Below are 58,559 nucleotides of genomic sequence, written 5' to 3'. Positions count from 1 at the left end.
ATTGGGAAGATCCCAGTGGGATGAGGAGAAGGGAAAAGCTGAAGAGAACGGGAAGATCCAGGTAGGATGAGGAGGATGGAAAAGCTGAAGAGAGTGGAAAGTTCCCAGTGGGATCAGGAGAATGGAAGGATCCTGGTGGGATGAGGAGGGTGGAAAAGCCCTGGTGGGATGGGGAAACCAGAAAGATCCAGGTGGGATGAGAAGATCGGGAAGATCCAGGTTGGATGGGGAGGACGGAAAAATCCAGGTGGGATGGGGAAACTGGAAAAATCCCAGTGGGATGAGGAGGATGGAAAGATCCTGGTGGGATCAGGAGGATGGAAAATCTGAAGAGGATGGAAAGATCCCAGTGGGATGAGAATTGGAAAGATCCCAGTGGGATGAGGAGATTGGAAAGATCCCAATGGGATGAGATCGGAAAAGTCGGGAGCATGGGAAGATCCTGGTGGGATGAGGTTGGAAAGATCCTGGTGGGATGAGGAGGGTGGAAAGATCCAGGTGAGATCAGGAGGATGGAGAAGCTGAAGAGGATGGAAAGATCCCAATGGAATGAGGAGATTGGAAAGATCCCAATGGGATGAGATCGGAAAAGTCGGGAGCATGGGAAGATCCTGGTGGGATGAGGTTGGAAAGATCCTGGTGGGATGAGGAGGGTAGAAAGGTGGGTAGGATGGGGAAACCGGAAAGATCCAGGTGGGATGAAAAGGATGGAAAGATCCTGGTGGGATGAGGAGATTGGGAAGATCCAGGTGGGATGGGGAGAGTGGGAAGATCCAGGTGGGATCAGGAGGATGGAAAAACTGGAGATTGGAAAGATCCCAATGGGATGAGATCGGAAAAGTCGGGAGCATGGGAAGATCCCAGTGGGATGAGGTTGGAAAGATCCTGGTGGGATGAGAAGGGTGGAAAGATGTGGATGGGATGGGGAAACCAGAAAGATCCAGGTGGGATGAGGAGATTGGGAAGATCCTGATTGGATGGGGAGGATGGAAAGATCCAGGTAGGATCAGGAGATTGGAAAGATCCCAATGGGATGAGATCGGAAAAGTCGGGAGCATGGGAAGATCCCAGTGGGATGAGGTTGGAAAGATCCTGGTGGGATGAGAAGGGTGGAAAGATGTGGATGGGATGGGGAAACCAGAAAGATCCAGGTGGGATGAGGAGATTGGGAAGATCCTGATTGGATGGGGAGGATGGAAAGATCCAGGTAGGATCAGGAGATTGGAAAGATCCCAATGGGATGAGGAAAATGGAAAATCTGGGAACGTGGGAAGATCCTGGTGGGATGAGGAGGGTGGAGAAACCCCGGTGGAATTGGGAGATTGGGAAGATCCAGGTGGGGTGGGGAGGATGGAAAGATCCCAATGGATTGAGATTGGAAAAATCCAGATGGGATCAGGAGGATCCATGGAAAGCTGAGGTGGCTCGAAAAGCTCCGGTGGGATGAGGAGATTGAAAAGATCCAGATGGCATCTGGAGGATCCATGGAGAGCCAAGGAGGGTGGATTCCCATTCCCCATTCCCATTCCCCATTCCCATTCCCCATTCCCATTCCCCATTCCCATTGTCCCATTACCCCATTTTCCCCCCTCCCTATTTTTCCCAATCCCACCCCCATTATCCCATTCCCCATTGTCCCATCCCCATGTTCCCCCTCCCCGTTTCCCCCAATCCCCATTCCCGCGGCATTCCGGCAGGAGCTGGCCTGGCGGCAGCAGGAGCCGTCGGAGCGGCGCCTGAGCTTCGTGCCGCGGCGCTTCCCGAGCCTGCGCGCCGTGCCCGCCTACCCGCGCTTCATCCACGAGCGCTTCGAGCGCTGCCTCGACCTCTACCTCTGCCCCCGCCAGCGCAGGATGCGGGTGGGCACCGTCCCAGAAACCCCCAAAACCCGGGAACGCGGCGCCGGGAGCGCCGGCACGGCCTCCCCGCCCCTCCCGGGAATTCCTGTCCGGAGCCGGGGACGGATCCCCGGGAGCGGCTGGGATCGCTGTGGTGTCCGTCCCGCAGGTCAACGTGGATCCTGAGGATCTCATTCCCAAACTGCCCAGGCCGAGGGATCTGCAGCCCTTCCCCACCACCCAGGCCCTGGTGAGGGATTTTTTGGGGAATGTTCCCCTGGAATTTGGTGGAAATCTGGGATTTGGGGCCTCGGGAAGCAGGGCCAAGGATTCCTGGGAGAGGCTGGGAAAAGGGGCCGATCCCAGCGGGAATTCCTGCAGCTCTGGGAAATGTTCCCGTGAATCCCTGGAAAATGGGGCTGGGGAGGGTCTCCCTTTCCCGGGATTTTTGGGAATGGCTCCGGAAAACTTCCCAGGAGTGGCTGAGGGAGCTTGGCAGGGCTTATTCCGGAGAAAAATGGGATTGAAGGGATCCAGGGGGATCCAGGGTGGGATCTGCTCCCAGGGAATAGGGACAGGACCTGGAAGACAGCCTCAGGTTGGGATTTTCAGGAATATTCCCCTGGAATTTGGTGCAAACTGGGATTTGGGGCCTCGGGAAGCAGGGCAGGGACTGAGGCCGAGGATTCCCAGTAGAAGCTGGGAAAAGGGGCTGATCCCAGCGGGAATTCCTGCGGCTCTGGGAAATGTTCCCGTGAATCCCCGGAAAATGGGACTGGAGAGGGTCTCCCTTTCCCGGGATTTTTGGGAATGGCTCCAGAAAACTTCCTAAGAGAAGCTGAGGGAGCTGTTGGGGCTCATCCCAGAGAAAAGCGGGATTGAAGGGATCCAGGGTGGGATCTGCTCCCAGGGAACAGGGACATATGGCTGGGATCGGCTTTCCCGGGATCCCGCTGGGAGCGCCATTCCCGGGATATGGCTGGGATCGGCATTCCCGGGATCTGGTTGGGATCAGCATTCCCGGGATCTGGGTGGGATCAGCATTCCCATTCCCATCCGTGGACCCACCAACCACTCTCTCTCCGTCTCCCCTTCCCCGATCCCACTGTTCCCACCATGGGAGCTCCAGGATGATCCAGAAAGTCAGGATCTTACCTGGATCCCATTCCTGTTTGCATTCCCAGTCTCATTCCCATTCCCACCGTGGGAGCTCCAGGATGATCCAGAAAGTCAGGATCTTACCTGGATCCCATTCCTGTTTGCATTCCCAGTCTCATTCCCATTCCCACCGTGGGAGCTCCAGGATGATCCAGAAAGTCAGGATCTTACCTGGATCCCATTCCTGTTTGCATTCCCAGTCTCATTCCCATTCCCACCGTGGGAGCTCCAGGATGATCCAGAAAGTCAGGATCTTACCTGGATCCCATTCCTGTTTGCATTCCCAGTCTCATTCCCATTCCCACCGTGGGAGCTCCAGGATGATCCAGAAAGTCAGGATCTTACCTGGATCCCATTCCTGTTTGCATTCCCAGTCTCATTCCCATTCCCACCGTGGGAGCTCCAGGATGATCCAGAAGATCAGGATCTCACCCAGATCCCATTCCTGTTCTCATCCCCCTCCCATTCCCATCCCAATCCCATTCCTGATCCCATTCTTGATCCCATTCCCACTCCAGCCGGTGACGCCGGTGACGTGGCACGGCCAGGGCGATTCCTGGGCTCAGTGCTGATCCAGAGATTGAGACTTTGGGATCTCACCCAAATCCTATTCCCATTCCTATCTCAGAGACTTCCAGGATGATCCAGAAGATCTGGATCTTGGGATCTCACCCAGATCCCATTCCTTATCCCATTCCCAGCCAGTGACACAGCATGGCCAGGATTATTCCTGGTCCTTGGTGGTGATCCAGAGGATCAGGATTTTGGGATCTCACCCGGATCCCTTTCTCAATCCCTTTCTCATTCCCATTCCCAGCTGGTGATGCAGGTGACGTGGCACGGCCAGGGCGATTCCTGTGCCCCGGTGGTGATCCAGAGGGTCGGGATTTCGGGATTTCACCCGGATCCCAATCCCATTCCCAATCCCAATCCCATTCCGTTCCAGCCGGTGACGCAGGTGATGTGGCACGGCCAGGGCGATTCCTGTGCCCCGGTGGTGATCCAGAGGGTCGGGATTTCGGGATCTCACCTGGATCCCAATCCCATTCCCATTTCCATTCCCGTTCCAGCCGGTGATGCAGGTGACATGGCACAGGCAAGGCAATTCCTGTGCCCCGGTGCTGATCCAGAGGGTCGGGATTTCGGGATCTCACCCAGATCCCAATCCCAATCCCGTTCCAGCCGGTGACGCAGGTGACGTGGCACAGCCAGGGCGATTCCTGTGCCCCAGCAATGATCCAGAGAGTCAGGATTTCGGGATCTCACCCAGATCCCATTCCCAATCCCATTTCCATTCCGTTCCAGCCGGTGATGCAGGTGACGTGGCACGGCAAGGGCGATTACTGGGCCTCGGTGGTGCGGAACCCCGGCAGCCGGCAGGTGCTGATCCACCAGAGCAGCCGGCGCTGGAGCCAGGATCCCTTCCGGAAGAGCCCGGGGATGATCCAGTGCGTGCAGTTCCACCCGCTCCGGCCCTACTTCCTGGTGGCTTCCCAGCGCTCCGTGCGCATCTACAACCTGCTGCGCCAGGAGCTCACCAAGAAACTCCAGAGCAACTGCCAGTGGATCTCCAGCATGGCCGTGCACCCCGGAGGTGCGGGATCTGCCCGGGAACGCCGGGATCTGCCAGATCCGAGCTCCTGCAAAGGGATGGGATGTGCTGTACCCCAAAATGGGATGTGCTGTACCCCAAAATGGGATGTGCTGTGCCCCAAACAGGGATGTGCTGTACCCCAAAATGGGATGTCCTGAACCCCCAAACAGGGATGTGCTGTACCCCAAAACGGGATGTCCTGAACCCCCAAACAGGGATGTCCTGTACCCCCAAACAGGAGGTTATCCCGTGTCATTATCCCAGTTTTCCCCTGGTTGTTTTCCCAGGTTGTTATCCCACATTTTCCTTTGTTATCCTGGTTTTTCCCGGGCTTTTATCCCAGATTATCCCAGGTTATCCCTCGTTACCCACTGTCCTTATCCCACTTTATCCTGGGCTGTTCGCCTCTGTTTTCCTGGGTCATTATCCTGGTTTTTCCTGGCGATTATCCCGGTTTTTCCCGGTGATTATCCCAATTTTCCCAGGATGTTATCCCAGTTTTTTCCTGGGTGGCTATCCCGATTTACCCAGGATGTTATCCTGATTTTTCCCAGCAGTTATCCTGGTTTTTCCTGGTGCTGATTCCTGTTTTTCTGGGTGCTGATTCCCACTTTTCCTGGTGTTTTTCCCGTTTTTCCGGGCTCTTGATTCCCATTTTCCTGGGCTCTAATTCCTGTTCTTTCCCAGTGCTAATTCCCATTTTTCCCGCTGTTAATTCCCATTTTTCCTGGCTCTGATTCCCGTTTTTCTTGGTGTTAATTCCCATTTCCCGGGCTCTGATTCCCATTTTTCCTGGCTCTGATTCCCATTTTCCCGGGCTCTGATTCCCGTTTTTCCCGGTCTCTCTCCTGGTGTTTTTCCCGGTGTTTTTCCTGGCTGTGATTCTCATTTTTCCCAGTGTTTTTCCCGGTGTCTCTCCTCTTTTTTCCCAGGCTGTGATTCCCATTTTTCTGTGTTTTTCCCCATGTTTTTCCCGTTTTCCTGGGCTGTGATTCCCATTTTTCCCAGTGTTTTTCCCAGTGTTTTCCCGCCGTGACTCACATTTTTCCCGGTGTTTTTCCTGGAGCATTTCCTGGCTGTGATTCCTGTTTTTCCCGGCGGTGATTCCTGTTTTTCCCAGTGTTTTTCCCAGTGTTTTTCCCAGTGTCTTTCCTGGCTGTGACTCCCGGTGTTTTCCTGGACGTGATTCCCGTTTTTCCCGGTGTTTTCCCAGCTGTGATTCCCATTTTTTCCTGTGACTCTCCCGGTGTTTCTTTTCCTGGTGTCTCTCCCGGTGTTTTTCCTGGCTGTGATTCCTGTTTTTCCCAGCTGTGATTCCCGTTTTTCCCTGTGACTTTCCCTGTTCTGTCCCAGTGTTTTTCCCGGTGTCTGTCCCAGTGTCTCTTTTCCTGGTGTTTCCCCGGCTGTGATTCCCAGTGTTTTTCCCGGTGTCTCTTTTCCCGGTGTTGTCCTGCCATGATTCCCTTCTTTCCCAGCCGTGATTCCCATTTTCCCCAGTGTCTCTTTTCCCCAGTGTCTCTTTTCCCGGTGTCTCTTTTCCCGGTGTTTGTCCCGCTGTCTCTCCCAGTGTCTCTTTTCCCGGTATCTCTCCCGGTGTTTCCCCGGCTGTGATTCCCACTGTCTCTTTTCCCAGTGTTCTCCACGGTGATTCCCGGTGTTTTCGCGGTGTCCCTGTGGTGATCCCCACTGTCTCTTTTCCCACTGTCTCTTTTCCCAGTGTTTTTCCTGGTGTTTTTCCTGGTCTCTCCTTTCCTGGTGTTTCCCGGCTGTGATCCCCGCTGTCTCTCTTCCTGGTGTTCCCACGGTGATTCCCGGCTGTCTCTTTTCCCGCTGTCTCTTTTCCCGGTGTCTGTCCCGGTGTCTGTCCCGGTGTTTGTCCCGCTGTCTCTTTTCCCACTGTCTCCTTTCCCGCTGTCTCTTTTCCCGGTGTCTGCCCCGGTGTCTGTCCTGCTGTCTGTCCCGGTGTTTGTCCCTCTGTCTCTTTTCCCGCTGTCTCCTTTCCTGGTGTCTGTCCCGCTGTCTGTCCCGCTGTCTCCTTCGCGGTGTTCCCCGCGGTGGTGGCGGCTGTCTCTTTTCCCGCTGTCTGTCCCGCTGTCTGTCCTGCTGTCTCCCTTCGCGGTGTTGTCCCCGCGGTGATTGCCAGTGTCTCCCTCGCGGTGTTCCCCGCGGTGATGCCGGCTGTCTCTTTTCCCGCTGTCTCTTTTCCCGGTGTCTGTCCCGGTGTCTGTCCCGGTGTTTGTCCCGCTGTCTCTTTTCCCACTGTCTCCTTTCCCGCTGTCTCTTTTCCCGGTGTCTGTCCCGGTGTCTGTCCCGGTGTTTGTCCCGCTGTCTCTTTTCCCAGTGTCTGTCCCGGTGTCTGTCCCGGTGTTTGTCCCGCTGTCTCTTTTCCCACTGTCTCCTTTCCCGCTGTCTCTTTTCCCGGTGTCTGTCCCGGTGTCTGTCCCGGTGTCTGTCCCGCTGTTTGCAGTGTCTCTTTTCCCGGTATCTCTCCCGGTGTTTCCCCGGCTGTGATTCCCACTGTCTCTTTTCCCAGTGTTCTCCACGGTGATTCCCGGTGTTTTCGCGGTGTCCCTGTGGTGATCCCCACTGTCTCTTTTCCCACTGTCTCTTTTCCCAGTGTTTTTCCTGGTGTTTTTCCTGGTCTCTCCTTTCCTGGTGTTTCCCGGCTGTGATCCCCGCTGTCTCTCTTCCTGGTGTTCCCACGGTGATTCCCGGCTGTCTCTTTTCCCGCTGTCTCTTTTCCCGGTGTCTGTCCCGGTGTCTGTCCCGGTGTTTGTCCCGCTGTCTCTTTTCCCACTGTCTCCTTTCCCGCTGTCTCTTTTCCCGGTGTCTGCCCCGGTGTCTGTCCTGCTGTCTGTCCCGGTGTTTGTCCCTCTGTCTCTTTTCCCGCTGTCTCCTTTCCTGGTGTCTGTCCCGCTGTCTGTCCCGCTGTCTCCTTCGCGGTGTTCCCCGCGGTGGTGGCGGCTGTCTCTTTTCCCGCTGTCTGTCCCGCTGTCTGTCCTGCTGTCTCCCTTCGCGGTGTTGTCCCCGCGGTGATTGCCAGTGTCTCCCTCGCGGTGTTCCCCGCGGTGATGCCGGCTGTCTCTTTTCCCGCTGTCTCTTTTCCCGCTGTCTCTTTTCCCGCTGTCTCCTTTCCCGCTGTCTCTTTTCCCGCTGTCTGTCCCGGTGTCTGTCCCGCTGTCCCCCTCGCGGTGTTGTCCCCGCGGTGATTCCCGCTGTCCCCCTCGCGGTGTTCCCCGCGGTGACGGCGGCTGTGTGTCCCGCAGGCACCACGGCCGCGCCGTGCGCTCGGTGGCGTTCCACCGGCGCTACCCGCTCTTCGCCTCCGGCTCCGACGACGGCTCCGTCATCGTCTGCCACGGCATGGTCTACAAGTACGGAACTCCCACCGGGATTGATCCATGGGATTCGGGGGTTCAGTCGTGGGATTTATTGATGGGATTTATTTGTGGGATTTATGGGATTTATTCGTGGGATTTATGGGATTTATTCATGGGATTTATCTGTGGGATTTGTGGGTTCATTCGTGGGATTTATGGGATTTATTCGTGGGATTTATGGGATGGATTCGTGGGATTTATCTGTGGGATTTATGGGATTTATTCATGGGATTTATGGGATTTATTCGTGGGATTTATGGGATTTATTAATGGGATTTATGGGATTTATTGATGGGATTTATTGATGGGATTTATGGGATGGATTCGTGGGATTTATCTGTGGGATTTATGGGATTTATTTATAGGATTTATGGGATTTATTCATGGGATTTATTCATGGGATTTATGGGATGGATTTGTGGGATTTATGGGATTTATTGATGGGATTTATTGATGGGATTTATGGATTTATTAATGGGATTAATGGATTTGTTTGATGGGATTTATTAATGGGATTTATGGATTTATTTATGGGATTCATGGGATTTATTTATGGGATTTATTTATGGGATTCATGGATTTATTTATGGGATTCATGGGATTTATTTATGAGATTTATGGGATTTATTTGAGGGATGTATGGTATTTATTAATGGGATTTATGGGATGGATTCATGGGATTCATGGGATTTATTGATAGGATTTATCTGTGGGATTCATGGGATTTATTTATGGGATTTATGGGATTTATGTATGGGATTTAATTATGGGATTTATGGATTTATTTGTGGGGTTTATTTCTTGGATTGATGGGATTTATGAATTTATTTGCGGGATTCCCAGGATTTATGGGATTTATGGGATCAGATCCCTCCTTTTGGGGTCCTTGGGGTGGCTGCAGCATTTTTGGGGCAGCATTTTGTTGGGAATCCTGGAGATACCTGGGATTGGATCCCAAAGACATCCAGGACTAGACTCCCGCTCCCAGAATTCCCATTCCCATTGACAGAATTCCCATTCCCAATGTGAGAATTCCCATTCCCATTGTCAGAATTCCCATTCCCAGTGTCAGAATTCCCATTCCCAGTGTCAGAATTCCCATTCCCAATGTCAGAATTCCCATCCCCACTCCCAGAATTCCCATTCCCAATGTCAGAATTCCCATTCCCAATGTCAGAATTCCCATCCCCACTCCCAGAATTCCCATTCCCAATGTCAGAATTCCCATTCCCAATGTCAGAATTCCCATTCCCCTTCCCAGATATTCCCACTCCCCCCAGAATTCCCATTCCCAGTGTCAGAATTCCCATTCCCCCTCCCGGAGTTTCTGTTCCCGGTGTCAGAATTCCCATTCCCACTCCCAGATATTCCCACTTCCCCTCCAAGAATTCCCATTCCTGCTCCCAGAATTCCCATTTCCGGTGTCAGAATTCCCATTCCCAGTGTGACAATTCCCATTCCCCCTCCCAGAATTCCCCTTCCCCCTGCCAGGATCCTCGTTCCCGGTGTTCCCGTTCCTGTTCCCGATGTTCCTGTTCCGGTGTCCCCATTCCCATTCCCGGTGTTCCCATTCCCGGTGTTCCCGTTCCCGTTCCTGGTGTCAGAATTCCCATTTCCTGTCTGGCCATTCCTGGCGTGGCCATTCCCACTGTCACAATTCCCGTTTTTCCCATTTTTCTCCCCGTTTTTCCCCCGTGTTTGGCAGTGACCTGCTGCAGAACGCATTTTCCCGGTGTCACAATTCCCGTTTTTCCCATTTTTCCCCGTTTTTCCCCCCGCTGTTTGGCAGTGACCTGCTGCAGAACCTGTTTTCCCGCTGTTCCCATAACCATTCCCACTGTCACAATTCCTGTTTTTCCCATTTTTCCCCCATTTGGCAGTGACCTGCTGCAGAACGCGTTTTCCCAGTGTGACAATTCCCGTTTTTCCCGTTTTTCTCCCCGTTTTTCCCCCCCGTGTTTGGCAGTGACCTGCTGCAGAACCTGTTTTCCCGCTGTTCCCATTCCCATTCCCAGGGTTCCCATTCCTGGTGTTCCCGTTCCCGTTCCCGATGTTCCTGTTCCGGTGTCCCCATTCCCATTCCCAGTGTTCCCATTCCTGGTGTTCCCGTTCCCGTTCCTGGTGTCAGAATTCCCATTTCCTGTCTGGCCATTCCTGGCGTGGCCATTCCCACTGTCACAATTCCCGTTTTTCCCATTTTTCTCCCCGTTTTTCCCCCCGCTGTTTGGCAGTGACCTGCTGCAGAACCTGTTTTCCCGCTGTTCCCATAACCATTCCCACTGTCACAATTCCCATTTTTCCCATTTTTCCCCCATTTGGCAGTGACCTGCTGCAGAACGCATTTTCCCAATGTCACAATTCCCGTTTTTCCCGTTTTTCTCCCTGTTTTTCCCGTTTGGCAGTGACCTGCTGCAGAACGCGTTTTCCCGGTGTGACAATTCCCATTTTTCCCATTTTTCCCATTTTTCCCCCGTTTTCCCCCCGTGTTTGGCAGTGACCTGCTGCAGAACCTGTTTTCCCGCTGTTCCCATTCCCATTCCCACTGTCACAATTCCCATTTTTCCCATTTTTCCCCCATTTGGCAGTGACCTGCTGCAGAACGCGTTTTCCCGGTGTGACGATTCCCGTTTTTCCCATTTTTCCCCCATTTGGCCGTGACCTGCTGCAGAACGCGTTTTCCCGGTGTGACGATTCCCGTTTTTCCCATTTTTCCCCCATTTGGCCGTGACCTGCTGCAGAACGCGTTTTCCCGGTGTGACGATTCCCGTTTTTCCCATTTTTCCCCCATTTGGCCGTGACCTGCTGCAGAACGCGTTTTCCCGGTGTGACGATTCCCGTTTTTCCCATTTTTCCCCCATTTGGCCGTGACCTGCTGCAGAACGCGTTTTCCCGGTGTGACGATTCCCGTTTTTCCCATTTTTCCCCCATTTGGCCGTGACCTGCTGCAGAACGCGTTTTCCCGGTGTGACGATTCCCGTTTTTCCCATTTTTCCCGTTTTTCCCCCGTTTTTCCCCTGTGTTTGGCAGTGACCTGCTGCAGAACGCGCTGCTGGTGCCGCTCAAGGTGCTCAAGGGCCACGCGCCCGCCCTGGACCTCGGCGTGCTCGACGTCGCCTTCCACCCCCAGCAGCCCTGGCTCTTCTCCTCCGGCGCCGACGGCACCGTGCGCCTCTTCACCTGACCCGGGATCCACTGGGATCCACTGGGATCCATCGGGATCCATCCCGGGATCCATGCCAGGATCCACGCTGATATCCACACAGGAATCCACCCCCAGCAGCCCTGGCTCTTCTCCTCCGGCGCCGACGGCACCGTGCGCCTCTTCACCTGACCCGGATCCACCTGGGATCCACACCGGGATCCATCCTGGGATCCACACCCAGATCCGCAGGGATCCACCCCCAGCAGCCCTGGCTCTTCTCCTCCGGCGCCGACGGCACCGTGCGCCTCTTCACCTGACCCGGGATCCACCTGGGATCCATCCCGGGATCCACACCCGGGATCCACACCGGGATCTGCAGGGATCCACACCCAGAACCTGACCCGGGATCCACCCTGGGATCCACCCTGGGATCCCTGGCTCTTCTCCGAGGGCACTGTGTGACTCTACACCTGAAATTCCCAGCGGGATCCAACCGGATCCGCTGCCTTCGGAATTCCCAGCGCTCAATAAAGGCTTTTTTTGGATACGATCCTGATCTCCGTGTGCTGAATTCCCAGCGTTCCCATTCCCACGTCTCTGTGCCCCACATTCCCTGCACTGGACCTTCCCACAGGGATCCAACGGGATCCACAGGGATCCGCTGCCTTCGGAATTCCCAGCGCTCAATAAAGGCTTTTTTTGGATACGATCCCGGGATCTTTGTGTCCAGAATTCCCAACATTCCCATTCCCACATCCCCCAGTGTCCCCAGTCCCCACTCCCACACCTGACGTTCCCATGGGAATCTGCCAGGATACAACCGGATCTGCTGGGATCTGCCAGGATTGGAATTCCCATTCCCAGGGCTCAGTAAAGGATTTTTTTGGGTACGATCCCGGGATCTTCGAGTCCTGAATTCCCCAGTATTCCCACCCCACATCCCTCAGTGTCCCCAATCCCATTCCCACATTCCCACACCTGACATTTCCCCATGGGAATCCACTGGGCTCCGCTGCCACCCGCTGCCATTGGAATTCCCACATCCCAGGACTCAAAAAAGGCTTTTTTTGGATACAATTCCAGGCTCTTTGTACCCAGAATTCCCCAATGTTCCCACGTCCCAGTCCCATCCCCGCATTCCCACATCTCCTCCATGTCCCCACCCCCATTCCTGCGTTCCCGAATATCCCCATCCCAATCCCATCCCCGCATTCCCTACACACAGAATTCCCAGCACCCACTGGGATCATGAGAGGCTTTTTGTGCATGGAACGGGATCTGGGATAGGATCTGGGATAGGGCCTGGAATGGGATCTGGAACAGAATCCCAATGGAAAAGCTGGAAGTGATCAGAACAGAGGATGAGATTCCCTGGATCTGATTTATCTCAGGAAGAGTCCAGGGAATGGAAAAGGATCTGGAATGGGATCTGGGGTAGGACCTGGAATGGGATCTGGAATGGGATCTGGAATGGGATCTGGGGTAGGATCTGGAATGGGATCTGGACCAGGATCTGGAATGGGATCTGGGGTTGGACCTGGGATGGGATCTGGGGTAGGACCTGGAATGGGATCTGGACCAGGATCCCAAAGGGAAATCCGAAGGTGGGACAGAAACGGGGCAGGACCAGCCCGGAAATCCCAAGTTTTTCCCTCTGGATGAACCCCTGGATCCTCCCCACGGAGACACAGCTGGGATCCCCCTTCCCACCCCCCAGATCCTGAGGAATCCCAGAATTCCAGAGCGGGATCAGGAGCCAAAGCTTTATTTAAAAAGAGGTCTCTGTACAGGGGGAATTCCGGGGGGGAATTTAGGGAATGGATCCCGTCACCCACCGGGAAGCAGCAGTGGGGGGGTGGGAACGGATCCCGGATCACCGGGGGGGGATGGGGCTCCCTCCGGATCCCATCCCGAATTCCGGCCGCTTTCCCACTTTTTTTGTCCCCGTGTCTGGGAAGGCGCCGGCGTTCCCGAGGATGGAGGTGATGGAAGACTTTTCCCATGGATTGGGATCCCCCGGGGTATTGCTGAGCAGAGCTGGGAATTCCCGGGAATTTTGGGATTCAGAGGAGGCAGATGAGGCGTCCCAGAGCTGGGAATTCCCAGGAATTTTGGGAATTTTGGGATTCAGAGGTGGACGAGGCATCCCAGGGTCTTGGAGCTGGGAAATGCCAGGAATTTTGGGAATTTTGGGATTCACAGCTGGATGAGGCGTCCCGGGGTCTCGGAGCTGGGAACTCCCAGGAATTTTGGGAATTTTTGGGATTCAGAGGAGGCGGACGAGGTGTTCCAGGGTCCCGGAGCTGGGAATTCCTGGGAATTTCGGGAATTTTGGGATTCAGAGGAGGCGGATGAGGCATCCTGGGGTCTTTGCGCCAGGAATTTACAGGAATTTCAGGAATTCCTGGATTCAGAGGCAGATGAGGGGTCCCAGGGTCTCGGAGCTGGGAATTCCCAGGAATTTCGGGAATTGTGGGATTCAGAGGAGGCGGACGAGGCGTCCCAGGGTCCTGGAGCTGGGAATTCCCGGGAATTTTGGGAATTCTGGGATTCAGAGGAGGCGGACGAGGCGTCCCAGGGTCTCGGCCACCTTGACCCGCACGGCCGGAACGGGATCCTTCAGCAGCGGCTTCAGGGCTGGAACGGCACAGCAGGGATGGGGTCAGGAGCGGGATCGGGATCGGGATCGGGATCGGGATCGGAGTCAGGATCAGGATCGAGATCGGGATCAGGACTGGAGTCAGGATCGGAGCCAGGATTGGGACTGGAATCAGAGTCAGAATCAGGATCGGGATCAGGGTCAAGGTTAGAATGAGGATCAGGATTGGGATTGGGATTGGGATTGGGATTGGGATCAGGATTGGGATCGGGATTGGGATCAGGATCGGGATTGGGATCAGGATTGGGATCAGGATTGGGATCAGGATTGGGATCAGGATCGGGATTGGGATCAGGATCAGGATTGGGATCAGAATCAGGACTGGAGTCAGGATCAGAATCAGGATTAGGGTCAAGGTCAGAATGAGGATCGGGATTGGGATTGGGATGGGGATCAGGATCAGGATCGGAGCCAGGACAGGGATTGGAATCGGGATCGGAGTCAGAATCAGGATCAGGGTCAAGGTCAGGATCAGGGTTGGAATCAGGATCACGATCGGGATTGGGATTTGGATCAGGATCAGGATTGGAGTCAGGATCAGGACTGGGATCAGGATTAGGACCAGGATGAGGATCAGGATCAGGGTCAAGGTCAGAATGAGGATCGGGATCGGGATCAGGGTCAGGATTGGGATCAGGATCAGGATTGGGACCGGGATCGGGATCAGGATCGGGACTGGGATCAGGGTCAGGATCGGGATCAGGGTCAGGATTGGGATTAGGATTGGGATTGGAATCGAGATCAGGATCAGGATTGGGATCAGGGTCAGGATTGGGATTAGGATTGGGATTGGAATCAAGATCAGGATCAGGATTGGGACCAGGATCAGGATCAGGATCGGGACTGGGATCAGGGTCAGGATCGGGATGGCCCAGCCTGGGATATGGCCATGGAAACTCCAGGAATTCCCACGGCATTCCCATGATTCCCAAGGCGTTCCCACTGGATTCCTGCTTTATTCCCATCCCATTCCCACTGGATTCCCGCTGGATTCCCACTGGAATTTCCCTGAATTCCCCCAAATCAATTCCCGGCTCCCAGGAGCCACTCCAGGATTTGGGAACGGGGAGATTTTTGGGAAAGGTTTGCCCAGGAAAATCCCACGGGATCCACTCCCAGCCCAGCCCCAAATTCCCGGCACTCCCAGGAGATTCCAATCCCCCATCCCAGAATTCCCAGTCCCAACAGATTTGCCGGATCTGGGGAATTTTTGTGGGTTTTTTTCCCAAAAAAATGAGGATTTCATTCCCATCATTATCCAGGATTTGAGGACTGACAGGGAAAGGCCCCAGTGGGAGAAAAGTGGGAGAAAAAGGGAGGAAAATTTGGGATTTTCCCAGCTTCTTTCTCCATGTTTGTCCCAAGGTTTTGGGGTTTTTTTGGTAAGAACAGCAAAAATTGGAATGAAATGAAATTTAAATGAACTCTCGGGATGATCCCAAAAAATTTAAAGGCTTGGGATGATCCCCAAAAGGGATCAGGGTCAGGATTGGGATTAGGATTGGGATTGGAATCAAGATCAGGATCAGGATTGGGACCAGGATCAGGATCGGGATCAGGGTCAGGATTGGGACGGCCCAGGCTGGGATATGGCCATGGAAACTCCAGGAATTCCCACGGCATTCCCATGATTCCCAAGGCGTTCCCACTGGATTCCTGCTTTATTCCCATCCCATTCCCACTGGATTCCCGCTGGATTCCCACTGGAATTCCCCTGAATTCCCCCAAATCAATTCCCGGCTCCCAGGAGCCACTCCAGGATTTGGGAACGGGGAGATTTTTGGGGAAGGTTTGCCCAGGAAAATCCCACGGGATCCACTCCCAGCCCAGCCCCAAATTCCCGGCACTCCCAGGAGATTCCAATCCCCCATCCCAGAATTCCCAGTCCCAACAGATTTGCCGGATCTGGGGAATTTCTGTGGGGTTTTTTCCCAAAAAAATGAGGATTTCATTCCCATCATTATCCAGGATTTGTGGACTGACAGGGAAAGGCCCCAGTGGGAGAAAAGTGGGAGAAAAAGGGAGGAAAATTTGGGATTTTCCCAGCTTCTTTCTCCATGTTTGTCCCAAGGTTTTGGGGTTTTTTTGGTAAGAACAGCAAAAATTGGAATGAAATGAAATTTAAATGAACTCTCGGGATGATCCCAAAAAATTAAAAAGAAAGGCTTGGGATGATCCCCAAAAAAATTGAAATTATGGAATATTCATGATGATCCCAAATAAATCAAAAGTAAAGGATCAGAATGGTCCCAAAACCCCTAAAATTAAAAGTACAGGATGATCCCAAAAAATTAAAATTAAATGTTAGAGATCTCCAAAAACCCCCTAAAATTTCAAGGAAAGGCTTGGGATGGTGCCCAAAAAAATTTAAAAGTTTGGGATGATCCCAAAAAATTAAAATTAAATGTTTGTGATGATCCCAAAAAACCCTAAAATGAAAAGGAAAGGCTCTGGGTGATCCCAAAAAAATTAAAGGAGAAGCCTGGGATGATCCCATAAACTCCAAAATTAAAGGTAGAGGATGATCCCAAAAAAATCACAACTAAATGATTTGGATGATCCCAAGAAAATCCCTAAAATTTAAATGAAAGGTTTGGGATGGTCCCAAAAAATATTAAAAGTTTGGGATGATCCCAGAAAATTACAATTAAATGTTTGTGATGGTCCCAAAAAACCCGAAAATGAAAAGGAAAGGCTCTGGGTATCCCAAAAAAATTTAAAGGAGAAGCCTGGAATGATCCCAAAAAACCTAAAATTAGAGGATGATCCCAAAAAATCACAACTAAATGATTTGGATGATCCCAAGAAAACCCCTAAAATTTAAATGAAAGGCTTGGGATGGTCCCAAAAAAATTAAAGGAGAAGCCTGGGATGATCCCAAAAACTCTAAAATTAAAGGCAGAAGATGATCCCCAAAAAAATAAAATTAAATGTTTGTCATGACCCCAAAAAACCCTAAAATGAAAAGGAAAGGCTCTGGGTGATCCCAAAAAAATTTGAAGGAGAAGCCTGGGATGATCCCAAAAACTCTAAAATTAAAGGCAGAAGATGATCCCCAAAAAAATAAAATTAAATGTTTGTCATGACCCCAAAAAACCCTAAAATGAAAAGGAAAGGCTCTGGGTGATCCCAAAAAAATTTGAAGGAGAAGCCTGGGATGATCCCAAAAACTCTAAAATTAAAGGCAGAAGATGATCCCCAAAAAAATAAAATTAAATGTTTGTCATGACCCCAAAAAACCCTAAAATGAAAAGGAAAGGCTCTGGGTGATCCCAAAAAAATTAAAGGAGAAGCCTGGGATGATCCCATAAACTCCAAAATTAAAGGTAGAGGATGATCCCAAAAAAATCACAACTAAATGATTTGGATGATCCCAAGAAAACCCCTAAAATTTAAATGAAAGGCTTGGGATGGTCCCAAAAAATATTAAAAGTTTGGGATGATCCCAAAAAACTAAAATTAAATGTTTGTGATGACTCCAAAAAACCCTAAAATTTAAATGAAAGCCTCAGGATGGTCCCAAAAAATATTAAAAGCTTGGGATGATCCCAGAAAATTACAATTAAATGTTTGTGATGGTCCCAAAAAACCCGAAAATGAAAAGGAAAGGCTCTGGGTATCCCAAAAAAATTTAAAGGAGAAGCCTGGAATGATCCCAAAAAACCTAAAATTAGAGGATGATCCCAAAAAATCACAACTAAATGATTTGGATGATCCCAAGAAAACCCCTAAAATTTAAATGAAAGGCTTGGGATGGTCCCAAAAAAATTAAAGGAGAAGCCTGGGATGATCCCAAAAACTCTAAAATTAAAGGCAGAAGATGATCCCCAAAAAAATAAAATTAAATGTTTGTCATGACCCCAAAAAACCCTAAAATGAAAAGGAAAGGCTCTGGGTGATCCCAAAAAAATTTGAAGGAGAAGCCTGGGATGATCCCAAAACTCCTAAAATTAAAATGAAAAATTCAGGATGATCCCAAAAAATCACAACTGAATGTTTTGGATGATCCCAAAAACTCCTAAAATTAAAATGAAAAATTCAGGATGATCCCAGAAAATGCAAAGTTTGGGACGATCCCACAAAATGACAATTGGAAGTAAATCCTCAGCCCGCTTTGATCCGGGAATTCGGGGCTGGATTGGGAAGGAATCCCTCGGGATTTTCCCAGCCAAAAATTCCTCCCCAGCCCCCAAATCCTGGAGCAGCCCCGGGAGCCGGGATCCCATCCAAGATTTTCTTTTTTCCCATTTTTTCCCTTTTTTTCCCACATTCTTTGGGATTTTCCCTCATTCCGGCCGGGATCGGAGCCCCCCCAGGACCCCCAAAAATTCCCCGAATTCCGGGCGAGTTCCTCCCCCCTCTCCTCCTGGAAGGGCCGAAGGAAAAGCGACTTTTTCTCCTTTTTTAGAGTTTTTTGCGGCTGCCTTGGAGAGCTCGGGAATTTTCCGGGCTCAGATCCACGGGGTGAGGTCAGCGGGGAGAGGGAAAAAATCCCAGAACTCCAGGAAAGTGAGCTCAGCCCGGGGCCGGCCAGGAGGGCCCTGCCCGGGAGGCTCCGGCCCCAAGAACACCCCGAATCACAACAGCCCCAAAAACGGGGAATTTTGGCCTGAAAATGGGTTTTTTTTCGGCCCCAAGAACACCCCGAATCACAACAGCCCCAAAAACGGGGAAATCTGGCCTGAAATGGGGTTTTTTCACAAAAAATGGGGGTTTTTTCACAAAAAAATGGGGTTTTTTCACAAAAAAAAATGGGTTTTTTTCACAAAAAATGGGGGTTTTTAACCTAAAAATGAGGAATTTTTGACTGAAAAATGGGGAGTTTTTTTCCTTAAAAATGAGGAATTTTTGAGTGAAAAATAGATTTTTTTTCCCTAAAAATGGAAATTTTTTTTCCCTAAAAATGGGGTATTTTTCCCCCAAAAAATGAGGAATTTTGGCCTGAAAATGGGGTTTTTTTCCCAAAAAAATGGGGTTTTTCCCTAAAAATGAGGAATTTTGGGGGGAAAATAGGGATTTTTTCCCCTAAAAATGAGGAATTTTCATATGAAAAATGGGATTTTTTCCCCCCTAAAAATGGAATTTTTCTCCCTAAAAATGGGATTTTTTTCCCTAAAAATGGAAATTATGTCCCTAAAAATGAGGAATTTTTGAGTGAAAAAATAGGATTTTTTTTTTCCCTAAAAATGAGGAATTTTGGCCTGAAAATGGGGTTTTTTCCCAAAAAAATGGGTTTTTTTCCCTAAAAATGAGGAATTTTGGGGGGAAAATAGGGATTTTTTCCCCTAAAAATGAGGAATTTTCATATGAAAAATGGGATTTTTTCCCCCCTAAAAATGGAATTAAAATGAGGAATTTTTGAGTGAAAAAATAGGATTTTTTTCCCTAAAAATGGGATTTTTTTTTCCCTAAAAATGGGAATTTTTTTTCCCTAAAAATGAGGAATTTTCATATGAAAAATGGGATTTTTTTCCCCCTAAAAATGGAACTTTTCTCCCTAAAAATGGAATTCTTCACCCTAAAAATGGAATTTTTTTTCCTCAATAAATGAGGAATTTTTGTGAGAAAAATGAGATTTTTTTTCCCCTAAAAATGAGGATCTTTTTCCCCTAAAAATTGGAAATTTTTTCCCTAAAAATGAGGAATTTTTGCGTGAAAATGGGAATTTTTGTGAGAAAAATGAGATTTTTTTTCCCCTAAAAATGAGGATCTTTTTCCCCTAAAAATTGGAAATTTTTTCCCTAAAACTGAGGAATTTTTGTGTGAAAATGGGATTTTTTTCCCTAAAAATGAGGAATTTTTCTGTGAAAAATAGGCTTTTTTTTTCCTTAAAAATGGAAATTTTTTTCTCTAAAAATGAGGAATTTTTGTGCGAAAAAATAGGGATTTTTTTTTCCTAAAAATGAGGAATTTTTGCCTGATAAATGGGATTTTTTTTCCCTAAAAATGGGAATTTTTTCCCTAAAAAGGAGGGACTTTGAGGAACTTTGCACTAAAAACGTGGGGTTTTCCCCAAAATTGAAGTTTAAATCCTACAGAATGTAGATTTTTTGTTCCTACAAGCGGAGAATTTGGGATTTGGGCTCACCGGAGATGAGCTGGTCCAGGTCCACCTGCTGGCCCTGCTCCTCGTCCATGTGCAGCACCAGGAACCCTGCGAGAATTTGGGATCAGGGATTGGGATGGGAATATTCCCTAAAAACCCCAAAATTAGCCCCAAAAAACCCCCCAAATTATCCCCAAAAAACACCAAAATGATCCCTAAAAAACCCCCAAAACTATCCCCAAACATTCCCATATTATCCCCCAAAACCCCCAAATTATCCCCCAAGAACCCAAAAATTATCCCCCAAAAATTATCCCTAACCCCCCCAAAATTATCCCTAAAAAACTCCAAAATTATCCCTAAAAATGCCAAAATTATCCCCAAAATTATCCCTAAAAACCCCAAAATTATCCCCAAAAAACCCCAAAATTATTCCCTAAAATTATCCCTAAAAAACCTCCCAAATTATCCCCAAAAAACCCTAAAATTATCCCTAAAAAACCCCAGAATTATTATCCCCCAAAACCCCCAAATTATCCCCCAAGAACCCAAAAATTATCCCCCAAAAATTATCCCTAACCCCCCCAAAATTATCCCTAAAAAACTCCAAAATTGTCCCTAAAAAACCCCAAAATTATCCCCAAAACTATCCCTAAAAAAACCCTCAAAATTATCCCTAAAAACGCCAAAATTATCCCCAAAATTATCCCCAAAAAACCCCAAACTTATCCCTAAAAAACCCCAAAATTATCCCCCAAAACTATCCCTAAAAACCCCAAAATTATGCCCAAAAACCCCCAAAAATATCCCTAAAAACCGCAAAATTATCCCCAAAACCGTACCTAAAAAAAACCCCAAAATTATCCCTAAAAAACCCTAAATTTATCCCCTAAAAAACCCTAAAGTTATCCCCTAAAACCCCACAATTATCACAAAAAAAATCCCTAAAAACCCAAAAATTATCCTCTAAAAAACCCAAAATTATCCCTAAAAACCCCAAAATTATCCCTAAAAACCCTAAAATTATCCCCAAAAAACCCAAAATTACCCCAAATACCCCAAAATTATCCCCAAAAAACCCTAAAGTTATCCCCTAAAACCCCACAATTATCACAAAAAAAATCCCTAAAACCCCAAAAATTATGCCCAAAAACCCCAAAAATTATCCCCTAAAAACCCCCGAAATTATCCCTAAAAAAATCCAAAATCATGCCTAAAAAACCAGAAAATTATCCCTAAAAACCCCAAAATTATCCCCAAAAACCCCAAAATTATCCCCAAAAAACCCCAGAATTATCCCAAAAAACCCCATAAATTATCCTTAAAACCCCCAAAATTATCCTTAAAAACCCCCAAATTATCCCTAAAAACCTGAAAATTGTCCATAAAAAAACCCCAAAATTATCCCCTAAAAAACCCCCAAAATTATCCCTAAAAACACCCCAAAATTATTCTTAAAACCCCTAAAATTATCCCTAAAAACCCCAAAATTATCGCTAAAAACCCCAAAATTATCCCCAAAATTATCCCTAAAAAATCCCAAAATTATCCCCTAAAAACCCCTAAAATTATCCCTAAAAACCCCAAAATTATCGCTAAAAAAAACCCCAAAATTATCCCCTAAAAACCCCAAAATTATCCCCAAAAAAATCTCTAAAAACCCCAAAATTATCCCTAAAACCCTCAAAATTGTCCCTAAAAAACCCCAAAGTTATCCCAAACAACCCCCAAATTATCCCTAAAAATCCCAAAATTTTCCCTAAAAACCCCGAAATTATTCCCAAAAAACCCCACCATTATATCCCAAAATGACCAAAACCATCCCAATCCCCCCGAGCGATGTCACCCCCTGGTGACAAAGGCCACCGCTGGGACCCCAGGAGGTGACAGGAGCAGAGGCCAGCAGGGGACAAGTCTGGGGTCACCAGAGACCCCAAAATTCCCCCAAAACCACCCCAAAGTGTCCTAAAACCACCCAAAAGCAGCCCAAAAAACCCTTGGGGACCTCCAGGAGCGATGTCACCTCCTGGTGACAAAGGCCACCACTGTGGTGACACCAAGAGGTGACAGGACCTGAGGGGACAAGATTGGGGTCACCAGAGACCCCAAAACCTTCACAATTACCCCAAAACCACCCAAAACCAGGCAGGACCAGCCCAAAGCCCCAGGGGGACCTGCGAGACTGATGTCACCCCCTGGTGACAAAGGCCACCATTGTCACCCCAAGAGGTGACAGGGCCTGAGTCCACCAGGGGATGAGATTGGGATCACCAAGGACCCCAAAACCTTCAGAATTACCCCAAAACCACCCCAAACCAGGCAGGACCACCCCAAATCCCCGGGGGGACCTGCAGGACTGATGTCACCCCTTGGTGACAAAGGCCACCATTGTCACCCCAAGAGGTGACAGGGCCTGAGTCCACCAGGGGATGAGATTGGGATCACCAAGGACCCCAAAACCTTCACAATTACCCCAAAACCACCCCAAACCAGGCAGGACCAGGAGGTGACAGGAGCAGAGGCCAGCAGGGGACAAGTCTGGGGTCACCAGAGACCCCAAAATTCCCCCAAAACCACCCCAAAGTGTCCTAAAACCACCCAAAAGCAGCCCAAAAAACCCTTGGGGACCTCCATGATTGATGTCACCCCCTGGTGACAAAGGCCACCACTGTGGTGACACCAAGAGGTGACAGGACCTGAGGGGACAAGATTGGGGTCACCAGAGACCCCAAAACCTTCAGAATTACCCCAAAACCACCCCAAACCAGGCAGGACCAGCCCAAAGCCCCTTGGGGACCTCCATGATTGATGTCACCCTTGGGGACAAAAGCCACCACTGAGGGGACACCAATGGGGGCAGGGACTTGAGTCCACCTGGGGACAAGACTGGGGTCACCAGAGACCCCAAAACCTTCACAATTACCCCAAAACCACCCAAAACCAGGCAGGACCACCCCAAAGCCCTGGGGGACCTGTGGGACCGATGTCACCCCCTGGTGACAAAGGCCACCACTGTGGTGACCCCAATGGGGGCAGGGACCTGAGTCTACCTGGGGACAAGACTGGGCTCACCAGAGGCCCCAAAACCTTCAGAATTACCCCAAAAATCACCCAAAACCAGTCCAAAGCCCCTTGGGGACCTGCGGGACTGATGTCACCCCCTGGTGACAAAAGCCACCATTGTCACCCCAAGAGGTGACAGGACATGAGTCCATCAGGGGACAAGATTGGGGTCACCAGAGACCCCAGAACCTTCACAATTACCCCAAAAATCACCCCAAACCAGGCAGGACCACCCCAAAGCCCCTTGGGGACCTGCGGCACCGATGTCACCGCCTGGTGACAGAGGCCACCATTGTCACCCCAAGAGCTGACAGGACCTGAGTCCACCTGGGGACAAGATTGGGGTCACCAAGGACCCCAAAACCTTCAGAATTACCCCAAAAATCATCCAAAATCACCCAAATCAACAAAACCCCATCCAAAAACTCCTCGGGGACCTCCAGGGCTGATGTCACCCCTTGGTGACAAAAGCCACCACTGTGGTGACCCCAAGAGGTGACCCTGGTGACAAAAGCCACCATTGTCACCCCAAGAGGTGACAGGACATGAGTCCATCAGGGGACAAGATTGGGGTCACCAGAGACCCCAGAACCTTCACAATTACCCCAAAAATCACCCCAAACCAGGCAGGACCACCCCAAAGCCCCTTGGGGACCTGCGGCACCGATGTCACCCCCTGGTGACAGAGGCCACCATTGTCACCCCAAGAGGTGACAGGACATGAGTCCATCAGGGGACAAGATTGGGGTCACCAGAGACCCCAGAACCTTCACAATTACCCCAAAAATCACCCCAAACCAGGCAGGAGCACCCCAAAGACCCTTGGGGACCTGGGGCACCGATGTCACCCCCTGGTGACAGAGGCCACCATTGTCACCCCAAGAGGTGACAGGACATGAGTCCATCAGGGGACAAGATTGGGGTCACCAGAGACCCCAGAACCTTCACAATTACCCCAAAAATCACCCCAAACCAGGCAGGACCACCCCAAAGCCCCAAGGGGGACCTGCGGGGCAGATGTCACCCCCTGGTGACAAAGGCCACCGCTGGGGTGACACCAAGAGGTGACAGGACATGAGTCCATCAGGGGACAAGATTGGGATCAGCAGAGACCCCAAAACCTTCAGAATTACCCCCAAAACCACCCCAAACCAGGCAGGACCACCCCAAATCCCCGGGGGGACCTGCAGGACTGATGTCACCCCTTGGTGACAAAGGCCACCATTGTCACCCCAAGAGGTGACAGGGCCTGAGTCCACCAGGGGATGAGATTGGGATCACCAAGGACCCCAAAACCTTCACAATTGCCCCCAAAACCACCCCAAAGCCAGGCAGGACCACCCCAAATCCCCAAGGGGACATGTGGCACCGATGTCACCCCCTGGTGACAAAGGCCACCGCGGTCCCTGTCCCTCACCGATGAACATGGCCGCCGCCGCCCGCAGCTCCCGCCAGGGGCTCTTGAAGTAGAAGAGGTTGGTGGAGATGAGGCGGCTCAGCAGCGCCGGGTGGCTGCGCATCTGCGGGGACAGCGGGGACATTGAGGGGACATTGAGGGACACCGGGGACAGCGGGGAGATTGGGGATGTTGGGGACATTGGGGACAGCAGGGACATCAGGGATGTTGGGGACAGCAGGGACACTGGGGACGTAGTGGGGATTGGGGACACTGGGGACAGCAGGGATGTGAGGGGACATTGGGGACATCAGGGATGTTGGGGACATTGGGGACAACGGGGATGTTTGGGACATTGAGGGACAGAGGGGACATTGGGGACAGCGGGGCTATTGGGGATATTGGGGACAGCGGGGACATTGGGGACAGCAGGGACACTGGGGACATGGGGGGGTTGGGGACATTGGGGACAGCGGGGACATTGGGACATTGGGACATCTGGGACGTTGATGACATTGGGGGCAGCAGGGACACTGGGGACATTGGGGGATTGGGGACATTGGGGGCAGCAGGGACACTGGGGACATTGAGGGGAATTGGGGATATTGGGGATATTGGGGGATTTTTTTGAATATTGGGAACGTTGGGGATATTGAGGACATTGCGATATTGGGGGTTGGGAACGCTGGGGACACTCCCACATCCCCTCAATGTCCCCACATCCCCATGTCCCAATCCCAATGTCCCAAAATCCCAGTGCCCCAATATCCCAATACCCCAATGTCCCAGTATGCTCATGTCCCGATATCACAATATCCCAATGTCCCAACATCCCAATGTCCCAATGTCCCAATATCCCAATGTCCCATTGTCCCAATACCCTATGTCCCAATACCCCAATGTCCCAATGTCCCAATATCCCAATGCCCCAATGTCCCCTTGATGGCCCTGCGATGTCCCCGTGATGTCCCCGTGATGTCCCCACATCCCCATGTCCCAATCCCCATGTCCCAATCTCCCAATCCCAAACCCAATGTCCCAATATCCCAGTGCCCCAATATCCCAATATCCCAATGTCCCAGTATGCTCATGTCCCGATATCACAATATCCCAATGTCCCAATGTCCCAATGTCCCAACGTCCCAATATCTCAATGTCTCAATATCCCAATATCCCAATGTCCCAATGTCCCAATGTCCCAATGTCCCATTGTCCCAATGTCCCAATGTCCCAATGCCCAATATCCCACTGTCCCAATGTCCCAATGTCCCAATGTCCCAATGTCCCATTGTCCCAATATCCCAATGTCCCAATGCCCAATATCCCACTGTCCCAATGTCCCAAATCCCAATATCCCAATGTCCCAATATCCCAATGTCCCAATGTCCCATTGTCCCAATGTCCCAATATCCCAACATTCCAACATCCCAATATCCCAACATTCCAACATCCCAATGTCCCAATGCCCACTATCCCAATGTCCCAATATCCCGATGTCCCAATGTCCCAATGCCCAATATCCCAATGTCCCAATGTCCCATTGTCCCAATATCCCAATGTCCCAATATCCCAATGTCCCAATGTCCCATTGTCCCAATGTCCCAATATCCCAACATTCCAACATCCCAATGTCCCAATGCCCACTATCCCAATGTCCCAATATCCCGATGTCCCAATGTCCCAATGCCCAATATCCCAATGTCCCAATGTCCCATTGTCCCAATATCCCAATGTCCCAATATCCCAATGTCCCAATATCCCATTGTCCCAATGTCCCAAAGCCCAATATCCCAATGTCCCAACGTCCCAATGCCTAATATCCCAATGTCCCAATGTCCCAATATCCCAATGTCCCAATGTCCCAATGTCCCAATGTCCCAATGCCCGATGTCCCAATGTCCCAATATCCCAATGTCCCAATGTCCCAATGTCATGATGTCCCCGTGATGTCCCCGTGATGTCCCCGTGATGTCCCCGTGTGTCCCCGTGATGTCCCCATGTCCCCGTGATGTCCCCGTGTGTCCCACCAGGAACTTGCAGACGTTGTTGATGAACTCCCCGTAGTGCAGCCCCTGCACATCCCAACATCCCAATATCCCAACAATCCTCATCCTGGGATCCCAAAATCCCATCCTCTGATCCCAAAACCCCCACCCTGCTGTTCCCACCATTCCCATAGATCCTGAGATTCCGTCGTCTGGTCCCAAAATTCTCACCTTGTGATCCCAAAATCCCTGTCCTGTGATCCCAAAATTCCTATCCTGTGATCCTGAGATCCCATCTTGGGATCCCAAAGTCCCCGTCCTGGGATCCCACCATTCCCATCCTGGTAATCCTACCATTCCCATCCTCTGTTCCCCAAATCCCCATCCTCTGATCCTGAGATCTCATCCTGGGATCCCAAAATCCTCATCCTGGGATCCCAAAATCCCATCCTCTGATTCCAAAATCCCATCCTGGTAATCCTACCGTTCCCATCCTGGGATCCTAAAATCCTGTCCTCTGTTCCCAGAATTCTCATCCTGTGATCCTGAGATCCCTTCCTGGGATCCCCAAATCCCATCCTGGGATCCCACCATTCTCATCTTGGTAATCCTACTATTCCCATCCTGGGATCCCAAAATCCCAGTCCTGCCACCATTCCCGTCAATCCTGAGATTCTGTCGTCTGGTCCCAAAATTCTCATCCTGTGATCTCAAAATCCCTGTCCCATGATCCCAAAATCCCTGTCCTGTGATCCCAAAATTCCCATCCTCTGATCTTGAGATCCCATCCTGGGATCGCAAAATCCTCATCCTGGGATCCCACCATTCCCATCCCATGATCCTGAGATCCCATCCTGGGATCGCAAAATCCTCATCCTGGGATCCCACCATTCCCATCCTGGTAATCCTGCCATTCCCATCCTGGGATCCCCAAATCCTGTCCTCTGTTCCCAAAATCCCCACCCTGCTGTTCCCACCATTCCCATCCCATGATCCTGAGATCCCATCCTGGGATTCCCAAATCCCCATCCTGTGACCCCAAAGTCCCCTTTCTAGGATCCCAAAATTCCCATCCTGTGATCCCAAAAGCCCTGTCCGTAATCCCAAAATCCCCATTTTGTGACCCCGATTTCCTCATCCTGCAATCCCACCATTCCCGTTGTCCCGAGCACCAGGGGACAATCCCAGTGGGACAATTCCCAATGGGACAATCCCAGTGGGGATTTAAAATCCAGTGGGACAATTCCAATGGGAAAATTCCAAAGGGACAATCCCAGTGGGACAACTCCAATGGGACAATCCCAATGGGACACTGCCAATGGGAAAATCCCAGTGGGAAAATCGCAATGGGAAAATCCAGTGGGACAATTCCAATGGGAAAATTGAATGGGAAAATTCCAACGGGACAATCCCAGTGGGACAATCCCAATGGGAAAATCCAATGAGAAAATTCCAGTGGACCAATCCCAATGGGAAAATCCAGTGGGACAATTCCAGTGGGACAATTCCAGTGGGACAATTCCAATGAGACAATTATAGTGGGATAATTCCAATAGGAAAATCCAGTGGGACAAGTCCAATGGGACAATCCCAATGGACCAATCCCAGTGGGACAATTCCAATGGGACAACCCCACTGGGACAATCCCTATGGACCAATCCCAGTGGGACCCTCAGCCCAGCACGGATGAGGATCCAGCAGAAATCCCAGCCCAAGGGAGAAATCCGGGATCGGGAATCCCCACGGGACGGACCCCTGGAGACGCCCCCACCCGGCCCCAACCCCATTCCCAAGCCCGGGAATTGCGGGCTGGCTCCTCACGCTGTCGAAGAAGGGCCGGATGCGGATGGCGACGTGGAGCAGCATGGACTGCACGTCCCGCTCCTCCAGGTGATCCAGGATCTTGGAGAGGCTGGACATGGCCTCCAGCGCCAGCAGATTGTTGGGATCGTCCTTGTCGTCCATGCCGTTCACCATGGAGGCCAGCAGCTGCGAGCCGTGCCTCCGGATCTGCCGGGAAAACCGGGAATGCCGCCGGGAAAATGGGATACAGAGCCCCAGGAGGGAGCTTGTGGGGGGGGGGATTGTCCCACAGAAAATTGGGATTGAAGGGATCCAGGGGGATCCCTGCTCCCAGGGAAGAGGGACAGGACACAGGGAATGGCCTCAGGTTGGGATTTTTGGGAATATTCCCCTGGAATTTGGGGCAGACAGGGATTTGGTGGGTTCGTGGTTGGGATTGGGAATTCCCAGGAATGGCTGAGGGAGCTGTTTGGGCTCATCCCAGAGAAAAGCGGGATTGAAGGGATCCAGGGCGGGATCTGCTCCCAGGGAATGGGCCAGGACCCAGGAATGGCCTCGGGTTGGGATTTTTGGGAATATTCCCCTGGAAAGGGCTGGAATTCTGGGATTTGGGGCTTTGGGAAGCTGGGCAGGGACTGAGGCCGAGGATTCCTGGGACAGTCTGGGAAAAGGGGCCAATCCCAGACAGAATTCCTGTGGTTCTGGGAAATGTTCCTGGAGAAATGGGGAAATGGGGCTGGAGAAAAGCTCCGGCACTTCCCGGGACCAGTGGGACAATTCCAATGGGAAAATCCAATGGGAAAATTCCAATGGGACAATCCCAGTGGGACAATCCCAGTGGGAAAATCCAATGAGAAAATTCCAGTGGAACAATCCCAATGGGAAAATCCAGTGGGACAATTCCAGAGGGACAATCCCAGTGGGACAATTCCAATGGGACAACCCCACTGGGACAATCCCTATGGACCAATCCCAGTGGGACCCTCAGCCCAGCACGGATGAGGATCCAGCAGAAATCCCAGCCCAAGGGAGAAATCCGGGATCGGGAATCCCCACGGGACGGACCCCTGGAGACGCCCCCACCCGGCCCCAACCCCATTCCCAAGCCCGGGAATTGCGGGCTGGCTCCTCACGCTGTCGAAGAAGGGCCGGATGCGGATGGCGACGTGGAGCAGCATGGATTGCACGTCCCGCTCCTCCAGGTGATCCAGGATCTTGGAGAGGCTGGACATGGCCTCCAGCGCCAGCAGATTGTTGGGATCGTCCTTGTCGTCCATGCCGTTCACCATGGAGGCCAGCAGCTGCGAGCCGTGCCTCCGGATCTGCCGGGAAAACCGGGAATGCCGCCGGGAAAATGGGATACGGAGCCCCGGGAGGGAGCTTGTGGGGGGGGGATTGTCCAGAAGAAAATCGGGATTGAAGGGATCCAGGGGGAGTTTGGGATCCTCTCTGAGGGAAAAAGGGGTGGGGAAAGAGGGAATGGGCTCAGGTTGGGATTTTTGGGAATATTCCCCTGGAATTTGGGGCAGACAGGGATTTGGTGGGTTCGTGGTTGGGATTGGGAATGGGGGAATTCCCAGGAGGGGCTGAGGGAGCTCTTGGGGCTCATTCCGGAGAAAACTGGGATTGAAGGGATCCAGGGGGATCCAGGGGGGGATCTGCTCCCAGGGAATGGGACAGGACCCCAGGAATGGCCTCGGGTTGGGATTTTTGGGAATATTCCCCTGGAAAGGGCTGGAATTCTGAGATCTGGGGCTTTGGGAAGCAGGGCAGGGACTGAGGCCGAGGATTCCTGGGACAGTCTGGGAAAAGGGGCCAATCCCAGACGGAATTCCTGTGGCTCTGGGAAATGTTCCTGGGGATCCCTGGAAAACCATGCTGGGGAAAAGCTCCGGCACTTCCCGGGATTCCCGGGAATGACTCCAGAAAAATCGGTATTTTTAGGATTCGGAGCCTCCCGGTGCATCCCAATCCCTGGAGCTTCCTCCCCATCCCACAAAACCCCATCCCGATGTTTCAGAGGGAATCCATTCCCCGTGTCCCCCCAAATCCCAAACCCACCTTTTCCGGGGACCCGGCGGCGGCGTTGCCGAGCCCGCGGAGCGCCAGGACGCGCACCAGGAGGCAGGAATCCTTCTCCAGAGCCGTCAGCGCGTCCAGCAGCGGCTCCAGCAGCACCAGGTCGTTCACCACGTTGTGGTTCAGGAGCTGGAGGAGGGAAAAAACCCAAAAAATTCCCTCGGGATGCAGCAGGAAAAACCCCGGATGGATGAGGGGGGAGCGGAATTCCCGGGAAGAGCTGTGGTTGGAGCCGCTCTGGGAAAATCCAAGGAAAACTCAGCCCGGGGTGGGATTTGGGGGTGTGGAATGGTTCAGAAAATTCGGGAATTTTTGGGAAGATCGGGCTCCAAAGAGCCACTCAGGGCCTGGAGATTCCTCCCATCCTGCGGATCTGCCGGAATTCTCTTCTCCTTCCCTGCAGCTCCGGAGGGAATTGGAACACTCCAAGATCCAGACACGCTCCGGGTTCTGGGATGGGCTACAGGAGGAGCTGGGAATTTGGGATGGATGGATGGACACATGGGTGGATGGATGGATGGATGGATGATGGATGGATGATGGAGGGATGGATGGATGGATGGATGGAGGATGGATGGATGATGGATGGATGATGGAGGGATGGATGGATGGATGGATGGAGGATGGATGGATGATGGATGGATGATGGAGGGATGGATGGATGGATGGATGGAGGATGGATGGATGATGGATGGATGATGGAGGGATGGATGGATGGATGGATGGAGGATGGATGGATGATGGATGGATGATGGAGGGATGGATGGATGGATGGATGGAGGATGGATGGATGATGGATGGATGATGGAGGGATGGATGGATGGATGGATGGAGGATGGATGGATGATGGATGGATGGATGGATGGCTGGATGGATGGATGGATGGATGGACAGATCCATGGATAGATGGATGGATGGATGGATGGATGGATGGATGGATGGAGGGATGGATCCATGGATGGATCCATAGATGGATGGAGAGATCCATGAATGAACAGATCCATGGATGGACAGATCCATGAATAGACAGATCCATGGATCCATGAGGGACCGGCCCATTCCGGTTTTCCCCGCTCACCTCGGCCAGGAAGGCGCTGCTGGTCACCCTCTGGCAGTCCAAGGCGCTTCCCAGCGCCGGGATGAGGCTCCGGACGATCGGCGGCAGCCGGGGCCCGCAGAGCCGCGCCATGGCCCTGCGTGGGAACAGCGCTCGGAATGCCGGGAATGCCGGGAATGCCGGGAATCCCTGTCCCCGGGCAGGACAACACCCGGCGTGGAAAACCGGGACTGACCCACAGGGAAGGACCTGGAGCATCCCGGACTCCCCATCCGGGGTTTCTTTGGGATAAATTCCCCAAAAGTTGGATAATCCCAATCCCAACCCAGGGGTTATTCCCGGATGATCCGGGCAGCGGGAATTTCCCAGGAATGATGGGATGGGATGGGATGGACTGGGATACTCCGGGAATCCCAGGGATGCAGCGGGAAAAGGGAGGAGTTTTCCATGGGGACCTTTGGGATCCCATGGGAGTGGGGAGGGAATGAGCGGGAAACACGGGATGGGTGAGAAATAGTGGGATCGGAGACACCGGGAATTCTGCAGTGGGGTGGGGGACATCGGGAATTCCATACTGGGATTGGAGACTCTGGGAATTCCCAGTGACACCGGAATTGCACAGTGGGATTGATAAAACCAGGAATTCCAACTTGGGATTGATACTGGGAATTCCAGAGTGGGATTGGAGACTCTGGGAATTCCACACTGGGATCAGTGACACTGGAATTGCACAGTGGGATTGATAAAACCAGGAATTCCAACTTGGGATTGATGACACAGGGAATTCCAGAGCGGGACTGGGGACATTGGGAATTTCACGCTGGGATTGGAGACACTGGGAATCCCATGCTGGGATCGGAGACACTGGGAATTCCATTTTGGGATTGGAGACACTGGGAATTCCATACTGGGATTGGAGACATTGGGAATCCAATTCAGGGATGGGTGACACTGGGAATTCCATACTGGGATTGGAGACGCTGGGAATTCCATACTGGGATTGGAGACACCGGGAATCCCATACTGGGATGGGTGACACTGGGAATCCTACACTGGGATTGGAGACACTGGGAATCCCATTTTGGGATCAGAGACACTGGGAATTCCACAGCAGGACCAACTTCCAGCCCCAGCTGCCTCCACCCCTCCACATTCCCGGGTGCAAGGTGATCCCACCCCACCCAAAAACCCCGGAATTCCCCGGGAAGCTGCCCCGGAATTCCCTACCTGGCCAGGAGGGCGACTCCGTCGTGGTGTCTCTCGGGAATTTCCATCAGTTCCCAGCCCCCGGCGCTTCCCACGTCCTGCACGACGTCGTCGTTCCCGGCCCGCGCCAGCATCGCCTTCAGCGTCTGCACGGCACCGCTGGAAAAGTGGGAGTGGGATGGGATGGGATCTGGGGCTGGGTTCAAGATTGGGTCTGGAATTGGAGCTGGGGTTGGATTCAGTTTGGGGTTGGGATGGGATCTGGGATTGGGTTCAAACTGGGTTCAAGATTGGGTCTGGAACTGGATCTGGGATTGGATTTGGGATTGGGTTCAAGACTGGGTCTGGAATTGGGATCTGGGGTTGGATTTGGGATTGGGTTCAAGACTGAGTCTGGAATTGGATTTGGGGTTGGATTCAGATTCACTTTGGGATTGGGATGGGATCTGGGGTTGGGTTCAAGATTGGGTCTGGAATTGGATCTGGGGTTGGATTCAGATTCAGTTCGTGGTTTGGATGGGATCTGGGATTGGGTTCAAACTGGGTTCAAAACTGAATCTGGAATTGGATCTGGGGTTGGATTTGGGATTGGGTCTGGAACTGGATCTGGGCTTGGATCAGATTCACTTTGGGATTGGGATGGGATCTGGGGTTGGGTTCAAACTGGGTTCAAGATTGGGTCTGGATTGGATCTGGGGTTGGATTCAGATTCAGTCTGGGATTGGGATCTGGGGTGGGATTTGGGATTGGGTTCAAGACTGAGTCTGGAACTGGATCTGGGGTTGGATTCAGACTCAGTTTGGGATTGGGATGGGATCTGGGGTGGGATTTGGGATTGGGTTCAAGATTGGGTCTGGAATTGGATCTGGGGCTGGATTCAGATTCAGTCTGGGATTGGGATCTGGGATTGGGTTCAAGACTGAGTCTGGAATTGGATTTGGGGTTGGATTCAGATTCACTTTGGGATTGGGATGGGATCTGGGGTTGGGTTCAAGATTGGGTCTGGAATTGGATCTGGGGTTGGATTCAGATTCAGTTCGTGGTTTGGATGGGATCTGGGATTGGGTTCAAACTGGGTTCAAAACTGAATCTGGAATTGGATCTGGGGTTGGATTTGGGATTGGGTCTGGAACTGGATCTGGGCTTGGATCAGATTCACTTTGGGATTGGGATGGGATCTGGGGTTGGGTTCAAACTGGGTTCAAGATTGGGTCTGGAATTGGATCTGGGGTTGGATCAGATTCACTTTGGGATTGGGATGGGATCTGGGGTTGGATTTGGGATTGGGTCGGGAATTGGATCTGGGCTTGGATCAGATTCAGTTTGGGATTGGATTTGACACTGGATTCAGGATTGGATTTGGGATTGGATCTGGAATTGAATCTGGGACTGGATTCTGACTGAGTTTAGGATTGGATCTGGGATTGGGTTTGGGATAGGATTCAGTCCTGGATTTGGTATTGGATTTGGAACTGGAATTAGGACTGGATCTGGGATTGAGTTTGGGATTGGATCTGGGATTGAGTTTAGGATTGGATCTGGGATTGGGTTTGGGAATGGGTTTGGGATTGGATCTGGAATTGGCTTCTAATTGAGTTTAGGATTGGATTCAGGACTGGTTTTGGAATTGGATTCAGAATTGGATTTGGGATTGAATTCAGGACTGGGTTTGGGATTGGATTCAGGACTGGGTTTGGGATTGGATTCAGAATTGGATTTGGGATTGGATTCAGGATTGGTTTTGGGATTGGATTCAGGATTGGATTTGGGATTGGATTCTGACTGAGTTTAGGACTGGATTTGGGATCATTCCCTTGGGACAATTCCAGGGATGTCCATGGAATTCCAGACTGGTCTGGGATGGAGGGAATTTCGGGATCAGCCCATTCCCAATTTTTCCATGGGACAATTCCAGGGATGGGGCAGCCCTGGTTTCTGTGGAATTCACTCCCCCATTCCTCCTTTTTTTTAGGAATCTGGTCCAACATCCCATCCCATCATTCCATTAGCCCATCCCATAAACCCATAAAGCCCACAAATCCCATCCCATCCCATTATCCCATAAATCCTATAAATCCCACCCCATTATCCCATTATCCCATTATCCCATCATCCCATCCTATAAATCCTATAAATTCCATTATCCCATCCCACCCCATCCCATTATCCCATTATCCTATCCCATAAATCCCATAATTCCCACAAATCCCATAAATTCCATTATCCCATCAATCCCATTATCCCATCAATCCCCCATCACGTTTTCCCCCCAAACCCCCTTTTCCCACGGAATTTCCCCACAGAATTCCCACCTTTTGCCCAAAGAATTCCCACCCTTTTCCCACAGAATGTCCCACCTTTTCCTCATGGAATCCCCACCCTTTTCCCCATGGAATTTCTGATAGAATTCCCACTTTTCCCCACAAAATTCCCACTTTTCTCCATAGAATCCCCCCTTTCCCCCATAGAATTCCCCCTTTTCCCCTGGGAATCAACACTTTTCCTCATATAATTCCCACTCTCCCCATGGAATCCCCACTTTTCCGCCACTTTTCTGCAGGGAATTCCCACTTTTCTCCACTCTCCCCCCATGGAATTCCCCCTTTTCCCCATAGAATTCCCACCTTTCCCCACTTTTCCCCAGGTACTTCCCCCTTTTCCCCCACTTTTCCCAAGGGAATCCCCACTTTTCCTCATGGAATTCCCACCTTTCCCACATGGAATCGCCACTTTCTCCCCCCTTTTCCCAGGGAATTATCCATTTTCCCCATAGAATTCCCACCTTTCCCCACTTTTCTCCAGGGAATCCCCATTTTTTCCCACAAAATTCCCACTTTCCCCCACTTTTCCCCAGGAAATCCCCACTTTTCATTAAGGGAATTCCCACTATTCACCACTTTTCCCCACGCAATCCCCACTTTTCCCCAGGCACTTCCCACTTTTCCTCCACTTTTCCTCAGGGAATTCCCCCACTTTTCCCCATGGAATTTCCACTTTTCCTCATTTTCCCCAGGGAATCCCCTCTTTTCCCCACGCAATCCCCACTTCTCCTCAGGGAATTTCCAATTTTCCCCACTTTTCCCCAGGGAATCCCCACTTTTCCTCAGGGAATCCCCCCTTTTACTCATGGAATTCCCACTTTTCTCCCCTTTATCCACATAATTCCCACTTTCCCACACAGAATTCCCACTTTTCTTCATGAAATTCCCCCTTTTCTCCACTTTCCCACCTGCAGGGCTGCGGGCTGGCGCGCTCCCGGCCCTGCAGGGCTTTGGGCAGCAGCAGCCCCGGGCCATTCCCACCTTTTCCACACGGAATTCCCTCTTTCATCCCCATGGAATCCCCACTTTTCCTCTTGGAATCCCCACTTTTCCCCAGGGAATCTCCACTTTCCCCCATGGAATTTCCACTTTTTTCCACTTTTCCCCACAGAATTTCCACTTTTTCCCACTTTTCTTCAGGGAATCCCCACTTTTCCCCAGGCACTTCCCCCTTTTCCCCCACTTTTCCCCATAGAATTCCCACCTTTTCCCACTTTACTCCATGGAATCCCCACTTTTCCTCAGGGAATTCCCCCACTTTTCCCCATAGAATTTCCACTTTTCCCCATGGAACTCTCCCTTTTCCCCAGGGAATTCCCAATTTTCTTCACTTTTCCCCAGGGAATCCCCCCTTTTTCCCCCATTTCCTCATATAATTCCCACTTTTCCCCCACAGAATTCCCACATTTCCCACACAGAATTCCCACATTCCCCACACGGAATTCCCACATTCCCCACCTGCAGGGCTGCAGGCCGTCCCGCTCCCGGCCCTGCAGGGATTTCGGGAGCCGCACGCCCAGGGCGCAGCCCAGGCAATTCCCACATGGAATTCCCACATTTACCCACTTTTCCCCATGGAATTCCCACATTCCCCACACAGAATTCCCACCTTTCCCCACAGAATTCCCACATTTCCCACAGAATTCCCACATTTCCCCACAGAATTCCCACATTTCCCCACAGAATTCCCACATTTCCCACAGAATTCCCACATTTCCCACAGAATTCCCACATTTCCCACACAGAATTCCCACATTTCCCACACAGAATTCCCCCCTTTCCCACCTGCAGGGCTGCAGGCCGTCCCGCTCCCGGCCCTGCAGGGCTTTGGGCAGCCGCACGCCCAGGGCGCAGCCCAGGCGCAGCAGCAGCCCCGGGAAGAGCCGCGGGAATCGCTCCTGCACCGCGGCCGCCGCCTCCGGCACCGCCATCAGCTCAGCCAGCGCGCACGTGGCCTGCGGGAAAACACCGGGAAAACGCCGGGAAAAGGTCGGGGAAAGGTCGGGGACACGCCGGGAAAAGGCCGGGAACACGCCGGGAAAAGGTCGGGGAAAGAGGGATTGCCACCCCGTGCCCCGGCCCCGCGTCAACCCCGCATGAAGACACCGCGTACTTGGGATTTTCCTGATGAAATTCCCATGGATTTGGGGCTTTCCTCAGGGAATTCCCATGGATTTGGGGTTTTCTCAGAGAGATTTCGTGTTTTTCCTGTCAGAATTCCCAGGGATTTGGGGTTTTCTCCCATGGATTTGGGGTTTTCTCCCAAGGATTTGGGGTTTTTAGTGATGGAATTCCCATGGATTTGCAGTTTTCTCCCGTAGATTTGGGGGTTTCTCCCAATGTTTTGGGTTTTTTTTCTGCTGGAATTCCCATGGATTTGGGGTTTTCTCCCACGGATTTCGGATTTTCCTGTGGGAATTCCCATGGATTTAGGGTTTTCTCCTATGGATTTGGGGTTTCCCCTGCTGAAATTCCCGTGAATTTGGGGCTTCTTCTGTTGGAATTACCATGATTTTGGGGGTTTTTCCTGAAGGAATTCCCAGGGATTTGGGGTTTTCTCCCACAGATTTCGTGTTTTTCCTGTCAGAATTCCCAGGGATTTGGGGTTTTCTCTGTTGGAATTCTCATGGATTTGTTTTTTGTTGGTTTTTTTTCTGCTGGAATTCCCATGGATTTGGGGTTTTCTCCCATGGATTTGGGGTTTTCTGCTACGGATTTCGTGTTTTTCCTGTCAGAATTCCCAGGGATTTGGGGTTTAATTCCATGGATTTGGGGTTTTCTCCCATGGATTTGGGGTTTTTCCTGTGGGAATTCCCATGGATTTTGGCGGGAATTCCTTGGGAATTTTTTTAGGAATTTTTTTTTGGTGGGAATTCCTTGGGAATTTTTTTGGAATTTTTTTTAATTTTTTTTTTTTCTTTGTGGGAATTCCTTGGGAATTTTTTTGGGAATTGTTTTTAAATTAATTTTTGAATTCCTGGGGAATTTTTGCAGGAATTCCTTGGGAATTTTTTGGGGAATTTTTTTTTTTAAATTTTTTTTGGGGAATTCCTGGGGAATTTTAGCGGGAATTCCTTGGGAATTTTTTGGGGAATTTTTTAAAATTTTTTTTTAAATTCCTGGGGAATTTTGGCCGGAATTCCATGGGGATTTTTGGGTGAATTTTTTGGGAGTTTTTTTTAAATTTTTTTTTTAATTCCTGGGGAATTTTGGTGGGAATTTTTGGGGAATTCCTTGTGAATTTTTTGGAATTTTAGCGGGAATTCCTTGGGAATTTTTTGGGGAATTTTTTAAAATTTTTTTTTAAATTCCTGGGGAATTTTGGCAGGAATTCCCTAGGGATTTTGGGGGGAATTTTTTTCAAATTTTTTTCAGAATTCCTCAGGAATTTTTGGGGAATTCCTTGGGCATTTTTGGGGGAATTTTTTTGGGAATTTTTTAAAATTTTTTTGGGAATTCTGGGGAATTTTTGGGGAATTCCTTGGGGATTTTTGGGGGAAATTTTTTGGGAATTTTTCTTTAATTTTTTTGGGGAATTCTGGGGAATTTTTGGGGAATTCCTTGGGAATTTTTTTGGGAATTTTTCTTTAATTTTTTTGGGGAATTCTGGGGAATTTTTGGGGAATTCCTTGGGAATTTTTCTTTACAGTTTTTTGGGAATTCTGGGGAATTTTTGGGGAATTCCTTTGGGGATTTTTGGGGGAATTTTTTGGGGAATTTTTTTAAATTTTTTTTTTTTAACTCCCAGGGATTTTTGTCAGGAATTCCAGGGGATTTGGGAGGGGGCACTCACGGCCAGGGGCAGCGGGGTGGCCACGCGCTCGGCGGCGCCGCCCAGCAGGAAGGCTTTGCTCTCCTTGAAGGGAACCTCGCGGCCCAGGCGCTCCAGGAGCTGCTCCAGCAGCTGCGGCGCCAGGGAACGCTCCGAGCCCAGCGCCCGCCACAGCGCGCGCGTCGGCCTGGGGAGGGGAACAATGGGGAGTGGGGGGATTCGGGGGAAATAGGGGGTTTCTGGGGGAGAAATGGGGATTTCTGGGGGGAAATGGGGATTTCTGGGGGAAAAATGGGGAAAATGGGGATTTCTGGGGGAGAAATGGGGTAAAAATGGGGATTTCTGGGGGGAAATGGGGATTTCTGGGGGAAAATGGGGATTTCTGGGGGGAAAATGGGGATTTCTGGGGGAAAAATGGGGATTTCGGGGGTAAAATGGGGATTTCTGGGGTAAAAATGGGGATTTCTGGGGGAAAATGGGATAAAAATGGAGATTTCTGGGGTAAAATGGGGTAAAATTTGGGGCTGTATTTGGGATTGGGGCTGTATTTGGGATTGGGGCTGTGTTTGGAGCTGTATTTGGGGCAGGATTTGGGATTGGGGCTGGGAATTTTTGGGATAAAAATGGGAATTTCTGGATAAAAATGGGATAAAAATGGGAATTTTTGGGGTAAAAATGGGAATTTCTGGGATAAAAATGAGATGAAAATGGGAATTTCTGGGGTAAAAATGGGAATTTATGGGATAAAAATGGGAATTTCTGGGGTAAAACCGGGATTTCTGGGATAAAAATGGGAATTTTTGGGATAAAAGGGGGAATTTCTGGGATAAAAGTAAGAATTTTTGGGATAAAAATGGAATTTGGGGTTGGGAGTGGAATATTGGGGTTGGGTCTGGATTTGGGATCGGGGCTGGATTTGGGATTGGGGCTGGGTTGGGGATTGGGGCTGGATTTGGGATTGGGGCTGGATTTGGGATTGGGGCTGGATTTGGGATTGGGGCTGGGTTGGGGATTGGGGCTGGATTTGGGATTGGGGCTGGATTTGGGGCAGGATCTGGGATCAGGGCTGGATTTGGGGCTGTATTTGCGATTGGAGCAGGATTTGGGATCGGGGCTGGATTTGGGATCAGGGCTGGATTTGGGGCAGGATTTGGGATCGGGGCTGGATTTGGGGCAGGGTTTGGGATCGGGGCTGGAGTTGGGGCTGGATTTGGGATTGGGGCTGGGTTGGGGATTGGGGCTGGATTTGGGATTGGGGCTGGATTTGGGGCAGGATCTGGGATCAGGGCTGGATTTGGGGCTGTATTTGCGATTGGAGCAGGATTTGGGATCGGGGCTGGATTTGGGATCAGATTTGGGATCGGGGCTGGATTTGGGATCGGGGCTGGATTTGGGGCTGTATTTGCGATTGGGGCAGGATTTGGGATTGGGGCTGGATTTGGGATCAGGGCTGGATTTGGGATCAGGGCTGGATTTGGGATTGGGGCTGGATTTGGGATCGGGGCTGGATTTGGGGTTTGGGCTGGATTTGGGGCTGCATTTGGGATCAGGTCAGGAATCCAGGACCCGGTCCCCGTTTGGGACGGGGTATCTGGGGTAGGGCCCCCCCATGCCCCCGTACCCGTCGAAGGGCAGGGGGCTGCCCAGCAGGCAGCCCACCACGGCCTGGGGGTGCTGCAGGGCCAGCAGCAGCACCGCGCTCTGCGCCGCGCGCCGCAGCGCCTGCGCCTCCTCCTGCGGCAGCGCCTGCAGCCGCTGCAGCCGCGCCCGCAGCGCCGCCAGCAGCTCCGCAACCTGCGCCCGAACAGACGTGGGACACGGTCAGCAACAGTGGGGTCACGGGGTGGGGTCATGGGGTGGGGTCACTGGGATCATCCTACATGGGATCCTTGGGGTGGGGTCACTGGGGTGGGTTTCCCCCAATCCCAATTTCCCATTTTCCCCAATTTTCCATTTTTCCCATTCCCATTTCCAATTTCCCATTTTCCCCATTCCCCTTTTTCCCCATTCCAAATTTCCCATTTTTCCCATTTCCCCCATTCCCATTTTTCCCAATTTCCCATTTTCCCCCAATCCCAATTTCCCATTTTTCCCAATTTCCCATTTCCCCCATTCCCAATTTCCCATTTTTCCCGTTTCCCCCAATCCCAATTTCCCATTTTCCCCAATTTCCCATTTTCCCCCAATCCCAATTTTCCATTTTTCTCAATTTTCCATTTTTCCCATTCCCATTCCCAATTTCCCATTTTTCCCATTTTTTCCCATCCAAATTTCATATTTTTTTTCCCATTCCATTTTCCCATTTTTCTAATTTTCCCAATTTCCCATTTTCCCCATTCCCAATTTCCCATTTTCCCATTTTTTCCCAGTTTTCCCCATTTTTCCAATTTCCCATTTTTCCCATTTTCCCATTTTCCCCCATTCCCAATTTCCCATTTTCCCATTTCCCCCATTTTCCCAATTCCCAATTTCCCCTCCCAGTGAATTTTTGCCACCAGGAATTCCAACCCCCCTCCCCCTTCCAACCTTTTCCACAGGAAAAAATTCCCAAAAATTGGGAATTTTGGGCCGAAATTTCAAGAATTTTGGGAATTAATTTCAGGGCTTTTGGGAACTCCCGGTGAATTTTTCCCACCAGGAATTCCAACCCCCCTCCCCTTCCAACCTTTTCCACAGGAAAAATTCCCCAAAATTGGGAATTTTTGGCCGAAATTTCAAGAATTTTGGGAATTAATTTCAGGGCTTTTGGGAATTAATTCTGGAAATTTTGGGAATTAATTAATTCTGGGATTTACTTTGGGATTTGTTTTGGGAATTAATTTTGGGCCTGAATTTCAGGAATTAATTTGGGGAATTCTGGGAATTATTCTGGGAATTTTGGGAACAAATTTTGGGACTGAATTTCAGGAATTTTGGGAATTTTTGGGGACAAATTTTGGGACTGGATTTTGGGAATTTTGGGAATTTTTGAGATTTAATTTCATTAATTTTGGGAATTAATTTTGATTTATTTTGGAACTGAATTTTGGGAATTTCAGAACTGGATTTCGGGAACTTTTGGGAATGAATTTTAGGAATTTGGGGATTTAATTTCGGGAATTTTTGCGACTGAATTTTGGGACTGAATTTCAGGAATTTTGAGGATTTTTGGGGATTAGTTTTGGGAATTTGGGGAATTATTTTTGGGAATTAATTTCAGGAACATTGGGAAATTTTGGGGATTCGTTTTGGGAAGTTGAGGATTTCATTTCAGGGATTTTGGGAATTTTTGCCACTGAGTTTTGGGACTGAATTTCAGGAATTTTTGGGATTTAATTTTAGGAATTTTGGGACCGAATTGTTGGAATTTTGGGAGTTTTTGGGATAGAATTTCGGGAATTTGGGGGATTAATTTTATGAATTTTGGGAATTTTGGGGGATTAATTTCAGGAATTTTACGAGTAAAATTTAGGAATTTTTGGGCATTAATTTGATGAATTTTGGGAGTGAATTTTGGGAATTTTTGGCATTGATTTTAGGAATTTTGGGAATTTTTGGGATTTAATTTTATGAATTTTGGGACTGAACTTCAGGAATTTTTGGGGATGAATTTTATGAATTTTGGGAGTGAATTTTGGGAATTTTTGGCATTGATTTTAGGAATTTTGGGAATTTTTGGGATTTAATTTTATGAATTTTGGGACTGAACTTCAGGAATTTTTGGGGATGAATTTTAGGAATTTTGGGAGTGAATTTCGGGCATTAATTTTAAGAATTTTTTTATTTAATTTCGAGAAATTTTGGACATTAATTTTAGGAATCCTGGGATTTAATTTCAAGAACTTTGGGAATTTTTGGGCATTAACTTTAGGAATTTTGGGAGTGAATTTTGAGATTTAATTTCAAGAATTTTGGGATTTAATTTCAAGAATTTTGGGCATTTTTGGGCATTAATTTTAGGAATCTTGGAACTGAATTTTGGGCATTTTGGGAATTTTTGGGCATTAATTTTAGGAATTTTGGGAGTGAATTGTGGGAATTTTTGGGGATTAATTTTTGGAATTTTGGCACTGAATTTTGGGGGAGTAATTTTAGGCATTTTGGGAATTTTTGGGGATGAATTTGATGAATTTTGGGTGTGAATTTTGGGCATTAATTTCAGGAATTTTGGGATTTAATTTCGAGAATTTTGGGAATTTTTGGGCATTAACTTTACGAATTTTAGGAGTGATTTTCAGGAATTTTTGGGCTTTAATTTTATGAATTTTGGGAGTGAATTGTGGGAATTTTTGGGGATTAATTTTATGAATTTGGGGAATTTTTGGACATTAATTATAGGAATTTTGAGTCTGAATTTTGGGCATTTTTGAGCATTAATGTTATGAATTTTGAGAGTGAATTTTGGGACTTTTTGGGCCTTAATTTTAGGAGTTTTCGGAGTGAATTTTGGGCAGTAATTTTAAGAATTATGGGATTTAATTTCCAGAATTTTGGGAATTTTTGGGCATTAATTTTATGAATTTTGGGAATTTTTGGGCATTAATTTTATGAATTTGGGGAAATTTTGGGTATTAATTTTAGGAATTTTAGGAGTGATTTTCAGGAATTTTTGGGCATTAATTATAGGAATTTTGGGAGTGAATTTTGGGCATTAATTTTAAGATTTTTGGATTTAATTTTGAGAATTTTAGGAATTTTTGGGGATGAATTTGATGAATTTTGGGACTGAATTTTGGGCATTTTTGGGCATTAATTTCAGGAATTTTGGGAGTGAATTTTGGGAATTTTTGGGCATTAATTCTGGGATTTTGGCACTCGATTTTGGCAATTTTTGGGCATGAATTTGATGAATTTTGGGAGTGAATTTCAGGAATTTCGTTGGGTGTTTCACCTTCTCGTGGAGCAGGGCGCCCCTCTCCCGGATGAGGGCGCTGCCGATGGCGGCGGCGGCGCGGGCGCAATTCTGCTCGGGATCCTCCCAGGCCTCCAGCAGCGCCAGCAGCAGCTCCAGCAGCTGCTCCGGGGGGATCCTCCTGCCCAAAACCTGCCAAAAAACACCCCAAAATTTAAAAAAATATACTGCCAAAAAATCCCCTTCAAATCCCAAAGAAAACTCAAAAAAATTCCTGAAAAATACAAAAAAAATTCAAAATAAATCCCCCAAAAACGCCAAATACCACCCCCAAAAATTGTATAAACCTCCAAAAAATTCCCAAAAATCCCCAAAGAAAACCTGTCCAAAAATCCTAATAAAGCCAAAAAATTTCCTAAAAAAATCCACAAAAATATTCCCAAAAAGTCCCCAAAAAAATCCCCCAAAAATTCTGGGGGGATTTTCCTGTCCCAAACCTGCAGGGAGGGGGAAAAATGGGAAAATCTCCCCAAAAAATTGCGAAGAAAAAGGGAAAAAAATCAACCAAAAATCCCAATGAAAATCCAAAAGGAAAAAAACCCAACGGAACCTACCCCAAAAATTCCTAAAAAATAAAAATAAAAGAACAAAAAATCCACAGAAAACCCCAAAAAACCCCAAAAAACCCAAAGAAATCCCCCAAAAATCCTACAAATACAAAAAAAACCCTAAAAACATCTCCAAAAAACCTCAAACAAAATAAAAAAAAAACCCAAAGAAACCCTACCCCAAAAATGCTATAAATAAAAAAAATCCTAAAAAAAGTTAAAAAATCTCCAAGAATCCCCCCAAAAAATCCCGTAAATCCCAAAAAATTACCCCAAAATCCCCCCAAAAAAACCCCATAAAATTCTCCAAAATATCCCCCAAAATCTCAGAAAATTCCCAAAAAATCCCCTCAAAAAACCATAAAATTCTCTCAAAAAGTCCCAGAAAATTCCCAAAAAAATCATCCCAAAATTCCATGAAATCTCCCCAAAAATTCCCCTCCCCAAGGGGGAAAAAATGGGAAAATTGGGAATTCCAGAGGGAGGGAGCAGTGCTGGGAGAATTCACAACAAAAATTCCAAAAAAATTGAGAAAAAAAAAAAAAGCTAAAAAAAATTCCCATCAATCCCCAAAAAATCCTCCAAAACACAAAAAAATACTCAAAATATTCCCCCCAAAAATCCATAAAATTAAAAAAAATTCCCCAAACAATCCTGGAAATCCAAAAAAAGTCAAAAATCCCCCAAAACAACAACAAAGAACTCTGAAATTCCCCCCAAAATCCATAAAATTAAAGAAAAAAATTCCAGAAAACTTCCCCAAAAAATTCCCCAAAATTCACATAAAAATCCCATAAATCTCAAAAGAAAATCCCTGAAAATCCCCAAGAGCTCCCAAAAAAAAAAAACCAACCTAAAATGCCAAAAAGAATCCACATAAAAAAAAATCTGACCAAAAATCCATCAAATAAAAAAAGATTTCCCCCAAAAATTCCAAAATATCCCCCAAAATCTCAGAAAATTCCCAAAAAATCCCCTCAAAAAACCATAAAATTCTCTCAAAAAGTCCCAGAAAATTCCCAAAACAATAATCCGAAAATTCCATGAAATCTCCCCAAAAATTCCCCTCCCCAAGGGGGAAAAAATGGGAAAATTGGGAATTCCAGAGGGAGGGAGCAGTGCTGGGAGAATTCACAAAAAAATTCCAAAAAAATTGCAAAAAAAAAAAGCTAAAAAAAATTCCCATCAATCCCCAAAAAATCCTCCAAAACACAAAAAAATACTCAAAATATTCCCCCCAAAAATCCATAAAATTAAAAAAAATTCCCCAAACAATCCTGGAAATCCAAAAAAAGTCAAAAATGCCCCCAAAACAACAACAAAAAATGCTGAAATTCCCCCCAAAATCCATAAAATTAAAGAAAAAAACTCCAGAAAACTTCCCCAAAAAATCCCCCAAAATTCACATAAAAATCCCACAAATCTCAAAAGAAAATCCCTGAAAATCCCCAAGAGCTCCCAAAAAAAAAAAACCAACCTAAAATGCCAAAAAGAATCCACATAAAAAAAATCTGACCAAAAATCCATAAAATAAAAAAAGATTTCCCCCAAAAATTAAAAAAAATCCCGTAAAATTAATTAAAAAATCCCATAAATCCCCCCAAAAAAATTCCCCCCAAAATTCCCAAAATGTTCCCCCCAAGAAGTCCCTAAAATTAGGAAGAAACTCCCCCAAAAAATGTAAAAAAAAAATCCATAAAATTAAAAATAATTTTTTTTTATTCCCAAAAAAATTCCCAAAAAAATCCACAAAGAAAAATGGGAATGAAATCTGGGAATAAAAACCGGGAATGGGAACGGAGAGGGGAGCCAGGGCCGGGAACGGGGTCAGGGACTGCGGGGGGAAACGGGAATAAAAACTGGGAATGGGAATGGGGATGGGGATGGGGATGGAATGCAATAATGAGATAATGGGAAAATGAGATAATGGGATAATGAGAATGGGGATGGGAATGGGATAATGGGAATGGAAATGGGGATGGGATTGTGAAAAATGGGAATGGAAATGGAAAAAAGGGGAATGGGAATGAGGATAGGGATGGGAAGAATGGGAATGGGATAATGGGAATGGGGATGGGGAATGGGAATTATTTAATTTATTTTACTTTATCCATTCGATTTACTACATTTAATGAGTTCAGCTAACGAGTTAATGTCATTAATTGCCTTCGGCACTCCCGCTGACTGGCGGTTCTGCAGCAATCCTGAATTCATATCTGTTTCTTTTTCTATATTACATACACATATTTATTATTCCACTTATTCCATTCACTTTATCCATTCGATTTCTTTCCTTTAATTAATTTAGCTAATTAGTTAACGTCACTAATTGCGTTTTGCACTCACGCTGACTGGAGGTTCTGCAGCGATTCTGATTTCGTATTTACTTTACGTGTTTTCCATGTTACCTATATTTATTATTTAATTTATTTTACTTTATCCATTTGATTTTTTCCATTTAATTAATGTACTTAACGAGTTAATGCCATTAATTGCTTTTTGCACTCACACTGACTGGAGGTTCTGCAGCAATTCTGATTTCATATTTACCTTATGTGCTTTTTTATATTCCATCTATTTATTATCCCATTGATTTAATTTACTTTATCCATTTGATTTTTCTCGTTTAATGGGTTTAGCTAATTAGTTAATGTCACTAATTGCCTTTGGCACTCAGGCTGACTGGAGGTTCTGCAGCAATTCTCATTTCACACTTATGTCTTTTCTATATTACATATATTTATTATCCCATTGATTTCATTTTACTTTATCCATTTGATTTATTACATTTAATTAATTTAGCTAATGAGGTAATGTGATTAATTGTGGGCACTCACGCTGACTGGAGGTTCTGCAGCGATTCTGATTTCATATTTACTTTATGTGCTTTTTTACATTATATTTACTATTCCACTTATTCCATTCACTTTATCCATCCGATTTATTGCATTTAATGAGTTCAGCTAACGAGGTAACGTGATTAATTGCGTGTGGCACTCACGCAGACGCGCAGCTCCTGGAGGAAGTTTCCCAGCAGGGCGCGGCCGAGGCCGAGGGCGCGCTGCCGCTCCGGAGCCCGCGGGGAGCGGATCCAGGGCCCTAAGTGCTGGGAACGGGGAATCCTGGGATCCCAGGGAATCCCGGAATTCCGGGAAATCCGGGAATTCCGGGGGAAATCCGGGAATTCCAGGGCCCCAAGTGCTGGGAACGGGGAATCCTGGGATCCCAGGGAATCCCGGAATTCCGGGAAATCCGGGAATTCCGGGGGAAATCCGGGAATTCCAGGGCCCTAAGTGCTGGGAACGGGGAATCCTGGGATCCCAGGGAATCCCGGAATTCCGGGAAATCCGGGAATTCCGGGGGAAATCCGGGAATTCCAGGGCCCTAAGTGCTGGGAACGGGGAATCCTGGGATCCCAGGGGAATCCCGGAATTCCGGGAATTCCAGGGGGGAAAAATCCCAGGATCCAGGGCCCCAAGTGCTGGGAACGGGGAATCCTGGGATCCCAGGGAATCCCGGAATTCCGGGGGGGAAATCCCGGGGGGAAAAATCCCGGGATTCCAAGGGGAAAATCCTGGAATTCTACAGGGAAAATCCTGGGATTCTGGGGGGAAAAATCCGGGAATTCCAGGGGGAAAATCCCAGAGGGAAAAATCCCACAATTCCAGAGAGAAAATCCTGGTATTCTACAGGGAAAATCCTGGGATTCTAAAGGGAAAATCCCAGGAAAATGCTGGAATTCCGCAGAAAAAATCTTGGAATTCTGGCAGGAAAAATCCTGTAATTCCAAAGGGAAAACTCTGGAATTCTGAAGGGATAATCCTGGAATTCTGACAGATAAATCTTGGAATTCTGGTGGGAAAATCCTGGGATTCTACGGGGAAAAACTTGGAATTCTTGCAGGGAAATCCTGGAATTCCGGTGGGAAAATCCTTGGACGGATCGATCCCACTTTTCCTGGGATAAACCCCAGAGCTGTTCCTTGGAATTTCCCCATTCCCGATTTCCCACCCCCATTCCCAGAATTCCCATTCCAAATTTTCCCTCCCCATTCCCATTCCCATGCTTCCCGTTGGCAGAATTCCCAGAATTCCCAATCCCATTCCAACGCCCTCCCATTATTCCCAAAATCCCCATTCCCAATTTCCATTCCCCTTCCCAGAATTCCCAGAATTCCCAAAATTCCCAGTTTCACCTTCCCATTCTTCCCATAATACCCAGAATTCCCATTCCCAATCCCATTCCTTGGACTTCCCTCATTCCCGTTATTCCCAGAATTCCCATTATTCCCATTCCCTGGAATTTCCCCATTCCCAGAATTCCCAGAAATCTCAAAATTCCCATTCCCAGAATTTCCAGAATCCCCATTCCCTGGAATTTCCTTATTCCCATTCCCAGAATTCCCATAAATCCCAAAACTCCCATTCCCAGAACTGTCAGAATTCCCATCCCCAATATTCCCATTCCCAGAATTCCCAGAATTCCCACAATTCCCATCTCCAATTTCCCATTCCTTGGAATTCCCAGAATTCCCATCCCAAATTTCCCCTTCCCATTCCCAGAATTCCCAGAATTCCCACAATTCCCATCTCCAATTTCCCATTCCTTGGAGTTCTCCCATTCCCATTCCAAATTTCCCATCCCCATTCCCAGAATTCCGGGAATTCCCAATCCCAATGTCCCCATTTCCCATTCCATCCCCACCCCGTTATTCCCAAAATTCCCATTCCCAATTTCCCATCCCCATTCCCATTCCCAGAATTCCCAAAACTCTCAGAATTCTCATTCCCATTCCCATTATTCCCAGAGTTCCCATTATTCCCATCCCAAATTTCCCATTCCCTGGAATTTCCAAATTCCCAGAATTCTTGGAATTCCCTCATTCCCATTCCCAGAATTCCCATCCCATGGAATTTTTCCTTTCCCATTCCCAGTACCCCCGAAATTCCCAGAATTCCCACTCCATCCCCAATCCCAGAATTCCTATTCCTGCAATTCCCATTCCCAATTTCCCCTTCCCATTATTCCCAGAATCTCCATTCCCAATTTTCCATCCCCATTCCCTGAATTCCCAACTTCCCAGAATTCCCAGAATTCCCATTCCTTGGAATTCCCATTCCCTGGAATTTCCCCATTCCCAGAATTCCCAGAAATCTCAAGATTCCCATTCCCAGAATTTCCAGAATCCCCATTCCCAGAATTCCCATAAATCCCAGAACTCTCAGAATTCCCATCCCCAATATTCCCATTCCCAGAATTCCCAGAATTCCCACAATTCCCATCTCCAATTTCCCATTCCTTGGAATTCCCAGAATTCCCATCCCAAATTTCCCCTTCCCATTCCCAGAATTCCCAGAATTCCCAGAATTCCCACTCCCATTCCTCCCACACCCAGAATTCCCATTCCATGGAATTTTCCCATTCCCAATTTTTCAATCCCATTAAAATTGTCATTCCCGGAATTCCCAAAATTCCCACTCCATCCCCAATCCCAGAATTCCTATTCCTGCAATTCCCATTCCCAATTTCCCCTTCCCATTATTCCCAGAATCTCCATTCCCAATTTTCCATCCCCATTCCCTGAATTCCCAACTTCCCAGAATTCCCAGAATTCCCATTCCTTGGAATTCCCATTCCCTGGAATTTCCCCATTCCCATTCCCAGAATTCCCAATTTTCCATTCCCAGAATTCCCATCCCAAAATTTCCCACCCCCATTCCCAGAATTCCGAGAATTCCCAATCCCAATTTCCCCATTTCCCGTTCCTGGAATTCCCAGAAATCCCAGGATTCCCATTCCCAGGTTCCATCCCCATTCCCAGAATTCCCAAATTCCCAGAATTCCTGGAATTCTCACGATCCCAAAAGGTCCCAAAAGCTCCCGGAGCCGCCTCACACTTCCCAAAATTCCCCAAATAATTCCCAAAATTCCTAAAAGAATTCCTGTCATACCCCAAATAATTCCAGAAATTCCCAAAAAACTCCCAGAATTCCCAAATTAATTCCCAGAATTCCCAAAATCCTGAGCTAATTCCCAAAATGTTTCCCAAAATTCCTCAAAAAAAAAAAAAAATCCCAAATAATTTCCCAAATAATTCCCAGAATTCCCCAAAAAATCTCCACAATCCTCCAAAGAATTCCTGAACTGATTTCAAAAATTCCCCCCAAAACTCCCAAAATTCCCCAAAAACAGCTCCGGAACTTCCTGAAATTCCCAAAACAATTCCCAAAATTCCCAAAATCAATCCCAGAATTCCCCAAAATTTCCAAAAATCCCAAAATCCTTCCCAAAATCCATAAAAATCCTCAACTCATTCCCAAAATTCCCAAAATTCCCCCCAAAATTGCCCAAAATTCCCCCAAAACAACTCCTGAACTTCCTGAAATTCCTGAAATAATTCCCAAAATTCCCAAAATCAATCCCAGAATTCCCCAAAATTTCCAAAAATCCCAAAATCCTTCCCAAAATCCACAAAAATCCTCAACTCATTCCCAAATTTCCCCCAAAATAACCCCCAGAATTCTCCCAAAACAGCTCCTGAACTTCCTGAAATTCCCCAAATAATTCCTAAAATTCCCCAAATCAATCCCAGAATTCCCAGAATTCCCAAAAAATCCCCAGGCACTCACGGCAAAGAGCTCCTGGAAATCCCAAAATTCCCCTGAAATTCCCAAAATAACCCCCAGAATTCCCCCAAAACAGCTCCTGAACTTCCTGAAATTCCCGAAACAATTCCCAAAATTCCCGAAACAATTCCCAAAATTCCCAAAATAATTCCCAGAATTCCCAAAATAATTCCCAGAACTCACAAAAATCCTCAACTAATTCCCAAAATTCCCCCAGAACTCCCCAAAATTCCCCCAAAACAAGTCCTGAACTTCCTGAAATTTCCCCAAATCAATCCCAGAATTCCCAGAATTCCCAAAATTCCCGAAATTCCCAAAAATCCCCCGGCACTCACGGCAAAGAGCTCCTGGAGGCCGCTGGGGCCGCGGCGCCGCCGCAGCAGCTCCTGGAGCAGCTCCTGCAGAGCCCCCACAGCGTCCTCCAGCAGGTCCGGGGGGAAATCCTGGAAAAAATCCCGGAATTCTGGGCTTGGGAAAACCCCTGGAATTCCCCAAGCCGGCCCAGCCATGGTTATCCCGGGAAAAAAATGGGAATTTTGGGGTTTTTCCCCATTTTTGGGGTCAAATTCTTGTGGAGGAGGAAAGGAGCATGTTAAAAAACCCAGGGAAATTCGGGAAAAGGAAAAAAATTCAGGAATTTTGGGCTTGGAAAAATCCCTGGAATAAATTCCTAAAAGAATTCCTGTCATGCCCCAAATAATTCCAGAAATTCCCAAAAAACTCCCAGAATTCCCAAAATAATTCCCAGAATTCCCAAAATCCTGAGCTAATTCCCAAAATGTTTCCCAAAATTCCTCAAAAAAAAAAAAAAATCCCAAATAATTTCCCAAATAATTCCCAGAATTCCCCAAAAAATCTCCACAATCCTCCAAAGAATTCCTGAACTGATTTCAAAAATTCCCCCCAAAACTCCCAAAATTCCCCAAAAACAGCTCCGGAACTTCCTGAAATTCCCAAAACAATTCCCAAAATTCCCAAAATCAATCCCAGAATTCCCCAAAATTTCCAAAAATCCCAAAATCCTTCCCAAAATCCATAAAAATCCTCAACTCGTTCCCAAAATTCCCAAAATTCCCCCCAAAATTGCCCAAAATTCCCCCAAAACAACTCCTGAACTTCCTGAAATTCCTGAAATAATTCCCAAAATTCCCGAAATAATTCCAAGAATTCCCGAAAATTCCCGAAATCCCCCGGGCACTCACAGCAAAGAGCTCCTGGAAATCCCGAAATTCCACCCAAAATATCCCCCAGAACTCCCCAAAACAACTCCTGAACTTCCTGAAATTCCCCAAATAATTCCTAAAATTCCCCAAATCAATCCCAGAATTCCCAGAATTCCCAAAAAATCCCCAGGCACTCACGGCAAAGAGCTCCTGGAAATCCCAAAATTCCCCTGAAATTCCCAAAATTCCCCCCAGAGCTCCCCAAAACAGCTCCTGAACTTCCTGAAATTCCCGAAACAATTCCCAAAATTCCCGAAACAATTCCCAAAATTCCCAAAATAATTCCCCAAACTCACAAAAATCCTCAACTAATTCCCAAAATTCCCCCAGAACTCCCCAAAATTCCCCCAAAACAAGTCCTGAACTTCCTGAAATTTCCCCAAATCAATCCCAGAATTCCCAAAATTCCCAAAATTCCCGAAATTCCCAAAAATCCCCCGGCACTCACGGCAAAGAGCTCCTGGAGGCCGCTGGGGCCGCGGCGCCGCCGCAGCAGCTCCTGGAGCAGCTCCTGCAGAGCCCCCACAGCGTCCTCCAGCAGGTCCGGGGGGAAATCCTGGAAAAAATCCCGGAATTCTGGGCTTGGGAAAACCCCTGGAATTCCCCAAGCCGGCCCAGCCATGGTTATCCCGGGAAAAAATGGGAATTTTGGGGTTTTTCCCCATTTTTGGGGTCAAATTCTTGTGGAGGAGGAAAGGAGCATGTTAAAAAACCCAGGGAAATTCGGGAAAAGGAAAAAAATTCAGGAATTTTGGGCTTGGAAAAATCCCTGGAATTCCCCAAGCCATCCCAGCCATGGATATCCCGGGAAAAAAATGGGAATTTTGGGGTTTTTCCCCATTTTTGGGGTCAGTTTAATTCCCAGAACTCACAAAAATCCTCAACTAATTCCCAAAATTCCCCCAGAACTCCCCAAAATTCCCCCAAAACAAGTCCTGAACTTCCTGAAATTTCCCCAAATCAATCCCAGAATTCCCAGAATTCCCAAAATTCCCGAAATTCCCGAAATCCCCGGGCACTCACGGCAAAGAGCTCCTGGAGGCCGCTGGGGCCGCGGCGCCGCCGCAGCAGCTCCTGGAGCAGCTCCTGCAGAGCCCCCACAGCGTCCTCCAGCAGGTCCGGGGGGAAATCCTGGAAAAAATCCCGGAATTCTGGGCTTGGGAAAACCCCTGGAATTCCCCAAGCCGGCCCAGCCATGGTTATCCCGGGAAAAAAATGGGAATTTTGGGGTTTTTCCCCATTTTTGGGGTCAAATTCTTGTGGAGGAGGAAAGGAGCATGTTAAAAAACCCAGGGAAATTCGGGAAAAGGAAAAAAATTCGGGAATTTTGAGCTTGGAAAAATTCCTGGAATTCCCCAAGCCATCCCAGCCATGGTTATCCCGGGAAAAAAAATGGGAATTTTGGGGTTTTTCCCCATTTTTGGGGTCGTTTTTGGTGAATGAGGCCTTGGAAATCCCAGAATTGTCTGGGAAAAATAAAAATCCCGGAATTTTGGGCTTGGAAAAAACCTTGGATGTCACAAATCCATCCTGTCCACGGTTATCCCCAAAAAAAAATGGGAATTTTGGGATTTTTCCCGATTTTTGGGTCAATTTTTGGTGAATGAGGCCTTGGAAAACCCTGGAATAATTTGGGAAAGGAAAAAAAATTGGGAATTTTGGGCTTGGAAAAATTCCTGGAAATCCCCAGTTCAGTCAGAGTCATCATTATCCCAGAAAAAAAATGGGAATTTTGGGATTTTTCCCGATTTTTGGGGGTGAATTCTTGTGGATGAGGCATAATTTGGGAAAGGAAGAAATCTGGGAATTTTGGGCTTGGAAAAATCCCTGGAAGTTCCAAATCCATCCCAGGAAATAGGAAAGGGAATGGGAATGGTGAGAAAAATGGGAATGATGGGAAAGAAAATTCCCATTTTTCCCACAGGACCTGGGGCCGGGATTCCCACCCGGGAGAGAATTCCCAGAAAATCTCGAAAAATGGAAAAATTGGGAATGGGAAAAGTGGAAATTTGGGAATGGGAATAATGGGAAAAATGGGAATGGAAAAAATTGGGAATGAGGAAGGAAATTCCCACAAGACCTGGGGCTGGAATTCCCACCCGGGAGAGAATTCCCAGAAAATCTCGAAAAATGGAAAAATGTGGGAAAAATGTGAAAAATGGGAAACCAGGAATGGGAAAAACGGGAAGTGGAAAAATTGGGAATGAGGAAGGAAATTCTCACAGGACCTGGGGCCGGAATTCCCACCCAGGGGAGAATTCCCAGAAAATCTCGAAAAATGGAAAAACTGGGAATGGGAAAAATGGGGAAAATGGGAAAAATGGGAAAAATGGGAAAAACAGGAATGGAAAAATTTGGAACGAGGAAAGAAATTCCCAAGGGAGCTGGGGCAGAATTCCCACCCAGGAGAGAATTCCCAGAAAATCTGGAAGAATGGAAAAGTTGGGAATGGGAAAAATTGGAATTTGGGAATGGGAAAAATGGGAAAAATGGGAAAATGGAAAAATGGGAATGGAAAAATGGGGAAAATGGGAAAAATGGGAAAAAGTAAAAATGTAAAAATGGGAATTGGGAACGAGGAAAGAAATTCCCATTTTTCCCACAGGATCTGGGGCAGAATTCCCACCCGGGATAAAGTTTCCAGAAAATCTCAATGGAAAAGTTGGGAATGGGAAAAATGGGAAAAATGGGAAAAATGGGAAAAATGGGAAAAATGGGAATGGAAAGATTTGGAACGAGGAAGGAAATTCCCAAGGGATCTGGGGCAGAATTCCCACCCGGGAGAGAATTCGCAGAAAATCTGGAAGAATGGAAAAGTTGAGAATAGGAAAAATGGGAATGGGAAACATGGGAAAAATGGGGAAAATGGGAATGGAAAGATTTGGAACGAGGAAGGAAATTCCCAAGGGATCTGGGGCAGAATTCCCACCCGGGAGAGAATTCGCAGAAAAGCTGGAAGAATGGAAAACTTGAGAATAGGAAAAATGGGAATGGAAAAATGGGAGAAATGGGAATGGAAAAATGGGAAAAATGGGAAGGGAAAAATGGGAAAAATGGGAAGGGAAAAATGGGAACAATAGGAGTGGAAAAATTGGGAATGAGGAAGGAAATTCCCACAAGACCTGGGGCTGGAATTCCCACCCGGGAGAGAATTCCCAGAAAATCTCGAAAAATGGAAAAATTGGGAATGGGAAAAATGGGGAAAATGGGAAAAATGGGAAAAATGGGAAAAACAGGAATGGAAAAATTTGGAACGAGGAAAGAAATTCCCAAGGGAGCTGGGGCAGAATTCCCACCCAGGAGAGAATTCCCAGAAAATCTGGAAGAATGGAAAAGTTGGGAATGGGAAAAATTGGAATTTGGGAATGGGAAAAATGGGAAAAATGGGAAAATGGAAAAATGGGAATGGAAAAATGGGGAAAATGGGAAAAATGGGAAAAAGTAAAAATGTAAAAATGGGAATTGGGAACGAGGAAAGAAATTCCCATTTTTCCCACAGGATCTGGGGCAGAATTCCCACCCGGGATAAAGTTTCCAGAAAATCTCAATGGAAAAGTTGGGAATGGGAAAAATGGGAAAAATGGGAAAAATGGGAAAAATGGGAATGGAAAGATTTGGAACGAGGAAGGAAATTCCCAAGGGATCTGGGGCAGAATTCCCACCCGGGAGAGAATTCGCAGAAAATCTGGAAGAATGGAAAAGTTGAGAATAGGAAAAATGGGAATGGGAAACATGGGAAAAATGGGAATGGAAAACATGGGAAAAATGGGAAAAATAGGAATGGAAAAATGGGAAAAATGGGAAGGGAAAAATGGGAACAATAGGAGTGGAAAAATTGGGAATGAGGAAGGAAATTCCCATTTTTCCCACAGGACCTGGGGCGGAATTCCCACCCGGGAGCGAATCCCCAACCGTTCGGAGCTGCCCCATCCCAGCAGGACCCGAAGAACCCGGACACGGGGACGGCCATGAAGGAAATTCCCACAGGATCTGGGGCTGGAATTCTCACCCAGGACAGAATTCCCAGAAAATGGGAAAAATGGGAAAAATGGGAAAAATGGGAAACCAGGAATGGGAAAAATGGGAAATGGAAAAATTGGGAATGTGGAAGGAATTTCCCACAGGATCTGGGGCAGAATTCCCACCCGGGATAAAGTTTCCAGAAAATCTCAATGGAAAAGTTGGGAACGGGAAAAATGGGAATGGGAAACATGGGAAAAATGGGAAGGGAAAAATGGGAAAAATGGGAAAAATAGGAATGTGAAAAATTGGAATTTGGGAATGGGAAAAATGGGAAAAATTGGAAACATGGGAAACATGGGAAAAATGGGAATGGAAAAATGGGAGAAATGGGAATGGAAAAATGGGAAAAATGGGAAGGGAAAAATGGGAACAATAGGAGTGGAAAAATTGGGAATGAGGAAGGAAATTCCCATTTTTCCCACAGGACCTGGGGCGGAATTCCCACCCGGGAGCGAATCCCCAACCGTTCGGAGCTGCCCCATCCCAGCAGGACCCGAAGAACCCGGACACGGGGACGGCCATCCCGCTGTCCCCCAATCCCGTTTCCCCCGGATCCGGCGCAGTGCCCACCTGGGCCGGGGGCGGCTCCCGGGTTTTGGGGGGCTCCAGCGGGGGCACCCCCAGCACCGAGGCCAGCGCCGTGGCCAGCAGCTCCCAGCGCTCCGCCTCGCCCAGCGGCGGCTCCAGGGCGCTGCGATCCCGGGATGAGGAAAATCCGGGAATGGGAACGGCCCCGGGGGGAGGGCAGGGAGATCCGGGGGGTTAGGGGGAGGTATTGGGGATTATTGGGGATTTAATGGAAATTATTGGAGATTAATGGGAATTAATAGATATTTATTGGGGATTAATAGGGATTTATTGGAAGTTATTGGGGATTTATGGGGATTTATTGGGGATTAATGGGGATTTACTGGGAATTATTGGAAGTTATTGGGGATTTATTGGGAGTTATTGGGGATTTAATGGGAATTATTGGGGATTAATAGGAATTTATTGGGAGTTATTGGGATTTATTAGGAATTAATGGGAATGTATTGGGATTTATTGGGAATTATTGGGGATTTTGGGGGATAATTGGGGATTAATGGGGATTTATTGAGATTTATTGGGTATTTATGGGGATTTACTGGGGATTAATGGAAGTTATTGGGGATTATTGGGAGTTATTGGGGACTATTGGGGATTAATGGGGATTTATTGGGGATTTATTAGGAGTTATTTGGGACTTATTGGGGACTAACGGGGATTTATTGGGAATTATCGGGGATTTGTTGGGAATTATCGGGGATTATTGGGGATTAATGAGGATTATCAGGGATTTATTGGGTATTTATTGGACATAATCGGGGATTAATGGGGATTTATTGGGGATTAATGGAAATTTATTGAGTTTTATTGGAAGTTATTGGGAATTTATTGGGAATTACTGGGGGTTATTGGGAGTTCCCAGAAGTCCCAAGGACCCAACCCCAAATCCCAAACCCAGAATCCCCAGGGGTCTCTGCGCTCCCGGAATTCCCGGATTTTGGGAATTCTGGGAATTGCCCAGGACCCAAACCCAGAATTCCCAGGGGTCTCCGAGCTCCCGGAATTCATGAAATTTTGGGAATTCCCAAGGACCCAATCCAGGAATTCCCAGGGGGCTCCGGAACTCCTGGAATCCCGGGATTTTGGGAATATTGGGAATTCCCAAGGACCCAACCCCAAACCCCAATCCCAGAGTTCCCAGGGAGCTCCAGAACTCCCGGAATCTCGAGATTTTGGGAATTCTGAGGATTCCCAAGGAGGACCCAACCCCAAACCCCAATCCCGGAGTTCCCAGGGGTCCCCAGGCTCCCGGAATCCCGGGATTTCGGGAATTTTGGGAACTCCCAAGGACCCAACCCCAAACCCCAATGTGGGAATTCCCAGGGGTCCCCGAGCTCCAGAATACCGGGATTTTGGGAATATTGGGAATTCCCAAGGAGGCCCCAACCCCACACCCCAATCCCGGAGTTCCCGGGGTCCCCGAGCTCCGGAATCCCGGGATTTGGGAATTCCCAAGGAGGACCCAACCCCACACCCCGATCCCGGAGTTCCCAGGGGTCCCCGAGCCCCGGAATCCCGGGATTTTGGGAATTCCCAAGGAGGCCCCAACCCCACACCCCAATGTGGGAATTCCCAGGGGTCCCCGAGCCCCGGAATCCCGGGATTTGGGAATTCCGGGCACGCCAGGATACACCAGGTGTGCGCAGGCGCTCAGCGCTCGCTGCCGCAGCCGCGTCCGCGGCGGCTCCGGGGGCTCCGCACGCAGGAACTCCTGCGGGAGAAACATCGGGAACGGAATGCTCCGGAATGTCCCCGGGGGAATGTTCCGGAATGTCCCCGCCGGAATGTTCCGGAATGTCCCCTCAAGAACGTTCCTTCGGGATTGTTCTGGAATGTTCCTTTGGGAATGTTCCAGAATGTCCCCTCTGGAAAGTTCCACAGGGATCCAGCGGGATCTAGTATCCCATCCCAGTCCCATCCCAGTCCATCCCAGTGCCTCCCAGTCCCCCTAAATCCATCCCAATCTCTCCCAATCCCATTCCCAGTCCATCCCAGTATCCCGTCCCAGTCCTCCCAGTCCCCATTCCCAATTCCTCCCCGACCCTTCCAGTATCCATTCTCCCATCCTAGTCTATCCCAGTCCATCCCAATCCCATCCCAATCCCTCCCAGTCTCCCCCAGTCCCATCCCAATCTCTCCCAGTCCATCCCAGTTTGGTCCC

The 58,559-nt window shown here is 48.5% G+C and overlaps 2 protein-coding genes across 2 annotated transcripts; one reads left to right on the top strand and one right to left on the bottom strand.

The window, feature by feature from the left end:
* Positions 1-1,688: 1,688 nt before the first annotated feature.
* Positions 1,689-11,685, top strand: LOC120505132 (ribosome biogenesis protein bop1-like; the record flags this gene model as incomplete). Its single annotated transcript, XM_039715371.1, has 6 exons — positions 1,689-1,859; positions 2,008-2,088; positions 3,814-3,876; positions 4,179-4,658; positions 7,810-7,964; positions 10,998-11,685. Coding segments are annotated over 6 exons (1,104 nt in total), but the record flags the coding sequence as incomplete, so codon positions are not given.
* A 1,183-nt stretch (positions 11,686-12,868) lies between these two features.
* LOC120505133 (maestro heat-like repeat-containing protein family member 1) lies at positions 12,869-58,145 on the bottom strand. Its single transcript, XM_039715372.1, has 20 exons — positions 58,030-58,145; positions 56,381-56,501; positions 52,811-52,918; positions 46,940-47,044; positions 45,737-45,772; positions 43,370-43,522; positions 40,121-40,293; positions 38,521-38,686; positions 36,491-36,682; positions 36,186-36,343; positions 32,428-32,565; positions 31,222-31,336; positions 30,126-30,272; positions 29,032-29,386; positions 28,313-28,329; positions 28,083-28,271; positions 26,304-26,411; positions 24,298-24,400; positions 19,860-19,925; positions 12,869-13,749 (listed from the first exon to the last, which is right to left on the bottom strand). The coding sequence occupies exons 1-20, from the start codon at positions 58,122-58,124 to the stop codon at positions 13,664-13,666; spliced, it is 2,631 nt and encodes an 876-aa protein (XP_039571306.1). The 5' UTR covers positions 58,125-58,145; the 3' UTR covers positions 12,869-13,663.
* Positions 58,146-58,559: the final 414 nt, after the last annotated feature.

This window comes from Passer montanus, unplaced genomic scaffold (assembly GCF_014805655.1).
Source record: "Passer montanus isolate IOZ18808 unplaced genomic scaffold, ASM1480565v1 scaffold329, whole genome shotgun sequence".
In the NCBI taxonomy this organism is placed as follows: Eukaryota; Metazoa; Chordata; class Aves; order Passeriformes; family Passeridae; genus Passer; species Passer montanus.
The sequence above is the reverse complement of the archived record's forward strand: the minus strand, read 5'-3'. Positions and strand labels throughout refer to the sequence as shown.

Excerpts from the sequence above, each read along its gene's own strand:
- LOC120505133 (XM_039715372.1), bottom strand. The coding sequence starts at position 58,124 with ATGTTTCTCCCGCAGGAGTTCCTGCGTGCGGAGCCCCCGGAGCCGCCG. Across the intron at positions 56,502-58,029 it reads AGCGCCTGCGCACACCTGGT|CGCCCTGGAGCCGCCGCTGG; the intron begins GTATCCTGGCGT and ends CCGGGATCGCAG. Across the intron at positions 43,523-45,736 it reads CGGCCCTGGCTCCCCTCTCC|GTTTTGGGCAGGAGGATCCC; the intron begins GTTCCCATTCCC and ends GTTTTTTGGCAG.